General features: G+C 36.1%; 6 protein-coding genes and 1 long non-coding RNA gene across 7 annotated transcripts; 5 read left to right on the top strand and 2 right to left on the bottom strand.

Annotated features, from left to right (window-relative positions):
• The first annotated feature begins 12,768 nt into the window (after positions 1–12,768).
• Positions 12,769–14,053, top strand: LOC108987044 (AP2/ERF and B3 domain-containing transcription factor RAV1-like). The gene has a single exon (XM_018959884.2). The coding sequence runs from the start codon at positions 13,005–13,007 to the stop codon at positions 13,938–13,940; it is 936 nt and encodes a 311-aa protein (XP_018815429.1). The 5' UTR covers positions 12,769–13,004; the 3' UTR covers positions 13,941–14,053.
• A 1,189-nt stretch (positions 14,054–15,242) lies between these two features.
• On the bottom strand, positions 15,243–16,977 carry LOC108987033 (protein rough sheath 2 homolog). The gene has a single exon (XM_018959872.2). The coding sequence runs from the start codon at positions 16,659–16,661 to the stop codon at positions 15,522–15,524; it is 1,140 nt and encodes a 379-aa protein (XP_018815417.1). The 5' UTR covers positions 16,662–16,977; the 3' UTR covers positions 15,243–15,521.
• Positions 16,978–23,519: 6,542 nt separating this feature from the next.
• LOC108987084 (allene oxide cyclase, chloroplastic-like) lies at positions 23,520–25,120 on the top strand. The gene is made up of 3 exons (XM_018959942.2): positions 23,520–23,900; positions 24,001–24,122; positions 24,480–25,120. The coding sequence occupies exons 1-3, from the start codon at positions 23,663–23,665 to the stop codon at positions 24,879–24,881; spliced, it is 762 nt and encodes a 253-aa protein (XP_018815487.1). The 5' UTR covers positions 23,520–23,662; the 3' UTR covers positions 24,882–25,120.
• Positions 25,121–26,252: 1,132 nt separating this feature from the next.
• LOC108987040 lies at positions 26,253–28,850 on the top strand. Its single transcript, XR_001995473.2, has 3 exons — positions 26,253–26,850; positions 28,034–28,323; positions 28,638–28,850. It is a non-coding gene; the product is annotated as an uncharacterized LOC108987040 (long non-coding RNA).
• A 13,205-nt stretch (positions 28,851–42,055) lies between these two features.
• On the top strand, positions 42,056–45,779 carry LOC108987038. Its single transcript, XM_018959879.2, has 5 exons — positions 42,056–42,513; positions 42,594–42,638; positions 42,742–43,029; positions 43,153–43,331; positions 45,019–45,779. Exons 1-5 carry the CDS (start codon positions 42,315–42,317, stop codon positions 45,205–45,207), a joined length of 900 nt encoding a protein of 299 aa, XP_018815424.1. The 5' UTR covers positions 42,056–42,314; the 3' UTR covers positions 45,208–45,779.
• Positions 45,780–51,161: 5,382 nt separating this feature from the next.
• On the bottom strand, positions 51,162–54,499 carry LOC108987060 (14-3-3-like protein A). The gene is made up of 5 exons (XM_018959902.2): positions 54,366–54,499; positions 53,003–53,516; positions 52,703–52,825; positions 52,051–52,167; positions 51,162–51,481 (listed from the first exon to the last, which is right to left on the bottom strand). Exons 2-5 carry the CDS (start codon positions 53,486–53,488, stop codon positions 51,404–51,406), a joined length of 804 nt encoding a protein of 267 aa, XP_018815447.1. The 5' UTR covers positions 53,489–53,516; positions 54,366–54,499; the 3' UTR covers positions 51,162–51,403.
• A 3,287-nt stretch (positions 54,500–57,786) lies between these two features.
• On the top strand, positions 57,787–60,538 carry LOC108987070 (uncharacterized protein DDB_G0275933-like). The gene is made up of 3 exons (XM_018959920.2): positions 57,787–58,010; positions 58,413–58,560; positions 60,188–60,538. Exons 1-3 carry the CDS (start codon positions 57,956–57,958, stop codon positions 60,267–60,269), a joined length of 285 nt encoding a protein of 94 aa, XP_018815465.1. The 5' UTR covers positions 57,787–57,955; the 3' UTR covers positions 60,270–60,538.
• The last annotated feature ends 410 nt before the right edge of the window (positions 60,539–60,948 follow it).

Below are 60,948 nucleotides of genomic sequence, written 5' to 3' on the forward strand. Positions count from 1 at the left end.
CATTTTTCTCTCTTTTCTTGACATAATTATCTTATTATATTCCCATACAAGTCGGGTACATAAAGCATATTATTAATATAACTTAAATGGTAAAATTTAATTTGTAATATTCAGATTTTAAAATTTATCTTTCAGATCAAATTTTATTATGTAAGTAGTTTATCTAGTATATTCTACACACTCACTTGAAAATATAATTTTTTCTTACCTTTAATCATCATTATATTTGTCATATATACTTTGATATTTCCTCTTTCTAAAAAAAAAAAATATATATATCATGTATACAATGTTGGCACCATTTTATTTTCACCATCGTGGGTTTTGAAAACAAATGGGCTTTCTGTGGAACAAATGCTTCTATGGGCCTCGAATGAGCACTCGCCCCTAAAAAATCCTCGTGTAACCCAAAAGCATAACACTCGAACATACCCCCAAAACGAAAAAGCATGATTATTACGTTTATAAGTTGAGTTAAGTTGAATTGAGATGAAAGTTAAAAATTAAATAAAATATTATTTTTTAATATTATTAATATTTTAAAATTTTAAAAAGTTGAATTGTTTATTATATTTTATATTAAATTTTAAAAAAATTATAATAATTAAATAAGATAAATTGAAACGGATTTAAAGATCCAAACTAGCCAATGGGCTTCAATCAAAGCCTAAACGCCTCGTGAGCAAATCCTGCTCAGACGTTGTTTCCTTTTTCAACCTTTTATGTGAAACTGAAATCTACCGCTAAAACACTACAACTAACGTGCTTTATTAAAAATTATACTCGTTATTTTTACATTACATGTTATATATGATTTTTAATTTTTTAATTTTTTTTATTAAATATATAGTGTATGAATGATGTGTGGAAGAATTTAATTAATTTAACAAGAATAAAACTAAAAATAATTTTAAAAAAATTATAAGTAAATATAGTGTGGTGTGTAGTATGAAATGAGGAGTAACAAAAATCTAAAATAAAATATTATAGCTACGGTGATATATGGTTATAAATAAAATATAATTACCTTAGTATAATTTTTTATATTTTTTATTATTCAAAAGAAAATAAATAAAAGCCTGGGTTTATAGAGGTCGGCAAACGGGGGGAGGGGAGGACATGGACAGGTGTTAGTAGGGACGGCAGCTTTCTTGTGTTGCGTGTCTAAGCCTCTAATCGGAAAACAAATTTGATCAGAAGTGGGCCTTTGAGATTGCGATCGAGAAGTACACGTGGCACGATGAAGCTTCCCTTTTGACCAATCAGACTTTAACCGTATGGGCCCTTAATCATGACGTGGCTTTTCCCAATTTGAAGTGCTTAATATTTATAATTTTAAAATATGTAATTCTGTATATTTTGTTTTTAAAAAATAGATAAATTTAAAGATTATATCAAATAAATTAATTAATTAATAAAAAAATTTATTTTATTAAATAAAATGCGTAAAACTTACTCAATTTAAAACTATATTCAAAACTATATTCAGCAATATCTTTTATTTATTTATCATTTACTTTTTGCGAGGGACCAAAGTCAAAAACTGAAAAATGCATGTACGAGTTATCACTGCTGGATTGTGACAGATCGTGTCAAAATATAAATACATTGCACGTGCACACTGAGTTTGGCCATGGAACCCTGGCCACTTTTTGGCTAACATGATATAGCATCAACTTGTATTTACTCGGCAGTCTAATAAAACTTTATTTGGGTTGAAATGATATCGTGTATATATATATATATATATATCTATGTATATTATATACGTATTCATGTTAGATCTAATTTCCCAAGAACTTAAAATACCCTCCTAATAACAAGTATATATATCCGCTAATAATATTATATATGGTTTTTTAGTAAATATCCGTTCGGATGTAGAAGAAATGTCATTTTATTTCATCTCATTTTATATAATTTTAACTAATAATCTTATTATTATTCATAAATCATCTCACTATTCAAACGGACTCAGTATTGTCACCTTAAATTATATTATCTCTAGTCATAATATTGTTGATGTATAATATTTTAAACGGTTTTCAATCATTTAAATGAGAAATTATCCAGAATATAATTTGTAGTGGATATGATTGAAAATAATAAAAATTGAAGAACATTACTCCCTTTTTATGCATTCTTTATGCATTCTTTAGCCTCACTTTCAACACTGCATGGTTATGGGTGTATGATCAACAGTAAAAACCAACCATAGGACTGAGAACTTGACTGCATTAAATTAAGGTAGGTTGATTTCCAGTAAGAATTTGGCAGTGACTATGATCAATAATGGTAGGAAATAATGCAATACAACTGTTTATTTTCGGTATAAATTAATATTTTGATATTGGGATCTTCTTTATCTTCTTCATCTTCCAAGGCTTAGGTGTGAATGGGAGACGTTGGTCAAAAGGTCTTAGTCAACATATGGCTGAAAAGGAAAACTCGAGAAACGCAAATGCATGTGATTAATATGTGCCAAACATGCGCTTCAATTTCTTTAGATAACTGTCCTAACGATCCTATACAATAACATGCTTGTAATAAATATCTCGGACTTTCCAAATCACATACTTGTCGGCATGCATTGTCTCAAGTCCTTTTATTTTTCCCTCCAAAATATTATTCAAAAGTCGTGGAAATTAACCAAGCATGCGAACATGATGATGATGTTGACAAGAATTGTGTTTACTGTTTATTGATTATTGCTGCAATCAGTAAGTAAAATATAAAAAAAAATTTAAATACTTGAACGATTAAAATGAAAGGAAAATGCTGGGAGCTCCCGTTGAAGCTCTAGTGTATTTTATTATATGTATTTTTTAATTTTTTTTTTATATAGATATTTTTAATGATTTTAAATATTTTTAAAAAATAAAAAAAAATTATAATATTATTAAATAATACTTGCTTAATCACGAAGTAAAATATAAAATATTTTTTTATGATTTTTTATTTTACTTCGTGATTAAGGAAGTATTTTTTAATAACTTTTTTTTTACTTCTTGATTAAAAAAGTATTTTTAATGATGTTCTAAATTTATTTTATTTTTTAAAAAATATTAAAAAATATTAAAAAAATTATATAAAAAACAACTTAAAAAAAATACATATAATATATGCTACAGACCCCAACGAGAGCTTCCAGCGGGAGCTTTAGCATGATCCAAAATGAAAAGATAAAATTAGATAGTATATATAATATTATTAGGTATGATTTAGATAGTAAAATAATATAAAACGATTTTATATGAAAGTTAAAAAAAATATTGATAGAATATTATTTTTTAATATTATTATTATTTTAAAATTTAAAAAAATTAAATTATTTATTATATTTTATATTCAAATTTAAAAAAATTATAATTAATTTATTAGACGAAACACATAATCTATCACATTACCTTATTCTTTTGTTTTTGTTCGGAGAAAAGATGGGTTTGAAGTGGAATTAAAACTGTCCAATCAACAGGTACGATCCACATGTGATCAAACTACTTTCAAAGATGTAATTTCTATCTTTTGAGTTGACAAGACCCTAGCTAACAAACAGAGCCAAGACTTATCAGAAACCCAAGCAAAAGGTCATTTCCCTTTCTTCCGGGAATATCTACTTCCCTTATTATAAAATAAAAGTATTTTTATAAAATATTATTATTTTTTTATTTTATGTTTTATGTTTTATAAAAATATCTTCTATTTAAAATAAAATTATAAAAAATATTATGTGAATCATTTTCCTTATTTTATTCAGCAAAATAAATAACATTGCTTTATTTTAGCTGACATGCATAAAATATTCACCTCGGAAGTTTAAACTGTCCTTAAGTTCAGACATACACTCTCTCCTTTTCGGCTAATTTTGAATCGAATCTCAGTTCCATCGTACGAAGGAAATATTTGCCTCTCAATTTTATACATATAATAATAGATATTTTAAGATTCGAATTATTTCGATATATACCATAAAATTCCTCTTAAAATTTCAATTTATCGGATGAATTTGTATCGCATGATTCAAATTGCAGTTTTTTTTTTTTTTTTTTTTTTCTAATCAAGCAAATTTTTATTAAAAACAAAAAGGATGATACATAAAGAGTGGATGGGGTTCGCCAATAAACGCTCCAGTACAATAACTATAATATAAAAATAGTAAAAAAAGAAAAATAAAACTGATTTTTTAACTAATTTTTTATTTTTTACTCATATTCTATAAAGAGGATACCATCTTAAAAGATCATAATTAATAATTCACAAAGTCAAGATCACAAACTGTAGTACATCCATAACTTTCACAGTCACATGATTAGATTTAATTAATACGGGCTGTTGGCATCTGATCTCCAAGCCTCTAGACTCGGGGTAAAGCTACTAAATCTTTTTTTTTTTTTTAGAAAATGAACGTCTAATTACTACAAGCTTATTTCAAAGAAAAAGAAAACGAATTAACTATGTGTGGTTTTTTCAGTTTTTCTAAATTTGTGATGAGTGAGTATTAGGGTTAGTTTCATGTTAAGTATACATAATATTTGCAGAAATAAATGAATATTATTTACCAAAGTAGTTAATGTTAGTATATATGAAGATTCTAAGATGAACACTGGCCAGAAATTATAAAGGAGGCTTGGGGAGAAAGAAGCTGGCATACATGGGGAGGGTTAATAACATTCAAATTGAAACTTTCTTATATTTATGTGCATGCCAAGCTGAAGCATGGTCACGCACAAGATATCTCTATAACATGTCTCTCTAGCTACTAGCTATTTACACTTCGAAGGACGTACACATGGCAATCACCAAAACACAGAGAGAGAGAGAGAGAGAGATCTAGTCGATCGGATGCAAACTGCAGTGGCGGCAATGATATTCGGTTTGCTAGCTGTGGAATCAGTGACTGGAAAAAAGTAGGCTAATTAGACACAAATCAGTGGTCTCCAACATAATATATAGAAAGTAGTGCTTCAGTCATGCCAACAAAGAAGCATAATCACACATCTCCTGATTATGTATAGCCTTCCTTTCTGTTCTCTAAGATACCCTCCAAGCTTTTTGCAGGATACCTTTCTCTTGGATTCCCTACTCACTGTTGCACTGCTCATCTTCGTATCTTCTTCCACCTTGAATCCCATTCTCATGACGAGAGAGAGAGAGAGAGAGAGAGCTTTGTAGCTAGTGGAGATGGGGGATCGGAATGGCAATAAAGCTGGGCACTTGTAGTAATGCTTATGATTAAGCGGAGAAAAGGTTTGATATAAATAGAGGCCGGTATGGGTGGTCCAGAGCTCGAAGGAAAATTGCACCTAATCTCCCCCACTCCCCATTTCGGATTCCACGCCCTCAAACTCACCTTTTTTGTGTTGGCTAATCCTCTGTACGAACATTTATGTGGGCATCTACTAACAAAGATAATTGGTCGGCCATTAACCAATTGCATGCATGCTTGAGTTTCGTGGCCCCATTATAAATAATTTATCATAAATATTTTTTTATAATATATATATCTCTTTATATTTAAAAGAGACTATAGAGATGAACATGAATGAACTGTATATTTATCTTCTACTTCAGTCCCTCTGCTCTCCCTCCTTCACTCTCTATTTCGCCTCCGTCGATCCCGTGCCGATTCCCCAAATCGACACCAATCTCGCTTACAATTTCTCAAATCTCGCCACCAATCACTCCTAAATATCACAAAGATTTTTTAGATTATTAAAAATTGAAAATAAATTGGGACCTGTAGAGAAATCTGGCAAGTTGCAGAGAAATCATGCTTCTTCGTTTAAAAAAAATGGAAATATCAAAAGAGAAGGTACGATGGGGTTGTAATTCCCTCCGATCATCTAATTTCCTCCGTATGTACAACGGCCAAACTCAGAAATCCAGAAATCCATGTACAATATACAAAAGCAAATCTATAGCATCATTTATCTTACTGATGAAAATGAGACAATTAAAACACTAAAAATGGTTGTTTGTATATGAATGTATGAAAATGATAGCAAAAAAAAAAAGGAGAACACCAAGATTTTCTTCCATGCGTCATCTTTATCAAACTGAAATCAAAGGGAGAGGAAGAGAGAGGGCTACGAGATTCAACCTGTTGCGGGGGGAGAGAGAGAGAGAGAGAGAGAGAGAGAGAGAGGTCTGTGGGGGAGGAGATCGACGTGGGGAAGGTCGCCAGTGACTAGACTTGGTGCTGGCGCGATCGACGGTGCTGGGAGGAGATTTTCTTCCATGAATCATCTTTATCAAACCGAATTCAAAGGGTAAGGAAGAGAGAGGGCTATAGGATTCAGCCTGTTGCGGGGAGGAGATCGGCGTGGGAAGGTCGTCGGTGACTAGGCTTGGTGCTGGCGTGGTAACGGCGGCCGACGGCGCTAGAAGGAGCCGAGGAGAAGAGAGATCGGGAGGGAGAGAGGCATGCGGCTGGAGGGAGGAGATTGGAGAGAGAGGGAAGAGGGAAGAGGGGAAAAGTAAGGAAAAAGTTAGGGTTTGAGGCTTTAAATCCCAACCCTTCATCTTAAATCTTTAGATTTGATCCAACAATTGAAATTCAAATATTGAAAATATACTAACTTAAAATAGATAATTAAAATATAAAATTAACTTGAATTCATAAAATACTAATCTTTCATCATTAAATAAATGATAGAGTTTTGCTAAATATTTTTAAGAGAGTTAAACCATCTAAATAATTAGAGTTTTTAACATAATTTAAATATCATAATATTCCTAATTAATATTCTTAATTAACTAAAATCATTTAGATAAAATGATTTTCTACAATTATAATATTTTTGAAATTTTCAAAATATAAGAGACTTATTTTAATAATGAAAGAACGTGAGAGCAACATAGGAATAAAAGACTTTGTATTTTTTCAATACTTCTTGGGTCATCGAGTAGTATGGTTGAACTAACAACTAATTTAATTATTCAAGAATTTGTGTTACGTGTAAGGAATCACACTTTATTTGTTGTTTTGACACATTATTTTTAAGAATGATTTTGTCTTCCAATTAATCAAATGTGGCAAACATGCTTTGCACGTTACACCACTGCTAATATATAAATATATATATATATATATGTATATCTCTCTCTCTTAACTCTCGTTTGTAAGCCCAACTTATCTCAATTTTTAGATATAATATTTAGGATTCCAAATTTTCGTGACCATGCTATATATAAAGAATAATGCTATTTACTCACTCACTTCCTCATTTTGATATCTTATATATTTTAAGTATTTTTAATTTTAATTTTTTAAAAATATTTTAGAATAAAAATAAAAATAATAATTTTAAACTAACCGTTACTTGCAGCGGGTTACTTTGAGGGACAAAGTAGCACTACTCATATATATATATATATATATATATAATGGCAAATTAAATAGTACCGCTCATATATATATATATAAAACCGTAAAAAGAGTTCACACGTGAAGAAACTCTGAAGTTTAATGGACGAGTTATATATTTATCGGACAGTATTATTTGAACTTGTAGGCCGAATTATATGGACTAGCTAGCTAGCATTTTGACTAGGGATAATTCTTAATTTCTTTTGGTATAATTAATTTTTCTTATCGTTTCTATTTATTAATTCTCTGATGCATAACAAAATATTAACCTAGGAAACAGCAATATGTTTTTTCCTTCTTACAAGGGAACAGTCCAATAATTAAAGGTCAATGCATATATATATATATATTTGTGCGTATTATAACTATAATCAGTAGTACTACTATATATCTTATTAATTAAGCATATAATTAACGTACATCCAGCATTAGAACTCCGTACTTGTCCACTCTTATTGGTATTCCCCACGGGGAGACGAAGCCACCAAACTCATGATCAAATAAATGACATCTCTGTACGTACCGGTTCTAACCCCAAAAGATTGCAGTAGTGTCTGAAATTCCTACTATTCATGTAATCTCTTACTATTCATGCAATTAGTTTAGAGAGTGCTTGTATTCTCATCATGTTTTGTAAAACATATATAATTACTATAATCATAAAAGAATTTTATAAAAATAAATTTATAAATTAATATGATTTCATACGACACGTTAAATTTATTTAAATTTACAATATAATATATCAGTGTATCACAATAAGACGATATGCATATTAATTTGTAAATTTATATTTTTAAATTATATTTCTCATTCAACAAAATGACAAAATTTGTCATCTAGAATATTCTAGCTAAAACCCTTTAATCGGAGGGCCGGGGGACAATGCATGACCATTTAACTAAAACCCTTAATGACTGCATTGTCAGAATGGGGCCAGGGTTTTGTCTCAACTCTCATGAGTAATCATGAAGGTGCACGTTGCTTGCAGGTTTTCAAGCATTCTCCTAATATCAGAAAAAGACATGGCTGTACACATCACAAAGAAGACGGGTTCACACGTGATATATAATAAGCTCGTGAGGGATATGGTCACTGCCCGTCATATACTAAGCAACCTAGATTTTTGCTGAGTGCTCTTGTTTAGGGGATCCTCCTGTCTACCCCTATATGTACGTTTCCATTATGTGCACAGGGTGGAAATATCATAAGAAAAAAAAAAAGAATTGAAGAATCCGACGCGGTGTAATGCTAAGCAACGTTTATAAATTATATCACATGCGAGTTTATATTCTATAGTACTGACTAATCATGGCCGTTATAATTGCAATCTCATTAAAATTATTGTAGATATCAATAAATTTCTCTCGTCAAACAATGTAGATTCTCATAATTGCAATCTCATTAAAATTATTGTAGCAGATCAAAAATCGTCGCAATAGAGCCATTTTCTTATAGTGAAGATGTGGGATGTTAGAATCTCACACAGTGATATGATTGTTGTTGATATTAGACCATTCTGTTATATATGGGATAGATCAAGTCCTAAACTTTTGGTTGGTTCTAATACCAAGAGATTAGTTGTCCTGTCGTATGAGCTAATACTTGAATAGGACTAGTCAATATTATAATTTATGCATATTTTCTATAATCATTATTGATGCCAATAACTTTTTCCTCCTCCTAGATAATATAATTATTCTTTTGGTTTTAAATGAGAGGCATGATGGGGACAATTATAACGCTTAAAAGGAGCAAAAATATTAATTATGAGCAGTGTTAACGTTCAAAAATGGCGCAACTCGAAAGAGATGAAAGGTCCATTCTCAAGATGCGCTGAGCTGGGTAGAGCTTTGATCAATAAGGTGCAGAGCCCACAGCGGTGATCTGGTGCAGTTGTAAGGTGTCCGTGCGTATGCCTATGACAGTGAACAGTATTTAAATGCAGAGGAAATAAGGAAAAATGAACATACAGATTTACATGATTTGACACTATTATAATATGTTTGTTTACAATCTCTCATAAGCCTTTCATTTTTTATTGTACAATGGGAACTAGAGATTTACTTGCTGGAGAATATGTTCTCTCTGGAGCTCTATGTCCTGAGGTTAAAGAAGAAGTAGAAAAAAAGCCCTTTAAGTCATCTAATCTAATCTCTCTTCATGCGTGCGCCTCGGTAGTGGCGAGGGATGTCTGCTTTACATGTCTAACAGTCCATCCCGTTCCTACTTCCTCCTGACACCCTCACCCTCTTGTCTCTCCTTTGTCCCATTTTCATCTCTCTTCTTTTGTCTTCTAGTGATGACCCCTTGATGGGCTGGGCCTTGAGTACCATTATGGGACTGGTATTCCCTCACAATTGCCCGCGATTCTTTAGGACAATTTGTTCCAAATAAGACATTGAGAATCTTCAGACGTAAAATATGCAATCGACCTGATCTGCCTCTGGCTGTAGAGAAATAAATTTCAGGAGTTGAACATGGTCATCCATTCCTCTCGCACTAAGCAGTAAAGATTTTTTAGCGCAGAATTAGGGGGAAGATGGGCTCGCATAGAAATCATTTATGGACATTTGTTATAATCATTATTGATGCCAATAACTTTTTCCTCCTCCTAGATAATATAATTAATTTTTTGGTTTTAAATGAGAGGCATGATGGGGACAATTATAATGCTTAAAAGGAGTAAAAATATTAATTATGAGCGGTTTACATTCATTTCTTTTTTCTTTTTTTGGCTAAAAAAATGTGGTTGTAAATAAACAAGACTAATCGATTAGCCCTTTAAGATTAGTTTGGAAATATTAAAATCTGGCCGGATGCGTTTATTAAGTAAGTCGTTCATAAACGCAAAAGTTATGATTAGTTATTAAAATGGTAACTCATCTAAAACTTGATTCAACTTATATAATTAGCTTACATAACTCCACGTTCAAATGTTAGTACTATTTTTTACTTTATAATAAGAATATTTTAAATATTTAAAAGAATAAGAGGAAATCATCTTTCTAATAAAAAAGTTTAAATTAACTATAAATACAAAAAAAAAAAAATGTTCAGACTCATTTGAATACTTGTGATAAACTTTTTGTGAACATAAAATATAAGAAAAATTCTACTCAACAGCCTTAAATCACATAATTGTTGAAGAAAAAAAAATAAAAAGAGTTTGTCTATTCAGCAAGTTTGTAGTGTAAAACTGCTGAATAGAAGAAGTTAAAATATAACTTTATTGATAAGCCCAAATTTGATTCTTATTAAAATACAAAATAAATATATAGGACTTGGCATACACTAATTCAAATTCAAGTCGATTACACTATTCATTATATTTAACGAGTCCAAATGGGTAGGAAGAGGAGAGATTATTTGCGCTCTAATATACTATTTGCCTTCCTAAACCTAAAATGGCTCACTACGGCCTTCTTTATCCACCATGATTGGGTTGTTTTGAATGATTTCAGGTCCATGGAGCCCACAAATAGAAAAAGAAAAAAAGAAATGCATGGATAATGTGTCCACATCTATATTGGGCCTAAAAGTTGAGCTGTCCGAAACACATAGAAGACTATAGGAAATTTAGCCCATTCGACGACCACTCAAGAGAAGGCTGCAAGGGTGCTTAAGCTCATGTAAAAATCCCAAGCAGATAAAAGAAACAGAAATAAAGGAGCCCATATAAACTTTATATTTTAAATTTCAATGTAACCCAAGCCACCCTGATTGGGGTTGGAGTGGGGATCATATCCTTTTTATTTAGTTTCAATGCTAAAATTAGTTATTCATTATTCTAGTCGAAAGGAGGCTTTTTTTTTAGTCCACTCACAGCCTATTGAAAGACATTCTGGGAGAGATAAAGTTGGTTTATGTTTGGTTACATGCTTGTTTTTTGCCTGGCCTTTTATTTATTTTAGTTTATCTTTATCATATGCTGCTTTTGTTATTTTGGTAGTTTGGATGCTTTTGTTCTGATGTACGGTATAGTGTTTAGTTAGTTTAGATGCTTGAGTTTGGTTTTCTTAGATAGTTTTGAATATATGTAACCACCACTACGGTTTTCTTCTATCATAAGTGAGGGCTATCAATAAAATTGAAATACCGTCATCTTTGTTTTTAAAAAATCGGTGTATAAAGTATACTATTTACATTACTTAAACGATAAGATTTAATTATTAAGATTCAAGTTTTAAAATTTATCTTCTAAATCAAATTATATTATATAAATATTTTATAATGTGTACTCTACTTACACGATATTGAGAATATAATTTTTTTTTTAATTATAAAAATGATTCAAACATAAATACATATTTTATTTTTAATGCTAACGGATGCGACAGACTTATGCATTGGCAGTGGGCTCAACTTGTAGATAACATCCAATATATTATATAAGTAATGTTATATATAATTGTAGAGTGTGTAAGTGCCATATAATCGTTTTAAAAAATAGTGAGATCTATTATTAAAAAATTAATTTCTTTTTATATATATCTCGTATTTATTTATTTTTTCAAAACGACTGCACAATATTTACACACTCACGACTGTAAGTATTATTTATCATAATATATAATATTTCATCACATGGTGCTAGATATCTCCTTGTTTATAATCAACAAAAAAAAAAAATATTCCGCTTTTGAAGTGTGGTCACTTGTTAATGAGCTGTTTTGAGACTCTGTGATAATATTTAAATGTGAATGCATTATGAAAAGAAGGGAGTACTCCGTACTATTTCAAAAAATTCATTCCAATACCATTTGTGAAAATTCTCTATGTTACTAACATCATGATCATGATGATTCATAAAAATATGTATCTGGAATCTTGATCTGAGGGCAAAATGGACTCATGCCTATGCTGAATGGTACGTCTCCAGCTTGATAACCTAAATAATTAATCTTAATTATCATGCTCTGGTGCATGAATGGACAAACAAACCAAAACTGATTTCCTGAATTGGGATAACCTGCCATTTGTTGGTTGTGGTCCGTGGATTCTGTCCATTGATTTTTCTCAGATACCAAGTTTGAACCTGGATAATAAGACAAACCGCGTTTGAGATAACCAATGAAACAATGCCACTTATGATCTTGGGAGTTTCAACCAATCCCATCCACGTTGGAGGGAGAATCCTCTTTCTCTCGCATGCACTCACCCCATTAAGTGCAGCAGATAAGTACAGAGATATGGCTGAAGCATTTACTCAAAAAGAGAAGGAAAAAAAAAAATGCTCCAAAAAAGGGTCACTTGCACTTATTCGTCTTGGATATATAAATGGAAAAGGGAGAGGGTGGGTCAGGAGGGATAAGGCTGATCCAGTTTTTCAGGGGGGATGAACTTGGCAAGAAACAAGGGATGTCAACCACTTGTGTGAATCCCATCAGCGTTTGTGAACTGCGTTCAGCTTCATACACTATAAAGGAATGCATAAGCCAACAGGCAACAACACACTACATAGCCATGAACTGTCTCATTTCCACCATCCTCTTAGTTAACCCAAAACCAATTACAAACCTAATAGCTACCATAGTCGTTGATTCCCAAATATCATCTTCGATTAACCCAAAACCAATACGCCTAAAGTCATGAGGGCACGAGTGATTCACTGTCAATCTCATCACCAGCAACGATGAAAAAGTCCTTGGAGCTTTCATGCCAGGAAGGGCTTGTAAGTAGAGCTGTATCAAACTCAGAAAGTATTGGCCGTTTTGAGGCAGAGTCGAAAAAGTTACCATCTTCCAAATACAAGGGAGTAGTTCCCCAGCCCAACGGCAGATGGGGAGCACAACTATACGACAAACATCAACGCGTGTGGTTGGGAACTTTCGACGAGGAGGAACATGCCGCTCATGCCTATGATATTGCAGCACTAAGGTTCCGTGGCAACAATGCCATCACCAATTTCAAGCTTTCCTTGGATGGGAACAAAGATGTCGTCGAACTTTATTTCCTGAATTCTCATTCCAAGGATGAAATTGTGGACATGCTCCGGAAACATTCTTATGCATGTGAACTCGAGCAAACTAGGTACAACATTTCTGCATGCACTGGCACTAGAAAAACAACTAAAAGTAATGGCGAATTCGAGGACACGCCCGGGTCTGATCCATTTGATGTAGCCAGGAAGCACCTTTTTGAGAAGGTGGTGACGCCAAGTGATGTGGGGAAACTAAACCGCATGGTGATACCAAAACAGCATGCCGAGAAGTATTTTCCATTGCCTATCGAAAGTGCTGCAAAGGGTGTGCTGTTGAATCTGGAAGATGATGCAAGAAAGGTATGGAGGTTTAGATATTGCTACTGGAGCAGTAGCCAAAGCTATGTTTTGACAAAAGGGTGGACCAGATTTGTGAAGGAGAAGAACCTGAAAGCTGGGGATAGAGTTAGCTTTCAACGATCCGGAGAACCTGCGAACAAGTTATTCATAGGATGCAGGCCACAAAAGGGATCGAGTTTGGTGGGAATGTCTGATCAGGAAAACTCATCAAAATCTGTTGAAGCTACAAGACTTATCAGGTTATTCGGTGTCAATATTTTGGAAGCACCTGCAAATCATGTGTTGTAGTACGAGGAGGTTGAGGGAGTGCGAACTTGTTGGAATGAAAAAAAAAAAAAAAATCTATATTTATCTCTCTCGCTTTCTTGCATTATACTTCATCATGCTAAACTACGGCTAAACCCGATTTCTGGACAAAACAAGATAGCCCGATTTCTGGACAAAACAAGAAATATGACTTCTCTACTTGCAATTTGGCAAATGTCATATGGGAGTAAGACCCAAAAAATGGCACTACAAACAACGTTAAAATGGGAAACAAAAGGCAAAAGAAAGAACCAGCACCACAGACATAAAAGTACTTCTCTTCTAATTTATGTTTGGTCTGTCAGGGCTGGAGTCGAGGTGAATCAAATCCTTGAGTCCAGCAAGGAGAGATTTTGTGTCGGTCCAATATCTTCGGCCCACTTTAGCCTTTTAAAAAAACCCATGCAGAACTATTCGGACCCTTTGTTGTTGGGTAAAGTAACAATTCGGGCCATACGTCTTACCTGTATCCCTAATCATTAAAAAAAATAAAAATGATAGTACACAAATATAATATAATTATTTAAAAAATAACAAATACAATAGAACTATTTTAAAAAAATAAATAAATACGATTCACATTAAAAAAATAATAATTTTTTACTAATAAATCTCTCTCTTTTTTTTTTAAATGATGCTTGAATATTTTATAACTGTGCATATCATTAGTAAAAAAATATAATAATAACTTGTTTATTTTAACAAGAAGAAAGAAAAGGAACGTGTGCAGTAATATCCGAGCAAGAAAGAAGAAGCGAGTGCGGTTACAAAGTGTGTAGTTGCGCGTCGGTAAGTTTAGACAAAACCACACATCCTATGACCCAAAGACCCAAAAAAAAAAAAAGAAAAAAAGTCCCATTGAACAGTCCCTGTCACAAAGGACGTCGCATGGCACAGCGCCATATCATAGCCATCTGTATCGTCTCAGAGAACCTTCAACTATCGATCACAGACAAAAGATGGTTCAGTCGTATGGGCACACCATCTTCATTTGGGGCACCATCTTCCTGCCTCCAAACAACCAGCTTGATACCAATCAAACACTAGCAGCAATTCAGAATCATTAATCATATACATGTATATAGAGAAATGGAGATGGTCGCGAGGGATTTCTAAAGAGCGCCCCAAGTACGTCCAAATTTGTCAGTACGTGGCCGGCTAAAGCCAAAACCAAGGCAGCTAACAATAACACATCATTGATCATTCTACGTTCCTCTAACATTCCCTAACAAAAATGTAGAAACAGACTCGACAGAACCATAAAAGCAACCTTTAGGCTGTGTCTCAGTCATCATCTTTCCCCTCGTCTAATTGCTCTCTTCATCTTCTTCTTTGCAAATCATTTGATTACTTAATTAGTACAATCGCGCCACAAGAAACATGCACCCAAACTTAGACTAGTACATTGCAGGAAGCTTGAAAAACAAAGATTAACAAGGATTGAAACGGAAATTCAAGAAAATAGCACGAAAACTCGTGTAAATTAGACAGAGCAAGAGGTGGTACAGATCATTAATGCAATCCATGCAATATCAACCTAAAATGTTCCATGGGGGATATGAATTAATGGAGTGCTGTGAACCCGTGACTATTACTGCTATTGACCAACCCAATCTGCTCCACGAGCTTAGCCAGCTTCGTATGCTTGCTGCACCACGACTCCGCCAACTTGGCCTCTTTGCACTCAGCATCTCTGTGCAAAGCATTAAGCTCCTCTTTGTACTCACTCTCAATCCTACACAAAAACACCATCTCATCCTCTCTCAAGGATCTTATCTTTGCCTCAATCTCCTCCGTTTTCTCTCTCCTCTTTCTTGCTTTTTCCGACTCAAGCTGCTGCTCCAACCTGCTCAGCCGCCATGTCGCCTCTTTCTTGTGCTGTACCCAGCTCTGCCTCCCCTCCTCCAGCTCCTTGCAGTACTGGATCAGCGTAGGCATCTGTTGACCGGGAAACAATCGTGTCGGATTTGAATCCGGCTCGATGACAGTTTCAGAAGGAGAAAGGGAGAGACTGACCGAAGGAGACGGGGTCGACGAGGTGGTAGAAGAGGACGTCGTACAGGAAGGGTTCATATTCATCCAAGACGGAAGCACCGTCGACGTCGTCGAAGAAGAGGTCGCCGAACCGAGGGACAAAACCGGGCTCGGGTCAGGCACCGAAATACCCGGCATCACAGGAGCCATATTGCTATTAAGGGACTGGAAAGCACAGAACTTTGGCTGCAGCACATACTTCTCCGCAAAGGTCTCCAAGATGTGGTCGTACGGACCCTGAGCGGACTTATCCTGGGACGACACTACCGGAATGCTCCCATCAGTACAATCGGAATATTCGGCGGCGTTGACGGGGATCTTCTTTTGGTTCTGCTGTTGTTGTTTAAGCTGCTTTTCCTTGAAGACCTCCCACCACTTACCGAGACGCTTGGGAGTGCGACCGGGGACCTCGGCAGCGATCTTCTTCCACTTGTTGCCGTACTTGGCCTGGAGAGCGACGACGAGAGACTGCTCTTCTGGGGTGAGGGAGCCCTTCTTGAGGCCAGGCTTCAGGTAGTTCTTCCAGCGCTCCAGGCACGATTTGGGGTCTCGGTGGAGGGTCTGCCCCATGCGCTGGGAGACGAGGTTCCACTCTTTGGGTCCATATTGCTTCACGTAGGCTCGGAGGAGTGCGTCTTCCTCTGGCTGCCACCGTTGACGCTCCTTCATTTCAACTCCATTTGTGCTTTCGAGATGGTCGGGATCACTGGTGATCCGTCTCTCTCTCTCTCTTTATTGGGCTTCTATCTATTAATTATATACGCGAGTAACTATCCATGTCTCATGTCTGTACGATCGAGTGAAGATATAAGATTGGAATTCAAGGGATGGAGCATGGAATTGTGAAGGGATGGGATTTTTTAGAGTTAGAAAAGGATAGTTAGAATGAGGGTGACCTCAAATAGCCACTCTTGAGCTCTCTTTATTTCCAAATATACAGACAGGCGGGCTTCTACTTACTGGTGCGCATTATTTATATAAATCCTTCAGGAAGGGTTTTTTCTTGGGGGGAGGGAGGGGAGGGGGAAGGATCCATCTAGAAATAGTTGCAATGCTAGTGTTAGGAGTCGTGTTGTTGTTATCATGCAGGCGCGCTATGGTGGGTGTCAGACGCTAGTGCCTTCGCGTGAAAGAAACGTGCTGGTGCGGAAGGGACTATGTTATTTGTTTGTCGGTGTGTGGTCATGGTGCATTCTGATATGGATGTGTGGGTACGTACGCGAGTTTAGAGAGGGTGGGGATAGGTACGTTGTTTGGCGCTGTTATTCAGGAGTGAGAGTACACGGAGTAGTGAGAGAAACGAAAGGGTGTCGGGCTGGGGTGGTGTGACAGAGAGGTGGGTTTGGAGAGAGAGAGAGAGTTGGGGGGAGGAGGGAAGTGTAAGGCGGTGTGGGGGTAGACATAGTCAGAGGGGGGTGGACAAGACTGGACAGTGAACATTATCACTGTGCTCTAGACCGCTAGACCCTTATTACCAAATTACCATGCTTGTGCTTTGTGTTTAAGTAGCTAAGAAAGATGCCTGTAGAATTGGGCTATGGAGTCTCCTATCTAAAATTAGAAAAACATGGGTCCGACCGATCACTTTGAGGTTGTCGGAGGTGCTTTGTTTGTATAACTATTATACGCAATATTTTTCATTTGATATAAGTAGTTTGGTGTATTAAATTGTATATTAATATTGACATAATTTTTTTTATTAAAAAAAATAAAATAAAATAAAAATTTTAAAAAAATAAAAGGTTATTTGTCTCATGAAAATATTTATGTCTTTAATTCGCATTGTTTTATGATTCGTTTGGTTACTAAATTTATTTCAATTCATATTAATTCATTATTATAATTTTTTTAAATTTCAACACCAAATATAATAAACAATTCAACTTTTTCAAATCTTAAAATAATAATAATAATAATAAATAATATTTTAACAATATTTTATTATCTCAACTCAATTCAGTTGAACATCCAAACGTAAAAATGAATATCTTGTGTCAGCATCGGTGTGCGAACTCGTTTACAATAAGACTTTTTTCTTTTAAATATATTTCACAATAATATGTTGTAAAATATCTTTATCTTATAATATTATTGTAAAATATATTATGTGTATCAATACTTAACTATTATATCATGCAACTTTATTTGAAATTGATAGCATTGACTTTGAGCGTAAAATACTGATTGTGCCTTTGATCATTTTATTTATTAATCAGATTACTTATAGAACACATGAATATTAAAATACCTCATTTTTTTTAGTACAAAATGTTAGCTTATCATTATTAGCATTCAAAAGAGAATGAGAAATACTTGATGTTGAATTGAAAGGTCCAAACATTAGCGGGAGGAAAGAAGCTTGAATATTCCAAAATAAGCTAATGAAAATGGATTTGGTGGCAGTATCTGTTTACCATCCATCCATCCATCCCCCGTTTCCTGGGTGGGGGCTCCTTTGGAGAGCTTTGTCTCTCGCCCTCTTGAGTTTGGGATACGTGTACGGATAGCAGAGCGCCACCCCCACCAGTAGAGCCCCCCCCCTAATCTCTAGTCTCTGCTATCCCCCAGTCACTCTGAAAGCTCTTTTTGAGTCCACAGAAATATTTTATTGATGCTTATGGATCGATCAAAAATTATAATATAATAATATTTTATCTCATCCTATACATAACTGAATATTCTTATTGAATTAGTTAAAATTAAAATATATTTTTTTTATGAATATAAGATGAATTTAATTTTTAACTATTTTATTCACATAAATCTCTATATTGGAATAACTATTTTTTTATTATATGACAATAAAATAATATAAGATGAATTTAACTTTGACAATTCACATCAAATTTTTACATTAAATTATCTATTTATTCATTATATAGTAATAAATAATTAATAATTTCAAAAATATTTTAATTTTTTTAATTATGAATTTATTTTATTTTATCATATTTTACTATTCATGATATTATATATTAATTAGTAATCATATTCTAATTATATTTTTCTAATTTTCATTTAAAAGGGAAAGATAAATAATTGATATAAAATAGAGAAATAAATAATTGATATAAAATGTATTTGATGAATGAATAGTTCCTTTCAAATTTAAAAATAATTTTAGAACTGACTATAGCTAAATTCTAATTATTTGAAATTTAGTTATTCCAATGTGATCACATTTTATGATTTAATAGCTAAATTTTCAATAGATTTAACTTTTAGTTAATCCAATGAGAGTGCTCTAACGAGGCCTAAGACGGAAAGCATACTAGAAGAAATTTTTTGGAGTTTTGATATCATGTTAACTAACTGTTTGGAAACTGAAAAAGTTTGTTTCTTTAAAACGGTTTAGGGGAGAAAAAGAAATTAATTTTGGAAATGTTGACAAATTAAGTCATTAAGTTGATAAGTTGAGGCCAAAATCAACCCGCAAGAGGCTATAAGCCTAGAAGCTTTGCACACTACGAACGCTAATACAATTAACTTAAGAACAATGGGAGCAATGCTATGCTCAGGTTAACGACGACGTTTAAAACATGTTGACCCGGAGAGAGTGTCGGTACTAGTATTTCGAAGGTCCACTAAGCATGGGCCTTTCTCTTCTATCATGCTCATAAATAAGATGTGTGGCCCATAGGGTAAAACGACTCTACGGCCCATGAGGTTGTTTGTTTCTTTTAACGGCCCGTTAACGTTCTGAAATAGAAGAATTTCTGCACAAACACCTAAAGAAATTCAAAAGCTTATGATAAATTTTTCTTTTGAGAATAAAAAATAAATAAAAATTTGTATAGTTTTAAGTTGCTTATTTTCTTTAAAATGTAGAAAATTTTGTTATTTATATGAAAAACTTATTGTTTAGTAGTAAGATTTTTTTTAAAGGAGTGTACAAGATTTATATATTTTAATATTATATTTAATATTATATATGTTTTTTCTAGTGCCTTAATTCATTTTGCAAGGGATAAAATATTCTATGGCCCCTAGTATTTTTTAAGCCCAGCACAAGAAAGGAGGTCTTAATTGGCAATAGCCTAACCATTGGCAAGTCTAAAATTTAGCTAGAATCTTAATTTTTGGCCATAATATTAATTTTTGATTAAATGAGTCTACATTGGACTAGCTATCTTAAAGTTAAAATAATAATATAATATTATTTTTTTTAATTTTTTTTTTTTTTACAAATACAATTCATATATTTCTTAGATCTTCATGCTTTGTAAAAATAATGTATCTACTCTACCAATATTTGCAATCAGTAGAATAAATAATGTGCATGCCATGCATGTTTTACCATTCAAAGAGAGAGGGAAGTGATGAAATAATAAAATATTAATTTCCATTGTGAATAGTAGCTAGCCATGTTTGGAGAGGACTTAAAATTTACTGTAGTTCAAGTCTTAAGTTTTGAACTTTTAGCTAGTCCAATGTGAAAGCTTTTTCTCACATCTAGCTAAAGTTTAGATTTGCATTGATATTTGGCTAGTCTATTGACAATGCTCTTATTAAGAGCATTCTCATTAGATTAGTCAAATCCATCTTCAAAATTTAGCCAATATCATACTTTTTTATATTTGCCTATTCCATTTAAATTTAATCTCCACATTGGATTAGCCATTCACTCTCTATATAATAATAAAATATTATTAAATTAATAATTATTTTTATTTAATTTATTTGTATCACATTTTATAATTATATCAATTTAATATTAATAATAATTATATTCTAATTAAATTAATATTAAAAAAATCATATTTTCAAATTTCATTTAATGCTAATAAAAAAAATTGAGATTAAACTTAATTGGAGTGAAAATTTATTATTTTAATATTTGATAAACCAATTGTAGTTCTCTATATTTAGCTAATCATTGTAGCAGAAATTTAAATTATTTTGGAGATGGCTAATCTAATGTAGAGTCTTTTTGATACAAATTATCTAAATTTTAGTTAATCTCCTTATTCGGCCAAGTCAATGAAAATGCTCTAAGAGAAAAAAAAGTTAGAGGGAATGAATAGACATAAATAAAAGATGATGTGACATATATAAGAGGACAAAAGATAAAAGGGGAGAACAGACAAATTTAAAAACTTTTGACCAGACTTTTCATACAACTTCTTCAAAGTTCAATCTCACAAAAGGAGCTCCAACAAGTGTTTTACAAGAAAACAAATTATAAGAGTATTATTATTCATAAATCTCACACACTATACATCATATATCATAATTTTTTTATTTTTTTTAAAATGTTTTTTTTAGTTTTATTCTTCATAAAATAATTGAATTATTCTACTCATTATTTATATACTACATATTTAATAAGAGAAAAAATATAAAAAAAATTGATGTGTAGTGTATGAAATGTAAGAACATAATTTTTTAAGTTATAATCTCCATTGTATAGCTACTTGTTATGCCATTTTAGGCATCTAACACACCGCGTTTGATAAATAAAAAGGAAAAATATTTACATCTGTCCCACACCGGCACACACTCAACCTATTGAGTGTAAAAAAAAAAAAAAATGAAGTGAAGTGTGTATCGATATGAGACTGATGCATAGCATTTTTCAAATAAAAATGAATGTTGATTGAACGGTCGGTGGTACTGCTGGTCCGACTTCCGAGTAATATTATACCAGGAAAATTCGTCGAAAAAATGAAGAACAAAGGGATTTTTTTATTTTTTATTTATATCTGCAAATCGATATCTATATCTGATACTTTAGCTATTTCCCACACCTTTCTATGAGTATGATCCATCCTCTTGGCAGTTAGCACACCGTCCATTCTTACGGCCCCCGAAATCCACGTGTGCCATCATCTCCCCATCACAACAGAGAAGAGAAGGTAGAAAGAATAGCCACGTGTCTGAAATTCCGAATACAGCTCGAGTGGAATTAAAAAACTGTTCAACTTGTTTGTGCGCTCTGCGTTTGGGTTCACTTTTACAAGTCATCTTTGATGCTATATGCTTCAAGCATCACGTGCTTAATTCATTATTTTTTAAGAGAGAGAAAGTCTAGTGATTTTTTATTAGTAAAATGCTAAAATAGAAAATTTTAATGAAATTAAATTTATATCATTTTAGTTAAATTTATTTTATAATAAAAATAATTTTATAATTTAAAATATTATATTAAATTATGTCCATTTATATATTTAAAGTCACTTTTTAACTTTATTTATTTTCAAAATATATCTCATCTCATCTAATTATTATAATTTTTTTAAATTTTAATATAAAATAAAATAAATAATTTAATTTTTTTAAATTTTAAAATAAAAATAATATTAAAAAATATTTTATAATAATATTTTATTTAATTTTTAATTTTAATCTTAATTTATCTCATTTTATCTGTAAAAATAAATAATAATTACTATCAATAATAGTAATCGTATACAGAGAAATATTTTCCGAACATTTTCCGTCCAAATATTAAACAGGCGAATAATAGAAATAGAATCTGTGGAACTTTCTAATTTTAAATCCTTTGTGAACATAAATGCCTCCGTTGACTCGCCTCATCAGCCACCACTCTGGACTCTGGTATTCATGAAAAATTTTATATATTATATTATAATTTTATTTTTATCTTATTAAATATGATATAATATATTTATTATTATTAAATAATTATTTATTATTTAATAATAAAAATATATTACATATTATTTAATATAATTAAAATATAATAAAAATATGATATATAACATTATTTGAAAGGTGCGGCTACTATTTTGTCTCATTTTGACTGCAAATTATTCGAAGGGTGCGGCTATTATGTCATATTTAAATATATTTAAAAAAAAAAATTAATATAATTAAAATTAGTTTCTTAATTATTAAATAAAAAAAATATCTGTAATTAAATAGAGGTGTCAACTTGGAGTATCTTCATTGGCTTGGCCAAATGAGAAGATTGGCTAAAATTTGTATAATTGATGTCAAAAATATCCCACATTGAATTGGACAAATCTAAAATAATTAAAATTTTTACTACAGTGATTGGCTAAATATGAAGAACTATAATTGATTCACCAAATATTAAAATATTAATTTTTCACTCCAAACAAATATTAAAATATTAATTTCTCACTCTAAGTAAAAATACTATTTAGTTTGTAATTAAAAAATTTAGATAAAATTTTAAATGAGTTTAATTAAATATTTTTTTTATTAACATTAAATGACTTTTAAAAATATGATTTTTTTAATATTAATTTAATTAGAATATAATTATTATTATCATTTAATTAGTAGAGATATAAAATGTGATAAAAAAAATTAAATAAAAAAATTATTAAATTAATAATATTTTATTATTATATAAAAAGTGAATGAATAATTTAATGTTGAAGTTGAATTTAAATAGAATAGATAAATATAAAAAAAAATAACATTGTTTAAATTTTAAAGATAAATTTAACCAAATCAATAAAAATGCTCTTATACGCGGTTGCACCGTCCATCCGTACACCAAACATATAAACACATGATTAAAAGCCTCTCTAGCCGTAGCAGCCTGACCTTTTGGTGAAATATAAACAGCTATTCTCCAACAGTCTTAACTCATCAGTTTCCTTAAGTTTCTAGCCGACCAAACACTTCCCAAGAACTCCAACAAAAGCAAAGGAAGTCTCGTGTACACTCCCTCACCGATGGCTTGCACAAGCTCAGCTTTGAGAATCATCTCTTCCTCGGCCAAACTAGCCAACCCAAGATCAAAGTACACCTCTTTGCCCACCAACACACTCATACCCATCAAGCTCTCAAACCCATCTCTCACCGACAGCCTGAAACTCCGATCATCCACTACACAAAACCCCAAATTCTCGCCATCCAGAAGATCATTCACTTGCAAAAGCCAGATCGACCCATCCGAGCCTTCTAGACCCGGTAATTTTTTCTCACTTGCCCGGAAATTTTTGTGCTACAAAATCAGAGTTTTTCGTTGGATCCTGTCTGATCCTTTTGGTTTTCTGTCTCTCCTTTGCAGCCAAAGTCCAGGAACTTCACGTTTACGAGTTCAACGAGCGTGATCGTGGAAGCCCTGCCTACCTACGATTGAGCCAGAAATCGGTCAATGCCCTCGGCGATCTAGTCCCTTTCAGTAACAAGGTAATTTTCCGAGACTCTAGTCTGTCTCCTGATTAAAAAAAATAAAAAGTTTATATCTTTGACCGAAAATACTAGTTGTTGATCAACTGCATGTCTGTTTAATCCATCCAAGAAAAAAATAAATAAATCTTATGCCTTTTCTTCCTTTTCCGGGATGCTCTTTCCTTGTAGAACCGTAGAAGTGGATTATGCAGAGTTTTAAGTCAATATTCCTCCGATGACAGATAAAAATACTCTTAATCTGATTTATTTTTTGCGCAAATGACTTTTTACTTTTTTCTTTACATATATAAGACCTGATGATATCTTAAATACTTACTTTTTTTTGTGTTTCCATTCTTAAAAAAACTGTTGTAGTTATATACTGGAGACCTGCAAAAACGAGCGGGGATCACAGCGGGACTATGCATTTTGATAGAAAACAAGCCGGAAAAGAAAGGCGACCGGTACGAGGCGATATACAGCTTTTACTTCGGGGACTACGGTCACATATCGGTGCAGGGAGCGTATTTGACGTACGAGGATACGTACCTGGCGGTGACAGGCGGATCGGGGGTGTTCGAGGGGGCGTATGGCCAGGTGAAGCTTCACCAGATTGTATTCCCCTTTAAACTCTTCTACACGTTTTACCTCAAGGGCATCAAGGACCTTCCCCAGGAGCTTATTGTCAAGCCCATCGAGCCCAACCTCGGCGTCGAGCCAATCGCTCCGGCCAAGGCCTGCGAGCCCCACGCCACCCTTCCCAACTTTACTAACTGATGATTGATGATGGCACTGGCGTTTGTGCTTTTGGCGAATTCCTGTTGGAATCGAGTGTGTTTTTTTTTTAAATGCGTAATTGGTTGAATTTAGAAGCATTGCTTACAGAAGTTTTCAGAGCATGTATGAAAGTGGAATGGGCTTGTTGGTTGAGATGGAAATCAGGATGGTGATTGCCCACCGCCTTCATTTTGTTATGTTTCTATTGTTAATTTACCACCTTGTTTCCTCTGTGCTAACCTGACAATTTAAAGGAATAGAATTTTCCTTTTCAAAAATGTTCAAAAAAAAGGAAAAAAAAAAAAAAAACCGTCTTTAGGCATTAAGATGTTCCTTGTTATGCATTATGTTTCGATAATCCTAATTACAAATTTACAGACTCAAGTGAAAATCCACGAGTTCACAACGTCAAAATGTGAAGTTCGGGATCCAATCGATCAAATAATTAATAGCAGAAGTCCTCAGTCCCCATCGAACAAATCCCCAAGAACTGCTTACGTCTTCCATTCTCATTCCATCTGTCAAGCCCTCGTGTACTCTTCCTTCTCTTCTACCCCTCCCCCTCAAGCTTTAATTCTTTAATTCTTCTCCAAAAGCAAAGCCTTAACCAAGACCATCCAAGTTTGGTCAAATAAAAAAATTAGTTAAAATTTATATAATTGATCTCAAAAATAATTTAAAATAAGATAAATTTCTATTACAGTGATTGGTCAAAGATGAAGAATTACAATTGATTTACTAAATATTAAAATATTAATTTCTCTCTAAACAAATATGAAAATATTAATTTATCACTCCAAACAAATACAAATAAATTAAATAAAAAATTATTAATTTAATAATATTTTTTTATTATATAAAAAGTGAATGACTAATCCAAATTGAAAATTGAAATTAAATGAAATAGCTTCTTAAATAAATACAAAAGAAAAAGTCTATTGTGCTTCCTAAAATGTATCGTTCAAATATATCGTTTGATGAATTTTTTTTTAATTTAATAATTAAAAATTGATTTTAAATGTATTAATATAATTTTTTTATTTTTTAAAAAATATTTAAATGTATTAAAAAATATTAAAAAAAAATGATAAAACAAAAAGTTGAAATTATACCGAGCGGTAAGTTGAGCATACTTAGGTCTCGTTTGGATTCGAAAATAAGTTGAGATAAATTATAAATAGTAATAAGATGGATTGTGAATATTAATAAATTTATGAGTTAAAATTGATAAATAATAATGAATAATAGTGAGATAAATTAAGATGAATTATAAATTCAAATCGAGCCTTAATACCAAAAAAAAAAAAAAAAAAAAAAAAAAAAAGAAGGTATGATATTAGTTAAATTTTAAAAATACATTTTGCAAGCGGATGCTCTTAACCACGCGCACCCTTTTCATTGTGTAGAGCTCCGTACAGAGGTGGGTCCCGGGTTCTCCTCCAGTGCTATGTTCTCCTGCGGCGGAGCAATTCGTTCGCCAGAACCCAGTTCGTTTGCAATCGGAGAGGTCTTCGGCTCGATGACAAATTGGCGGTTTTGGTGGATTTGAGTCCCGAGATTTCGGTTCTTGTCTCCGGGTCGGTCAATTTCTTCGCCACATACTCGGTTTCGAGCTCGAAGCTTTTGTTTTTCCCGGTGGGTACTGTTGATGACGATGGTGGTGATGATAAGGGGTTTTCGTGAAATTTAAGCGTGGGGTGATTGAGTGCTCTAAGGCCGTCTTCTCGATTAGAGTCTCGTTCGGGCCTTGATTTTGGGGGAGGAAAACGAGGCTAGGGTCTTCAATCTGTGTTTTTTCACGTGGATTAGGAAGGTCGAGAATTCAAATTTGGATATGACTTCGACCAACCGGAAACTGTGGATGATAAATCAGAAGGTCGATGATCGTAATTGGCGCTGATTATGCCAAGTACAGAGGTGGCCAAAGTGGTGGTGTAGGAGTTTCAAAGGTTACTCGGAATGGATTAGGGTAAGTATGTGAATTGTATATGTTATTTTGAGTTATTCGTATTCCAATCGACAGTGGTTATGGTTAATTTGGAGATAAATTGAATAGCTTTTCTCAAGCGTAGAAGAGTTGTATGTTGTAAATAACTATTTTATTGCGATCACGTAATGTAAGATATGAAGTGTATTACTTATCAGAAATAAAAAGGAAAGGCTATGAAATGGCAAAAATACTGGGATGACTTGATACAGCTTCCAAGATTCTGTTGCATCCTGTTGTAATGTAAATAAGTGACTGTTGTTTGATATCCAAGAATAATTTATAATGAAAATGATATGATTGGTAGGCAGTTGATATTCAATAGTGGGGGACTTCGAAAGTTGATGCTTCAAAGTGTCTTTGTTAGTGTCACATGGGAGCCAGTGGAGTTCCTCTTTTATTTAATTTTTGTAATCGTTTTAAGCCCGTTTGGATTCAGACATGAGATGAGATAGTTTGTAAATGGTGGTGAGATTTTTAGTTGAAATTAGATGAGATGTGATGAGATGAGGTGTTTCATCTCACCTCTGAATCCAAATAGGCTTGTGTCACATGGGTATACTCTGAAATGAATGTTTTTCTAAATTCTCTCTCTTGAGATGTGGAATTGAAATACAACATTCATGGGTATGTTGATTTCATTGCCAGAGAAGAAAAGAAAAGAAAAAATAGGAAGCATGGTTCTCAAGTTAGTTAGTGGTAACTGGGAATTATTTCCTTTTCTATACCTACAGTTGAAAAGTATACTGATATCCGTGGAAAGAAAACTAGCTGGACCTTAGTGACATTATTACCATTATAGTTTCTTCTTACAGCTAATTGAGTGTGGACAAACCTGGCATAAACACTCTACTTGCATTAAATTTATCGAATTTATCTTGGTTATGTTTGTTCTGCTGAAAATGTAATTTTTACTTATTTTTGACGAGGTGCTGTTCTTCTGTTCATACATGAGTTAGATGGTAAATTACCAATTGCTATAACAAAAATCCGGGGTTATCTGTTGTAATTTTCTTACACATATGAAACCTCTAGATGGGTGACTATCTTTTTATATACCTCCATCATGTATGTAGTATGCTGATTATATGATTACATAATTTTGTCTGGTTTCTCTTCCACTGTCTCTCAGTAGTTGCAGCTAATTGTGCATTTTAACTTGCAGTGAAGCAGAATTCCATTTAGATTGAGATAAGAGTCAAGAGTCCACAGAAGGAGGTGCATACTTTGTGCCATTCAGAAGTGATGAAGTTGGATCCTTGACATCCACAAGAATGCTACAGACGTTGGTAAAGGCAATCTCCATTCAGGCATTGTCCCCAAAAAAGTTTGTAATCTTGGACTCGGCTTTTACACCTATTGAATTCTGTTGTTGGATCAGATACATCTTTTCACATGAAGTAGTTGCCCCACATTATAAAAGTGCAAAAGCCGGCTGTTCTTCCTGATGTTTATGTAAGTATGCTTCTCTTGCTCTTTTTTTTTGAAAATTTGCAGTTATTTTCATGTACAACTGCTTCATGAGCAAATGTTGTGACATGGAAATTTCAAGGGAATTTTGATCTGAGAAAGGATTGGGGGGTTGGGGCATGTGTAAACAGGAACTGAGAGAGACAGACAATCTACATGTTAATGGTTTTGATTGTGTGTGAGCAAGCATTGCGTGTGGGGTAATTTTATTTTCAGATCCATGCCTGCTGACCTTCTAAAACCAATTGGTTACTATCTCTGCTCTCTGGAGCTAAACGACTAAGTTCATCGCTTTGCAGGAACCCTAACTGTTTGGATATCTGGTGCGTGTTCTTCTGTGCACATGCTGGCAGCATCTGGCATGGATTCGGCTGCATGATCCTTGCAATTAGGGGTGTTCAACCGGGTATACCCAGCCCGGGACCCGGGTTTCAAATCCGGACTGGGTTCCAGCCCGGATAATGACCCGGTCCGGGTTTTTACAACTCGGAAATCCGGGTTCCGGACTATACTACCCCTTCCCCTAATGTATAAAAGTCCATATTTCAGTTTGAAAACCTATTTTTTTTTAAAATGCCTATACTATATTAAAGACTTTTCAAGAAAAATTCATGTTGAAGAGCATAATTCCCTATATGTAAAAGCCTAAAAGCCTATATTTATTTTATAAAAGTCTATATTTTATGAAAATTTTTTCTAAGTCAAGTTAAAAAGCATAATACTAACATTGTCCAAAATAATAAAAATATATAAAAAATGAAAAACTAAAATGCATGCAATCCACTACATATTACATTATTTGTTATTTATACATTACATTACAAAATACAAAATTACTATATATGAATTATAAAATCATTAGCATGTCTTCCATCAATGATTTAATCTCACACTGAGTAGCAACTTCAAGTGATCTGACTGATTGACAGATCCTACAAAAAACAAAAGTTTTGAATACTTAGAAAATCTATGTAGTCTTTTAATCTCACACCAAAATTGTAATGCCAAAATTGTTGATGAGAACAAAACTCACATTGAGATAAATTCTAATTCTTTTTTTAATGGAGCTGCAAGATAAATTACATTTCTAAGCTATGTTCCTCATAGTTCATAACAAAAAGAATGACAAGTCAACATGTCCCAACACTTCATAGAAACACTAGGTAACAAAAGGAAGACACTCAAATGATAAACCAAAAATGTCAGATCCAAAGCTTTTGGGAAGAAAAATGCTATTACCAAACAATACATTTGATCTCTCAAAACATGCTTAAAAAGGAAATCCAAGTCACCACACTTGGACATGTTTATGCCAAGTAAACAAAGTTTCCCCTTCAAGTTCAAGGTGTTGTTGCATTCCATATCATATAAAGAAAACAATAGAAAGTAAGAACCAGGACATTGAAGTAAAGAAAACCGAATCAGGTTTACCACTAGTTGGAACAAGAAGAAGCTAATGTTAGTTGAAAAATAGTGACAATTCACGGAAGGGAAAATATCACAATTCAGACCCATGACACTGACAACCCCACCCAACTGTTTTTACAAGACTTGTGGGATATAGACCACATCCTTCCCACCCAACAATTTGAGCTATGATGAGGCAATGCAAAATTGAACCAAAAAAGAAAATTAATTAATTACTAAATGTGACAGTATAATAATGGCTCCTGAGTAATGCATATTAGTGAGTAAGGAGGCTCAATACATCACATAAATGACCTTCTCATAAAAGAAGGTATAAAGCAATGAAGTAACAAGGAAATTTTGGAGCTTATTAGAGCATAAAACAATGAGTATCAAGCATAAAGCAAAACAGAAGTTATATGCTCACGATCCAGATCTCACAAACCCAATCTAGATCTTATAAGAAATTTAGGAGAGTCTGTGGTTATGGATATTTTCACTTGTCTCCCTTCTAGGTCTCATAAATCCATATCTAACCCATAAAAACACTACACAAGGATTACTTCATTCAAATATTCACATCAAAATAAATCTAAAATCAACAGAAAGAACAAAAACACAGTCGCAGACAGCAAGCCAAGACCAGAAAAAGTAGCAGATCTAGCAAAAATAGCAGCATATAACAGACCTAAATAAATAAATAAAAACTCCACGTTTAAAAACAAATCCAAAACAGACCCTAATCCTTTCCCACATGCTTACAGATCTAAAAACTGTCAAAAGACACATATTTGGAAGTGTAAAGCATGAGTTTCGGGGATATTTTCAAAAGAAGGAAATACGAATATTTGGTTTGCCAAGAATAACTAACCTAGAGACAATATTTCACAACCCAAATCGAAATAATAGCACCAACACAAAGAGAGAGCATGTGAAATGGAGAAAAACTAACATTGAGTTGTATAAGTCGATGAAGGAGCGAAAAAGTAGAAGACGACGGCCACGAGGAACAGATCTTTGATTGACAGGAGCTAGGGTTTCAACACGAGAGAGAAAGAAAGAGAGAAGAAGACGACGAAGCCACAAGTGAGAAACTCAGAGAGAGAGAGAGAGAGAGAGGGGCTATGCCCAGAAGATGAAGTCCAGAAGGGTTTTGACCCTTTTGATCCTCCGAATTTTTTTTTTTTTTAACTCGGGTACCAGGTTTAAAAATTGGGTTCTGGGTTTTAAATTCGGTACCTAGCCCGGCTATATTCGGGTTTTAAATCCGGGTACTGACCAAGATTAAATTCAGGCCGGAACCCAATTATCAGGGTTTCAAATCGGGCTGGAAAAAAATCTAGCCTAGATGAACAATCTTACTTGCAAGGGCTGGATTTGGATTCTATAGACATAATATTATAGAATTTGCTCTCATTGGATTCTTTTTTCAAACCCAACGACTCAATTTTCATTACTCCATTATTAATGGATCCCAAAAATTAGTCAGCAATAATTTCTTCTTGGCTTCCATATATATCTTAGGTATCATGAGCCGTTGTGGCATCCAGTGGAATGGCTTGCATCTTATATAATTATTTTTGTCGAATTTACTACTTTACTATACAGAGTCATGCCAACCAGTCGATATTCGTCATGGAGATTTGAAATCTAAGAAACAAGTCTTTATGACTGTAATGTTTCAATAGAAGGTCCAAATCACATGACCTATATCTCAAAAGGACTAGTTAATGATATAATTGAAACCATTTACCATCTATTATTATCCTTATCATATGAAGTATCACAATGACAGACTAAAGCCACACCTGCTATACTGCTTCAATGAGCTGCAAGACAACATATCGGCAGTCCAGCCAGTTGGAGAATCATTTTCCTAATATTTCGAAAATTGGGATGTAAAATGTGAATGACTTGAGGGGGTTAGGAAACTGACTGTGGCATCGCAATGAACCTCATGGAAGTGCATTTTCATATTTATGGAGCTCAGAATGAATATTAGCAAATGAGAATTGAGTGGAGATGGAGGGCAAGATGAGACAAATTGTTAGACCCCCACGTCGAGTGGCCTCAAGGAGAGCAGCACAAACCCTAACCATGGTGGGTACTAGCACCGTGGTTAACCCACAACCATGCCTCCACAGCATGCGGGCTAGCGAGGCTAGCAAACACACGGCAGCGCGCGCAGCACAAGCCAGCGCGCACAAGCACGCAGCACAGGCCAGCGCGCGCAGGCGCGCAGCACAGGCCCGCGCGCACATGCGCGCAGCACCAGGCGCCCCAGCGGGCCGCACGCCCAGGCACTCCGCAGTGCGCAGGCCCGTGCGCACACCAGTGGGCCGCAGGGCCCTGCACACGCCCATGCGCCACACAGACCAGCCAGTCCGCGCGCGCGCGCACACGACCAGGCTGACCATGCCGCACACCCGCACAACCTTGGGTCCTCCTGCCGCCCATGCCAGCACGCCCACGCCCATCCTGCAGCACACCAGCGAGGCTAGTGGCACGCCCCATGGCGTGCCATCCAGCGCACGGCTCCAGCCCGTGCCATGCGGAGCAGGTCAGTGGCATGCCATCCAGGCGTGCCATCCAGCGCACGGCTCCAGCCCGTGCCATGCAGCCAACGGCCACGGCACCCCCGTGGGCCATGCCGAACCAACATTTAGCCATGCAGCCAACGCCCAAGCCAACCACATGGGCCATGCCGAACCAACACTTAGCCATGGACCAACCAACCAACATGCAACCACTTAACCCACCTTGGGTCCGTGCATGTCACACCATGGTTTAGTCCATGGCTCCCTTTTAATTGTTTTACTTATTTAGTCCTTTGATTATTTGTTATTTACTTTGAAGGGACCATTTTAGGGTTTCCAAGTTGTAACCTATAAATAGGACCCCTAGTCATTTCATTTCCATCTTTTGGCAAAACTCTAGAGAGAGAACATTGTTTGAGAGATCATCTTCGGTGCATGAGCACTTGGGCAATTTGGGTGCAATCCGTGAATCCCAAATTGATTTATCATTTTATGTAGCTTAATCATTCCTTGTGCAATACGTGAATCAAGGTTTGATTGTTCATTTGATCCTTGTGTCATTTTAGTTCATTCGAGAGCAATAGTATTCTATATATTGTTCTTGGAGTTCCACATTTGTTCTTGAAGTTCTTCATTATTTTTGGTCTCTCAATCCGTGTGAATCATCATTTCGACTATAACAAGTGTTAGTCAACTTTCCATAAGTTGCCCTAACCCTTTTGGTTGTCATAGCCGAATTGCATCACTTGGTAGGTCAATTCCCATTCGGCCAACTATTGCCTTATTGGGACTTGCCTAGCCGCCACCCAACATTCCTTTTGCATCCATCATCATTAGGAAACTTTCCTAAATCCCATACTACCCTATTTCGGCAACCCTAGCCACCACACCTACATCCCATATTGAGCTAACCCTAGCCGCCAACTACCTTCCTAATTTGATAAACCCTAGCCGCCATTACCCTTTTGCCAAGTCGGGAAACCCTACCATACCTCATGCTCGTGCATCACCCATCATCCAACCCTACACTTACATCATCCAATCTTAATATCATTTACCAATTCTAGCCGAAATACATCTTCTCCCATTGACACATTGGTCATCTTGACCTACATTGGACGTGGACCAAGCAAGAGAAGGACTTGGACTCGGTCATCTCAAGGTTACTATTGGCTTAGCAAGGCAAGTGTTTAGGGACTAGACCGGGGTCCCTAACATTTATGGTGCTTTCATTGAGAGGTATCTTGCTTGGTGATTTTTGAGAAGTGCTCACTTCTCCACGAGGTAAACGACGCGTTAACCCAAACTTTGTGAATTTGTTGGGGGAGACCCTCGTTGGATCCCATTATTTGTTGTTTGTGAATTGTTGAACATTGGAGTTTGGGGGTTGAGGTAGAGGACGGAGTAGAGTTCTTGAAGGGATCGACCACCCTTGAAGGTGGAGGATCCAAGGTCGGACAAGAGCTTGTGCAAGAGGGGTTGTCCATCTTTTTAGGTGGCCAACTCAAGGTTGGACTTGAGAGCCCTTCCTATCGCCATTGAAGAGTACAAGTTGCTGTCCGAAACTCCCTCAACCAGAATTTTCAGTCGCAAGTCAGTTTGCAAGTGTTCAAAGAAGCTAGTTTGCAAGCAACATGGCCACAAGCCATCAAGAGACCGAGATGGTGGCGGGTTCCAATCGGGAACGTATAGAGAGACTTGAAGATCACAACACAAGAGTATTAGACATTTTGAGTGATGTCAATACTACAATGGCCGAGCTTAGAATGGCCATGAATGCCACCAACCGAGAAAGTGAGGAACATCGAAGGGCCACGGAGGCTTTGAGAAGGGAGACTCACGAGAACATCGAAAGAATCGAGAGGAGGATTGTGGAAGGCCAAGCTTCCCGACAAGAGGTGGATGGACAAAGGCATGATGCCTTTGTGGAAGGAGTGGAAACAAGCATATCCGGATCCGTGCGTGAGCCTAGACATGAACCCCCAAGAGAAGGGTATAGAAGAGGGGGAAGAGTGGAAAATGACCACATAGCCGTGGAGAGATGGGTTCGAAATGATACCCACCACTCAAGGAGCCCGAGTATAGTAAGGGAAACTCAAGACGTGAGATATGAGGTCCCAAGACATGAAGAACAAAATGAGGCCGAGTATGACTTAGGCCATGGAGGGCGTAATGGACATGATGATCATGGCCATAGGAGACGTCACAACCGTGAACGAGAAAGGGGCCATAGAGATGAAAGACATGAAGAAGACCACTACGACCATAGAGTTGGAAACCGGGCACATGACCGGGGACCAAGGAGACCAAAGGTGGATTTCCCCAAGTTCAATGGGGGGGATCCATATGAGTGGTTGGACAAAGTGGACCACTATTTCCGTGTCTATGAAGTACCAAGAGATGAGAGGGTGTCGACAGCATGTTTTCATCTTGAAGGGAGAGCAAGCAAGTGGTGGCGTTGGCTACGCGACCAATATGACCAAGAAAGGAGACGACTTGGGTGGACGGCCTTTGAAAAAGAGTTCTTGATGCAATTTGGGCCATCACCAATTGTCAATCACCATGGACAATTGGCCAAGTTGAAACAAGAAGGAAAGGTGCACCATTACATAGATGAGTTTCGGCAACTCCAAACTATGGTGAGGGGTTGGACCGAAGAAGCCTTGATTGGAACTTTTGTAGACGGTTTGAAGCCTTGGCTTGCCAAGGAAATAAAATTGAAGCAACCCACAAGATTACAAGAGGTAATGCGAATGGCCGAAGTGTTGGAAGAAAGCACCCATATGGAGAAACGCCATTCCAAGGAAGTGGGGAGCAAATTTTCTAAACCTTTGCAAACCAAAACTCCTTGGAAAGGAAAAGAAGTGGAAGGGGGTAGTTCCAAACCAAAGCCTTATGAAATTAAAAAGTTGTCAAGGGAGGAAGTCCAAGAAAGAATAAAAAAGGGCCTTTGTTTCAAATGTGGAGAGAAATGGAGCAAGGAACATGCATGTAGATCGGGTAAAGCTTACTTGATGATTGAAGAAGAGGAGGATGAAGAGTCCTCACAAGATGAATCCGAGCAAGAAGAGAATGAAACCAAGGAGGAAGAAGAAGAAGCCGAGCTATCACTCAATGCTATGTCCGGAATCCAAAGACCCACTTCCATGAGAGTTATGGCATGGATTGGGAAATTTGAAGTCACCTTGTTGGTGGATAGTGGCTCAACGCATAACTTCATCAACGCCAACATAGTCACCAAAGTTGGGTTGAAACCGAGCACCATTGAGCCTTTTGATGTTAAAGTGGCTAATGGGGACAAGTTGAGGTGTGAGGGCCTTGTGAAAGAGGTTAAGATGAATGTTCAAGGAGTTAGAATCATGGCGGACTTGCACATTTTGTCACTAGTGGGACTTGATGTAGTTTTGGGTAATGCATGGCTCAAAGGCATTGGCAAAGTTGTTAATGACTATGAGAAGATGACTATGGAATTTCGGATTGGGTCCAAAAAGAAGTTATGGACAGCTTTGACCTCCAAGGAGGTGAGGTCTTGTGAGGCCTTGATGTTTGAAAAATTATGTAAAGGTGGAGCTAGTTGCTTTGCCATTATTCTAGCAAAGCAAGAGACACTTTTGAAGATTGAGAAAAATGAAGACGGGAGCAAGAGGGATGACATGTCATTGCTGCCCGTGGAGGTCCAAGAAGTTTTGAAGGACCACAAGGGAGTTCTAGAGGTGCCAACTACCTTGCCACCTTCTAGAGTCTTTGATCACTCCATTGCCTTGGAGAATGAGGGCAAACCGGTGAATGTTCCCCCATACCGGTATGCTTATTTCCAAAAAGAAGAGATAGAAAGGCAAGTGGAAGAAATGTTGAAAGGAGGCTTGATAAGGCCTAGCAATAGTCCTTTTTCCTCACCGGTCTTATTGGTAAGGAAGAAGGATGGTACTTGGAGATTTTGCACGGATTATAGGGCTTTGAACGAGGCCACCATCAAGGATAGGTTCCCCATACCTACCGTTGATGAGATGTTAGATGAGTTGCACGGGGCTAGCATCTTTTCTAAACTTGACTTGAGGGCGGGATACCACCAAATCCGTATGAAAGAAAGAGATGTGCACAAGACGGCCTTTAGAACGCATAATGGGCACTATGAATACCTTGTGATGCCGTTTGGATTGTGTAATGCACCTTCCACATTCCAAGCCGCCATGAATACCATTTTCAAGCCCTTATTGAGGAAGTTTGTTTTGGTTTTCTTTGATGATATCTTGGTATACTCCAAGAACATTGAAGACCACAAGTCCCAATTGAAGATAGTGATGAAAATTCTTGAGGAGCATCATTTTTTCATCAAAGCATCCAAATGTGCTTTCATGGAAAAGGAGCTCGAATATTTGGGGCATTTCATTTCGGGTGAAGGGGTCAAGGTGGACCAAAGGAAGATAGAAGCCATGGTTGATTGGCCATTACCCAATGATGTCTCGGCCTTGAGAGGATTTTTGGGACTAACCGGCTACTATAGGCGGTTTGTGAAGAACTATGGGCTTATTGCTAAGCCACTCACTTCCTTGTTGAAGAAGGATAATTTTGCATGGAACCAAGGGGCAAGGAATGCTTTTGAGGAATTGAAGAGAGCCATGACCACTACTCCCGTATTAGCCCTACCTAATTTTGAGAAGGTCTTTGAGGTTTACACCGATGCAAGTGGGGATGGAATAGGGGCTGTTTTGGTCCAAGAGAAGAGGCCAATAGCTTTTATCTCCAAAGCCCTTGGACCTATGAAGAAAGCGTGGAGCACTTATGCAAGAGAGATGCTTGCGGTTGTTCATGCCGTGAAGGTATGGAGGCCATATTTATTGGGGAGGAAGTTCACTATAGTCACGGACCAACAAGCTTTGAGACACTTGTTGCAACAAAAAATAGTAACCCCGGAACAACAAAAGTTTCTTGTCAAGTTGTTGGGATTTGAGTATGACATTGTATACCAACCCGGAAAAGAGAACAAAGTTGCGGATGCACTTAGTAGAAAAGAAGGGAGCTCAACATTATGGCAAGTATATGAAGAGAATGATGATAGTTTGATGGCCTTGAGTGGGGCCGAATGGAGGATATGGGACAAGATCCGTGAGGCAACCAAGCTTGATGCGAGGGCCATTGAGATTGTAGAGCTTTTAGAAGCTCAAGGTGATGGGGTAATCGGCTTCAAGTTGAAAGATGACCTAATCTACTACAAGAACTATGTGTATGTCCCTAATGTACCGAATTTGAGAAGGGAGGTTCTTGATCACTTCCACAATAGTAAAGAGGGAGGTCACTCCGGGTGGTTGAGAACCTACATAAGAATTAAGCATTTTTTCTATTGGGAAGGATTGAAGAAAGCCGTGAAGACACTTGTGGCCGAGTGTGATGTATGCCAAAAGTCTAAGTATGAGACAAGGCCACCAACCGGTTTGTTGCAACCCTTGCCTATTCCAAACTTAATTTGGGAGGATTTGAGTATGGATTTCATCGAAGGGTTACCTAGTAGTGGCGGGTTTGAGGTAATTTTTGTGGTGGTTGATAGGCTAAGCAAGTATAGCCATTTTATTTCTCTTACCCACCCATATTCGGCCAAGAGTGTGGCCAAAGCCTTTATTGATCACGTGGTGAAGCTCCATGGGTTTCCCAAGAGTATTATCTCGGATAGAGATAGGGTCTTCATGAGTTCCTTTTGGAAGGAATTATTTGAGCTACAAGGTAGCAAGTTGAAGGCAAGTTCATCTTACCACCCACAAACCGATGGGCAAACGGAGGTTGTCAATAGAACACTTGAGCAATATTTAAGGTGTTTTTGCCATGAGGAACAAAAAAAGTGGGGTGAGTACTTGTCTTGGGCCGAATATTGGTACAATACTTCTTTCCACGCATCCATCCAAAGAAGTCCTTTTGAGGTTGTTTATGGGAGGGCACCACCTATGTTGGTAAATTATGAAAAGGGCACGGCCAAGAATGAAGAAGTCGAAAAGGAGTTGGTAACTAGGGATGAGATCCTAGTGAAGGTGAAGAAGGAGCTTGCCAAGGCTCAACAAAGAATGAGGAAGTATTACGATGAGGGTAGAAGAATGGTTTCCTTTGAAGTAGGGGACTATGTGTATTTGAAGCTTCAACCTTTTGGCCAAAGAACATTGAGGAAAAAGCTTAATTTGAAGTTGGCCAAGAAGTACTATGGGCCTTTCAAGGTACTTGAGAGGTTGGGAGAGGTAGCTTATAGATTGGAGCTTCCTCCAAGTTCCAAACTTCATCCGGTGTTCCATGTAACCGTGTTAAAAAAGAGAATTGGGGACCCGAGCCTCATTGTGGATGAGCTACCTAGGTTTGATGATGAAGGCCGAATGCTTTTACAACCAAGGGAAGCTCTCAACTATAGGGTGGTTTCAAGAGGGACCATGAGAAAAAGTGTGTGGCAAGTCTTGATAAGGTGGGGTAAAGCTCCAAAGGAAGAAGCTACTTGGGAGGACTACGATGACATAAGGGCAAGGTTTCCTCAATTTATCCTTGAGGGCAAGGATATACTTAAAGAGAGGGGGATTGTTAGACCCCCACGTCGAGTGGCCTCAAGGGGAGCAGCACAAACCCTAACCATGGTGGGTACTAGCACCGTGGTTAACCCACAACCATGCCTTCACAGCATGCGGGCTAGCGAGGCTAGCAAACACACGGCAGCGCGCGCAGCACAAGCCAGCGCGCACAAGCACGCAGCACAGGCCAGCGCGCGCAGGCGCGCAGCACAGGCCCGCGCGCACATGCGCGCAGCACCAGGCGCCCCAGCGGGCCGCACGCCCAGGCACTTCGCAGTGCGCAGGCCCGTGCGCACACCAGTGGGCCGCAGGGCCCTGCACACGCCCATGCGCCACACAGACCAGCCAGTCCGCGCGCGCGCGCACACGACCAGGCTGACCATGCCGCGCACCCGCACAGCCTTGGTTCCTCCTGTCGCACGCCAGCACGCCCATGCCAGCACGCCCACGCCCATCCTGCAGCGCACCAGCGAGGCTAGTGGCACGCCCCATGGCGTGCCATCCAGCGCACGGCTCCAGCCCGTGCCATGCGGAGCAGGTCAGTGGCATGCCATCCAGGCGTGCCATCCAGCGCACGGCTCCAGCCCGTGCCATGCAGCCAACGCCCAAGCCAACCACATGGGCCATGCCGAACCAACACTTAGCCATGGACCAACCAACCAACATGCAACCACTTAACCCACCTTGGGTCCGTGCATGTCACACCATGGTTTAGTCCATGGCTCCCTTTTAATTGTTTTACTTATTTAGTCCTTTGATTATTTGTTATTTACTTTGAAGGGACCATTTTAGGGTTTCCAAGTTGTAACCTATAAATAGGACCCCTAGTCATTTCATTTCCATCTTTTGGCAAAAACTCTAGAGAGAGAACATTGTTTGAGAGATCATCTTCGGTGCATGAGCACTTGGGCAATTTGGGTGCAATCCGTGAATCCCAAATTGATTTATCATTTTATGTAGCTTAATCATTCCTTGTGCAATACGTGAATCAAGGTTTGATTGTTCATTTGATCCTTGTGTCATTTTAGTTCATTCGAGAGCAATAGTATTCTATATATTGTTCTTGGAGTTCCACATTTGTTCTTGAAGTTCTTCATTATTTTTGGTCTCTCAATCCGTGTGAATCATCATTTCGACTATAACAAGTGTTAGTCAACTTTCCATAAGTTGCCCTAACCCTTTTGGTTGTCATAGCCGAATTGCATCACTTGGTAGGTCAATTCCCATTCGGCCAACTATTGCCTTATTGGGACTTGCCTAGCCGCCACCCAACATTCCTTTTGCATCCATCATCATTAGGAAACTTTCCTAAATCCCATACTACCCTATTTCGGCAACCCTAGCCACCACACCTACATCCCATATTGAGCTAACCCTAGCCGCCAACTACCTTCCTAATTTGATAAACCCTAGCCGCCATTACCCTTTTGCCAAGTCGGGAAACCCTACCATACCTCATGCTCGTGCATCACCCATCATCCAACCCTACACTTACATCATCCAATCTTAATATCATTTACCAATTCTAGCCGAAATACATCTTCTCCCATTGACACATTGGTCATCTTGACCTACATTGGACGTGGACCAAGCAAGAGAAGGACTTGGACTCGGTCATCTCAAGGTTACTATTGGCTTAGCAAGGCAAGTGTTTAGGGACTAGACCGGGGTCCCTAACAACAAATACCTAGGAAGGTAGGGATAAAATCTATGAATAAAATCTCTCTCAATGAAAGGAAAAGAAAAACAGAGAGAGGAAAAAACTATTAGAGATTATGAAGCAGATGGACCCAAGCCGACCCCCCTACAGAACCTGCCCCTTTCATGAAACGTACCTTGCATACGCATGAGACAGAGTGTCGGCCATGATGATCCCTAGCTGGGCCACCCATGCTGCTACTCCACATAATTTGAAGGAGGACCTCCACCTCCACCTCCATCCTCAAGGACCTCAACTCAGTTTTGACAGAGATGATGACACGCACATGCAAAGCTCCAAAAAGCCCTCCAAAGCACCCACACAGTACACGGACAGACAGTGAGTCCCCCACCTCCTCTACTCCCTAATTTCTTTCCTCAAATTACCATCCACTCTTTTTTTTTTTTTTCCTGTTTCCAGCCCACACTGAAAATAACCTAATTGAATATCTACCTAAATGAACTTGTCTCATATCCTATCCTGAAACAGTGGCAATCAGAAGATCTTATTAGTTTTGCCACGTGTCAACATCTAAGTGTCTCCCGGAGATGATGAGGTCATATGAGGGAAGTGAGCTGCAAACTTCCTGAATTCAAAAATATTCAAAAAGATTTCTAGTGGTGTCCAAGATTTCGTGGGGTTGTTAACTTCAAAACTTGTACGAGCTGTCTTGAGGGAACCTATCTTTGTCGGGACTAAAGTCTGTTGGCTTTGGCCTCAGTCTGTTGCAAACTTGAACATTTTGCAGCAAAAAGATTGTTCTTTTTAGAAAGTGATTTTTCTTGGTCATTAAATCCTGCAACAATCCTGAAGTTCTTTCAATCTTTCCGAAGCAACTGGCCGGTGTTTTAAAAGCAGCACATGCATTACTTTGTAGCCACTACGGTGTTTTCTTTCTTGTTTATTATTTTCCCAGTGGAAAAGATTTTCCGTTTTAGAGAATCAGACATTGTATGCAATATGATTGTTAAGGGTGCGATTACTCTTTGGTTGCAGGAGGTCGAGAATGTGCATCGGTGAAACACGTACTCATCATCTAAACATTTTTATCTGTCGATTTCATTACGTTGTCCATAAAATGCACAATCACATTCCCCACCTATAATAGCTAGTCCGTTAAAGGAGCTTCCTAATAAGGAAAAAAATATTATTGCACCAACATCCAACGATTCCAACCCACAAAGTTGGATGGACTATTGCAAATACATATTTAATGCAACGTATGTGTTGTTACTCTATTGTTGGCTCTTTGTTCAGCAGTCCTAACAAGAAAATTTGTGACATTCTGATGTGTGAGCCCTTTTTCTGAGCAATGCTGCAGAGAAAATGGTGACCCACAAATTGAATGGTCATTTATTAACCAATCCGTAGGCCAATCACGCAAAATTTCACAAAACCTCTCGCTTTCACTTTTATGCAGAGAGAGAGTGGATGACCCTGCAACAAGACACATCAGAAAATGACCCTAGTTCCTCAAGATGCATGTGGCATGCCACTTTGTCGCGATCAAGTCACGAGTGAATCCGGATAATGAACATTTTGAATATGTAGTAGTATCAGTAACAAAGATGTTTCCTTTGAAAATTAATGAAGTATAAACTATCTACCCTGATCAGAAAGCTTGCCTAAACCACACACAACCTTTACAGACTTACAGTTATTTGAGGCATCTTTTGGTAATGTTGCAAACAGTGACTATAAAAGTACACACTTGTGAAACTAGTCGAACTGAGTATAGCTGGAGCATGTAAGAGCCTTCCAGTCCAGTCATAGCTCACTTTCTTGGCCTCCACCATGGAACAGTTCCATCGAAGAGATGAATCAGAATTCAGTTTAAGAGAATGGGACCTCAAAGCCCGTATCAGTCGCGAAAACACAAATTCCAGAAGGTTTTCGGCGTCAAACATCAGAAGCTTTAGAGAAGATACAAGGTCTTTCAGATCAAACATAACTATTTCAAGCACTGCTTCTTCACCTGGCTACTCCTTAAAAGGTACGTACCGCGCTCTTCTTTCACGCAGCATTTGGTTTTCATTCACCGTTTCTCTGAAATCCTCCCTTTTGTTTTCGAAGATGAAATCGACCCTTCAACATATTCATTTACCACTGCTCTTAAAGGTACGCATTGAACCAATCGCGATTATCATGCGGTATATCTTTCTTCTTGTTGTTTTACTACTTTCTCTTAGCTTTTGATATATATGGTAAGGCATTTATGCAGCATTGCAGGCAAGGTCAGGCTATTATTGTTGGGAATGCTTATCGCCAGAAGGGTTTGCTTTGAACTCCAAGTGGAATGAAGCAGAAAAATATATATGCAACCCACTGTCCGGCGAGGTTCCAGTGGAGTGTTTGTCTGCTAAAACACTAAGTGGAAGATCATTTCGTAACTTAACAAATAGAATTACCATGTCTGCACCTCTAATGTACTCTTCCCATTCGCGACAACTCCAAACTAAGCCTACAACTTCTGTGCACGAAGGCTTGGTACTCCAATTGCCAATTCCAGGTTCGAACACTTTGCCTCGTAGTTGCATTGTAATGTGCGCGCCCTGAATAGATTTTTTTGAGTTGAATGAGAATTATAAAACTTTTACTCTCTCTGTCTGTCTGTCTCTCTCTCTCTCTCTAGAAAATAAAGCAGAGGGTATGACTAGAGATGTGGGGACTCAAAGCACACTGCCTGATCTTAGCTCAAGCAGTCCAAGCCCTGCTTCGACCCCTTCCATTATAGAGAGAGCAATGAACCGATATGGACTAGAAGATGCAGATTCACCTCATTCAAATGCAAAAATTAAAACCAAAGGAGAGGTATGTTGTTGTAGATTTTTCATTTGAATTTTTAACAAATTAGAATTTAATTATGTTATCCTAGAATATAGATCTTTTCTTTTGTGGAGGATGAGCCGGGGCTGGGAAGTTTTGGGTCCACTATTTTCTCGACAACCAAACTTGTCAGTAGGGACAATGAAAGTGATAATATAGGATGCTTACTCTCCACTAGCATGAAAATAACTGAAGTAAACAGCCCAGGAAAGATAGTTTCATTGTCCCATTTCATAGTTAGCAGATTTATGGTTTATGTAGTTAAAGAATTCGAACTAAATCTCTGATGTACAATTCTCGTCCTTTCTTCAACATAGGTTTTCATGATCATGACAAATTATTTAGCCTAATGTTAGACCCCTTTTTGGGTTTAAATCTCTGGCTATCAGCCTAATGTCAGTCATTCTTTGGTCTTGTGTTCAAATATTTTGCACCCCCCCCTCCCCGGTCTTTGGTCTTATTTTCAAAAAGTTACTGTGCTTTTTGAAAGATGGGACAATCGAATCAGAATTTCCTGGTAGGTGTCGTATATTTATACTGTACCCTTACAAGGTGGGGGGGCTACTAGAATATATGCAAGTCCTTTGCTTTTGACGTACATGCATACGTCTCCCCAATTTGGCCCCTTCAAGTTTCTCCTACAAGTATAGCCTGCTTTCCAGCCATACAGTCCTGTTTGTCTATGTGACTATGTCTTTGTTGAACATTTGTCTGGCAATCTAGCTTTTCTTCAGAAGCCAAAAAGGAGGATGACCCGTCTAGGTACTACTTTTTCTTTGGTTTTTTTTTTTTTTTTGGGGGGGGGGGGTGTCGGGGGAGAAGGAAAAGGACCTAATACATTATCAGTTTGGAAAGAGGTAAAAGAATTTCCATTTAAATTTACTTTTACATGGACATCTCTTTGAACCCTGTTCTTGTCCTATCCGTTTGTATTTGTTTTATGTGAGCCAGAGGAGATTCTTGAATACAAATGAATTAGATTTTGGGTTACTTTATTTATATCAAGTATTTTGGGTCTCTCAATGAGGATGCCATACCACTGCTTTAGTTCCTTTCTTCTTTTTGGAAAAGTAGTCGAGCGTTTCAGGACTGGGCATCAAAAAATGATTGTACCGCACCAAGACCATTTGAGCTGTCATGGAGTCTGCATTCACAACAGAATTAGGCCTCAACACTGATTAAGAAAACTTGCAGTAGTATTGATGTCTTAAAAGTGATATAAAAACACAACTACTTGCACAACTTTAACACATTAATCTAATAAAAGTTCATTTTTTTTAGTCTACTTGAATTTCGTTTTCGTTTGAATTCAAATGAAATAATATTTTATTAGAGAGTTGCGCAATAGTTCATATCATCGCGTTACCCACGCCATGATATGAGACAGGAGTGGTCCCTGACATTAACCTAACCTAAATCCAACTGTTATATTGCAACTCCATTTCTACCATCTACCATGTAATTGAAAGCCTAGTTCCAATAGATTCGATCATGGTACTTTTACCTTGGCTTACCAAAGCCACAACACAGAGTAATGAATTTTTGTGGAAAGCTCATATGTTAGTAAATATATTTCCTAATTTACCCGAGTATATGAGAATGAGACCATTTATAGAGTTCAGAAACTTACAATCAAATATGTCATATGATGTGAGTGTACATGGGGATGCAGGTTGAAGTGAAAGAAACAAGAGACACAGAAGAAACAAAAAGAGAAAAGGAAAAGGAAGAGAGAAAAGAGAAAGATGGGGAAATGTCCAGGCAAGGTGGATGCTTGTCGTGGATGAGAAAGAAAAGGCAGAGAGGTAAACAGAAACCAAGAATTTACAATATCTTTCTAACTCATCTCAAAGGGTGCTAAAGAAACAGTTGGAAAAAAGGAAAATTGGGTAAAGAATATCATTGGAGGCTGGGGAGATTCTCTTCCCTCTGTCTGTCTGTCTGTCTGTCTGTCTTTCTGTCTCTCTCTCTCTCTATTATTCAGGGAGGGTAGCAGGGTCAGTGAGTGTGACTGAGAGGAGAAAAATGATCACTCAAGGAAGGGATTGGGTCTCTGGTGATTGTTTTCCTTCTGGGCTTTTTGTGTTGCTGTTAATGGTGCTTAGCTTAATGCTATATTTTGTTTCTGTCACGGTTTAAGATTGGCTGATAGCTTGGGATTCACGTGCATGCTGTTGTTTCTGCCTTCAGAATGGAATGGCTCTCTCTTGCTATCTCTCTCTCTCTCTCTCTCTCTCTGATCTGTGACGCACACACTGGTATAGAGACAAATGTCACAGATTTTATATTTTGCTGATTTATCCAGGAATGTCTGTAGTACCACACGTTTCAAAGGCATGATTAGGAGGGAAGCAAGTTATTCCTGAGCAGTTTGAATTCGACTTACAAACTTGGATATTTAACCAAAAAAAGAAAAAAAAAATATTGACTTGATAGCTATTGAAGAACCCACCAATCAAGGATCTCCAATGGAATTTACAAAAAGAGAGAAACTTCAAACACGATCTGTGATAAATCTTTATTTACACCCTCCAATAAGATAGAAACGCGTAAGTTGTCCGTGGAGTTTAAGATAGAATCGGTCATCGCTGATGCAGGTCTCTCTCCCTCTCTCTCTCCTCAAATCCCTGGACTGATTATGTTATTTACATTTTACACACTCCAATAATCAGTCCAATTTTACCGTAAATACCGCATACAGCTTACGAATCTCCCTTTTATTGGAGTGTGTAAATAGGGACTTGTCACCACCTCCAAGTTTCTCTCTCTCGTACAAAATATTAGGACTGATTATCGATGGTCTCTACTGTTTGAATCGTTCATTCTGTTTTAGAGTCGGTTTGAATTAAGAGAAGAGTTGAGATGTCATTACTATTCACAAATTTCAATTTATAAATCTCACTATTATTATAAACCATATCAGCCCATTTCATCTCATCTCTCAATACAAACGGAACTTAATGTTTGAATCTTGTTCTTTTCATGTATGATGATTTTGGTCCTTAAAAAAAGCCAAAAAAAAAAAAACTTTTTCACTCTTTCTTCAGTTGCAAAATTAGTCAATGGAAAATGATACTTATAAGTCATTTGACAACCCGTTTTAACAACCACGAATAAAAGTGAATTTTTTTTTTTTTCATTTCCTTGCAAATTTTCATATTTTCTTTGAATGAAAATGGCTTTTTTATTGAATGAAAATGGCCTTTTTATTGACATTTGCCAGATATTATTGGAAAAAAAATGAAAGAAAAGTATTTTTATTAGTGCTTGTCAAATGGAAAGCAAAGTATATATATAGCATGATTGTTAAATGAGATGCCAAGCAACATGTCCCTGATCAATAATTTTGAATAGGGGTGCTACCTGCCCCCTACTTCCCCGCCCCCGCATGGGCGGGGATGGGAAATTTTTCCCCGTATCCCCTACTCCACCCCCGTCCATGCTGGAGTGGGGTACCCCATCCGCTTGCCGGGGGTGGGGGTGGACTCCAATACTAAACCTTTGGCCCAACTCAATTATATAGGCCCTAAATGACCCATCATCTATTTTTAGGCCCAGAATCCGTTTTGGGCCACTTTGGGCCCATAATTTAACTAAGAAAAATAAATATATTTAAAAATTGAATATATATATATATAGAACTATTAACTATATACTAAGTTTCAATTATTAACTAAGTAAGTAATAGTCATCACTAAGACACTAAACTATTACAATTATACAAATTAAGAAAACTAATAAACTATTACAATATTACAAACTCCTCTAAAAATATTAAACATTACAAATTGTACTATTAACTATTGTAGTAACATTACACTTAATTGTAAATTAACAAAATCATAACTTTTCAATTTGATCAATTTGGGATGGCGTTGTGGCGATAAGTTCACTGAGTAGTGAGTTGTGTCGACTGCTGTGAGACTGAAAATCAAGATCATAAAAGTTAATAAGTTATAAAACCTAAAATATTAATAAGTTAAAAATAAAACAAATTAAAATTATAAAGTTATAAAATGAAACAAAAATTAAAAAAATTAAAATACAAAAGATTAAAAGTACTAACCAAGATGAGATTGGGCCATTGGAATTTGAGATGAAGATGAGGCAGATGAGCATAGATCGGTCATTAGGATTCGGCATAGGTAATGATTTTAATATTGGATTTTTTTACATTACTCTTCTAAGTGCACATTTAATTGTGAGGTGCAATGTTTCTTATAGTGGCATCCATAAATTTTCTCATAATTGGTTACACTTGGCTTGGGAGTTATTGGGGTCACCACCCTCTAGTTTTGTGAAATGAGGCAAAACTATGGAAGCAGGTTTCTTGTTGGGCTTGGGGGCAAGGCAAGGTGCCGTAGGAGTAGGTGGTGGGCTAGGGGTAAAAGTAGAAGTAGGAGTAGGGGTAGGGGTATGTGTAGGGGTAGGGGTACCCTGGGCATAGAAAGGAGAACTTGCACTATAATCTAGTGGCATATCCATGAACTCAAGCAAACAATAAATCTAAAATTATAGCAAATATAGCAACATGACAAACAATTAACATCCAAGCATTAACATATATATTGGAAGTTGGAAGATCAAACATCAATGATCAAACATAAAAAAATGAAACACTCAAATTACAAACATTAAACATAAAAAAAAAAATTACCCAAATTAAAAACATCAAACATAAAAAAATTAAATACCCAAATTAAAAATATCAAATATGGTAAAAATTTCAAATTTCTTGTTTGGAAATAGAAGGGCTGGTTTGATGATGAGAAAATGGTTTAGATTCAAAATATATATAATTTAGGGTATTTCAAAACCCTAAATTAATTTAGGTGTGGCAGTCACTTGAATGCCCCCAAGCATAAGCACAGTTGCACAGTACAAGTTATCCCTTCATGGGGTTCTCATAGTTTAGCATACATTGAAATTATTTCCAAACTCATTCAAAATTATTTCTTGTCTATTCAATATACATCCTGGAAGAGACGCTTAGCATGTGCATAGGGTACATTAAAATTAAGACACACACACACACACACAAGTATAAGACATTTCATACAATTAATTAATTAAATTAAATACCTAAATTATTTCAATTCACCCTAAAATAACTTAGGGGTTTCAAAGAATCCGAAACCCTAAATTAATTTAAGGATTTCAATCTTTGAAACTCCTAAATTATTTTAGTGTATTTCGAAAAAAATGAAAAAATAAACCATAGACAAATTCACACATGACTACACAGTACACATCGTTCATCAATTATTCAAAGTTCAAACCACATGCACAATCAAGTCTCCACAACACACAATTCACAAAATCTCATCATCCATCTCCGATTAAACATCATCCTTCCACCAATCTCCATTCCACAAAATATAAATCACAAAAAATTAAAGTAGATTTAGGGTTTCTTACTACTTATCAAAAAAAAAAAGATTTAGGGTTTCTTACCTTCGACGACAGAGATGAAGACGAAATCACGGAAGGCTACGGAGACAGTGACGGCTACAATGACGGTGAAGGCGATGGAGATGCATATTGTAGAAGGTAGTGGAGAGAGAGAGAGAGAGAGAGAGAGAGAGAGAGAGAGATTTGAGTTGGGTAGGGTAAGCTCGTGGGGGGATCTAAACAAATAACGAAACGATGCCCTTTTTCCATTGACGAAACGGCGTCGTTTCGTTATTGGTAAGTAAAAAAACCCAAACATGAAACGATTTAATTTCATGCCTAGATTATTTATATATATACTTATATATATATATATATATTATATGATTATATGTATATATAAACGGGGCGGGGCGGGTCACCCTATCCCGCCCTTGGTCGGATGGGACAAGGCCACCCACTCACCCCTAGTTTTGAATTAAAATTTGAGAGTTAAAAAAATAATTTTAACAGTTTAAGAGCTGTTTTAAAAGGGAAAAAGATTCATTTGATTTTTTATTTTAGAATAAGTTACAATTGATCTGTACATGTATTGATGATTTTTATTCAAGATTTATATGAAAGTGTAGACAAATCGGGAGAACTGGAAATAGATTTCATAATCTATTCCCTTTGATGGTATAGCTTCTCATATAAATACATACGAATATATACATTGAGCTATTTTATTTTCAAGTCAATATTAAGAGCACACCATCCATATCATTTAAATAGATAGATTTAATTTGTGAGACTCAAGTCGCTAATTTCAAGGGTTTTTTGTTAATTACCCCTCTTCCTTTATTTTCAGCATTAAATATAGAAAACAATTAGAAGATAAGTTTTCCCTTTATAATGTAATATATATATATATATATATATATATATATATATATAATTGTAAGTACAAAAAAAAAAATATTGTTGTTTTTAACGAAAATCAAATCAAGAATAAGAAAATTAATCACTATTACACGATGTAGCAAATAGAGAACATGGCAGGATCTGTTTAGGAATAGGAAGAAAAGAGCTTGGAGCCATCATTAGAATTCAAAATCTAAGATTATTAGAAGATTGGCGCATCCATCAAATAGTCTAAAACCGACGCAGTGAGCAGCCTCCAAAAATCAATGGTGCAGTGGGCAGCCATAATTATGTGTCAAAATAGGCATTTTGCTATGCTAGCCAATATGTTTAATGCTAAACTGCATCACACCCAAGATCAAAGGTGGCCATGGATGGCTTGTGCTAGTCTAGGTACCACTGCTGTTCCTACCCTCTTCATCGTAAGTAACTCTCATTACAGTGGAGAAAAGGTGACTTCGCGAGTCTATCGCCTCAGCTGGGCAGTTCTACGGATAACCAAGCTCTACCGATGGAACTGACCGATTACCATAAATTGCTTTTTTTTTTTTTAAACATTAAGAAATATCTCTTTCTTAATGTTTAAGAAAAAATAATAATATAATACATTTCTTAATATTTAAAAAAAACGAAAAAATAAAAATGCACCCATCGGTGCAAATGCTCGGGAGACCATCGATCTACCTAGTATTTCTCTTCTTCATTATACCCACTAAATTCTAACTATTATGCCTAAATAGAATTGCTAGTGTATTCAGAAATTTGTTTTTTCTAATTTTTTTTTCAACATTTTTGAACATCTTTAATCATTAGAATCTCTCTCTCTCTCTCTAGTTATTCTTGTTAAGAAAATTAAAAAAAGCAATGTTATGATGCTGACGCTTCAACGACCCTATACAGCAAAATCCTTCTCGATAAAAGAAGATAAAGGCAATGCCTCAGGCAACGGAAGGGAAGGTAATCGCACTAACGCCACTAGAAAGAGAATACTGTCATATCCTTGTGGCTTTGGATTCAGTTCAATTCCACCACCAACTTTAGCTTCAGCTGTACTGAAATTTTATATTAATTGTTTTCTTGTTTTGTGGTTTATGCACACCCATTATTTTGATGGGTGTACATTACGGATGAGTTTGGATCATCAATCTATCTCAACTCATCATTACAACTTTTTTAAATTCCAACAAAAAATATAATAAACAATTTAATTTTTTCAAATCTCAAAATAATAATAATATTAAAAAATAATATTCTAACAATATTTTATCATCTCAACTCAACTCAACTTATTTCAACATCCAAACACAACCTACATCGCCAAGGCGGTAGGAAGAGGCCCAGACCATTGGTGATTGTTTTTTTTTTTTAATTGGTCTTGTCCATTGCAAAACTCGACTGATCCCAGAGATGTCCAAGCTCTCGACAAGAGTTTCTTGTAAAGATGCGCAAAAACAAAAGAGCAAGAACAGAGTGAAAACAAGGAGGAGACCAAAACTGCCATGCACCTGATACTTAAGAAAAAAAAAAAGGCACCAATTTTGGCACTAAATCATTACCACATTAACACAAAACACCAAACCACATTCTTCTCGTCAATAAATTAAAAGCACATTCATATTTGAAGGAACAATTCAACCCCGAGTGCTGCTGTAAGCACTCAAGATCATCAGTTCATTACGAAATCCTAACACAACCACCCACATGCCATCTTTGTAAAAGGTCTCAACATTAAAAAGTACAAGAGCACATATCCTATGAACTTATCACTGCTGTGGCTGTGCGGGCGGCCCCTCACCTGACTCACGCTTAGATGCTTCCTTAATCTCATCCCCAGCATCATCCTACAATAAGACAAAAGAAAAAAGCATCAAGGAAAACTGAAAAAATCGACAGAGAGAACTTGAGAAGGCAAGAATCATATGCAGTGTGCACCCCACGCACCCACTCCAAATGGATAAGGTACAACTTGGATTGACGTCTACCGTGGCCAGAATCATGAAAACCCAACCTTGTCAATGTTGCCACCACTAGTTTTGATATTGGGATGCTGATGCAATGAGGAACAACTTTGGGACCAGGCAACGTTTGGTACAAATTTCTATGTTCACCTAACCCATAATTGTGTTTGTCGGGTCTCAGTATTGGTTGAAATCATTGTTTATTAATGATGCTTTTGACCCAGATAAATCAAGGTTCAGAGTCGAACCAGGCTCAGACCAGCTTACATTTAAACTGGAAAGTGCAAAGCACATTAGAAGAAAGTATGAGTTGGATGGGGTTTCCTGTTTTATGTTCAGGATGATGGCATGACAGGTTTGGACGGCAATATTTTGGCATCAAATGATACATATAGGTGCCCAGTGTGTATAAACATGCACAGAAAATTACAGAGAGAAAGGGAGAGAGAGACCGTGATGTCAGAAGTCCACAAAGTCAGATTATCTCGGAGAAGTTGCATGATCAACGTACTGTCCTTGTATGAATCCTCACCCAATGTATCCAATTCAGATATAGCCTCATCAAATGCCTACCAAATTATCAGGGGAGAAAATGAGAATAAAAGACAATAGAGATTAACACAATCGGTAGACATCCAAACTTGTAATTGGATTTAATCCTTCATGTCAAGATTTCAGCAAATTCTCCTGGCTAATCAGAAATTTTACAGATGTCATTCAACTTAAAAAACGAAAAAGAAAGAATGGTGTTATCTGAAAGCATTATTACTAAATAGTTGGATGGAAGCCAACTCAAACCAAACAGAGCAGTTGGACTACAAAAAGTAAAAGGAACTCACGACAGGTAACTGCGGGAAATCTATCTAACAAGGCATAACAAGAATAAATATTTTACTAATACCTATAAAGCTTCATAAACACCTACTAACATGTATATTTGAGGCTAGCATTTATTGATCCAGCCAAAATATTGACTACAATTTTCACAAATCTGCTGACATGCATATTTGGGGCTCACAAGTGCAAACCATGCACCTTCTAGTAATTTATACCCATAAACAAACAACAGCAAAACAAAAAATACAAGCAGTTTAGTAGAAGTACCTGCTTCGCAAGATTGCAAGCACGATCAGGCGAGTTAAGAATTTCATAATAGAATACAGAGAAGTTAAGTGCAAGCCCAAGTCTTATTGGGTGAGTAGGAGCAAGTTCAGACAGAGCGATGTCCTGTATCAAAGAACATGAGCAGGTTCATAAATCCCAATTACAAATCTACACCTAAATACTAAAACATTTTGTAACCGAGTGATGAATATAAGAGCCTTAGCCAGGTATGTAGCTAGCAAACAAACCTAACATAGTAGATTTGTAAGCCCAAAAACCTACTAACAGCAAAAAACCTACCTGAGCAGACTTGTAAGCCAACAAGGTGCTCTCAGCAGCTTCCTTCCTTTCAGCTCCCGTCTTAAACTCAGCCAGGTACCTGTGGTAGTCACCCTTCATTTTGAGATAAAACACCTTTGACTCGGCAGATGAGGCCGATGGAATGAGATGTGACTCAAGAAGGCTCAAAATTCCATCACAGATCTTGCTCAGCTCGGACTCAATCTTTCCCCGGTAATCCTTGATGATTGTAACATGCTCTTCATTTCCCCTACTCTCCTCCTTTTGCTCAATGGAAGAGATGATCCTCCATGAAGCCCTCCTGGCCCCAATCACGTTCTTGTAAGCCACCGAGAGGAGATTCCTTTCCTCCACACTCAACTCCTCGGCATCCACTGTCTTTGCAACTTTCTCCATGAACTCAACCATTTCCTCATAACGTTCAGCCTGCTCGGCCAACTTGGCCATATACACATTGTCCTCGCGTGAAGAGTCAGCTGGCGACATCTTTGCTATACCAAAAAATTACTTTAATCTGCAAGTCAATTCAAAGCAACGTTATTAATATCATGACCTAGATATTACAAGTTCTGAATCAAACAGCAATAGCTACTTGATAAAAGAGCATATTTTTGGGAGCTAAAATAAAGATATCCCTCAGATTAATAAATGGATTAAGCATGGGGAGGAAAGCCAAGACTTGGAATGATCAATCATTAGACATTTAGAAATCCGTTATCATTTATATAAAAATGGTAAGGAATAGACAATTACTCAAATGTATGGTTGCTGAAATATGCGGAAAATAAAGAAACGGGATCTGCATTATCAAAAGTTGACAGAAATCTTCGTGTTTCCAACAGATCAGATCACACTTCCGTTAACCAAAAAGATAATATTTCTCCGAACGAAGCGAAAATTGCACAAACTATGCTGAAAGGTCATTTTACACTCACTTTAGTAAGGGAGATCATACTCACTATTTTGAACCGCAATAAAAAGGGTTATTCAAACTCTGATCATTTTTCTCATTCTCTTTTCAGACACTTCCCCGCGAACAAAACAAGCCAACAATATAACGGTCAAATCAACAAGCATGAAAAAATCTCAAATCTTTATAAGTGAAAACAGCTCAAATATTGCAGATCCAACCAAATTCACTGAAACTAAATAAAAAATGACCTATTGGATAATAAAACAATTGAGCGAAAAGTAAACTTGGATCTCGAATAACCACCCGACGAATCACATATAAACGCCGAAACAAACAAAAGTCCACCAGATCTAACCCTAACCCTAACCGTAATCCTAACCCTAACCCTTACCGTAATCCTAAGAAAAATACACACAATATATAAACCCATCAGAGCGTGAGAGAACTTACCTCCCGAGTTCGCGAAGAGGATCCTCTCGGCCTCTCTTTCAGAGCGTGAAATCAGAGCGAGAGATGGAAACGAGACGGAAATGAGAAGGTAAAGGAAGGGAGGTGCTGTCGTGCTTAAAAAAGGTTGCCACGGCCCAATAAGAAGGCGACATTTGGAGGGTAGCGGAGAATCCCGTGGGAGCTTTTATGAGAGCGTCTGTGCACACCGGCACTGCGTTTCACGCTGGCGTTGACCGTCAAAACCCCTTGGGGCCACCGGCCACGTCATCGCTGCGTCTTTGTTCGGTCGAACGCGGACTTTTGATTTTTTCTTTTAACTTTTTCTACTCATGACATCACATATGCTTAATAAAAATAAAATTAAAATTAAATAAATGGTCAGAAGTACGAGTCAGTCAGTTCACACCCAAAAATATATATCGGGTGGATTGATTCCAGAGAAATGGAGAAACTGATATTATACGAAGCCTTATATTTGGTGAGATTATAGTTTATACGTAGCTGAATGATGAATTTTCCATCTTCAGAAGTTCAAAATGAAAGGGAGGATAAAGGAAAGTTAGATAGAGTATATGACCCGCTCTTCTTGCAATGGGGGTGTTAGGATGGACGAGATGGATTCTTTTTTTTTTTAATATAAATATTTTTAAATTAATTATTATAATTTTTTTAATAAAAAATAAAAATATATTAAAAAGTTATATTACATCAATATTTTAACTTTATAATATTTTTTATTTAATTTTTTCTCTTTTATTTCTTAAAATCTAATTAATACTTAATTAAAACTATATCACTACTATTCACAAATTATCTTATTACTATTCATAAAATTATCATCTCATCTCATTCGTCATGCATCCCTTAAGAGAATGTTTGGAAATACAAATCATCTTATTTCATCTATAATTTTTTAAAAATTTTATTCATAAGTATCATTCAAATACAAACACTTTTCAATTTCAAATTTTCAAAATTTTTATTTATTCATTACAACTTTTCTAAATTTCCAAATAATAAAAAAAAAACAATATTTTCAAATTTCAAAACAAAAATTATATTCTAAGAATATTTAATTTTTTTTCTCATTTTTCAATACCCAATAAAGTATCTTAACTCAAACAATTTTACAAAAATTTTATACCATCACATCTAATTATCCTTGCACTGATTGACAATCAACATCTTTGTGTTTGTTTCTTCCAAGTGAGAAAAGAGAGTTGGGAGGTGTGGGTAAAGTTTAAACTATAATAACTGACAGCCATGTCAATCATATGTGAAGAGTATAGAGTGGCATCGAAATTGAAAGTTGGATGAAGAAACCAACTTGTATGCATTTGGAGATTCGGGTATAAATTTAGATGTAGGTTTTTTGAGCAAAAACACCAGTACATATTTTGAGCAAACGCCGTATTGTTGGAAATATTTTTAAAATAATATGTATTATATTTATTATTATTAATATTTTAAGGATTTATTTTTGAAAGTTATGAATTATTTTGAGAAGAGAAAAGTTATGAAAAGTTTATGAAGTTTATAGGATTTTGGGTCTATAGGGATACCATCAGCCTTTAACTGACTTAGTAGTATTGAAGCTCTAGATTTACTGATTGGTTTTGAGCCACGCCTCCTTCAAATGAGAAATTTTTGTTGATTTATGGAGAGTCTGCCTATAACTCATGTAAAAAAGGCATAGCACTGCACAATGGCACAATGGCAAATAAAATGCCAAAAGTTGCACCAGTCAGATTTCGAACTATGCGAGATGGATGGTAGGAAAGCAAGGTAACCGTTGGACCAAGTCCAACCTTTGCATCATTCGTAAAAGGCACGATAGATATACTTGTTCGTATCAGATTACAAAAAAATGAAAAGTCATCATTTGGCCTTTTATAAATAGACTTAATGGCCTACGAATTGGATGATATAGTTCAATAAGGCAATTTCGAAATTTTCTCACTCACAAAAATTTTAATTATTCAAAACTTGTTACTAGGATTTGTTCGTTCTGCAGATAACATATTTCTAATATCTTGGTTGAATAACAAAATTTGAGAGTATTTATTATTCAAAATCTAATTTCATATGTACATAACACAGTTAGACAAATATACTTATTTTGAGCTTCATTGTATATTATAGACAAATTCGCTTATAATCCGTGTGCATATCGTTATTGGTGGGGACGAATATTATCTTAAATAAAATGATATTTGTAACACATCTTGAAGCAAATTCTTCTCTCACTATTTTATGTTTTGCTACCCCTTTTGCACCAACTTTGCCGCTAAGATTACATAAAAGCCTGACTTTAGTGTAAACGCATTATCGTGGATATTAAAAAAATAAAAAAGCACATTGTAAGTTTTATTTTTATGTGATGCGGAATGAATCCACACTAAAAAAAAAGGTTTAAGAAAAGTCCCATTCAAACTAATAATACTTGTTCAATTATTTCACATTATTAGAAGAAATAAATGAATGGTTTGAGAATTTAGTTGTATAAAGTGGAAAGTTCAAAGTCGCATCAATGCATTTATGATATAATTGAGTTGGCAATTGACCAACATTCGGTGGAAGTCAGAGTAGAGTCCAACTCTCCAATGAAGGACAACGAATTTTCGAAGTCATGCACGATAATTAATAGTGTAACCCGTATGAAGACATTCTAAATAAAATTATAACGATGACTTGACTTTTTCTGTATTTGAATATTGAGATAATTTTAGATGATTTAAATTGATATATAAATAATAATAAGTTGAGATATTTGAATATATTTTATTGATCAATTAAGATGTATTTAAATATATGACATAAGTTAACATATATTTTAACTTTTTATAAAATATTAAAAAAATAATTAATTTAAAATAGGTCGAGATAATCTTGCACCATGCACCAACACACCCTTAATCAAATCAATTTTTTAGTTATTTTTATGAAAGGATGTATAATATTTGTTTTATATATTTTTATCAAATTTAATATCACAGAGAATTATTATAAAGTTATAGTTTCAGATTAAAATATTCAAAGGTGTAATCTCAAAAAAGGAAAAAAAATAACGAAGGGATGCATAATGAGATCGATTAAAATACAATAAATTAAATCTTATCTTTCGTTAGAATAATATTAGATATAGTTTTACAATGCATAATTTTAACGTATTTTATTTAAAGAAAATTAAAATTTAATATTATAAAATTATAAAATTATTTTTTATATATTATTTTTATATTTATTATTTTTTTAAAGAAATATACGAGACTGCACGTATTTATGTTCTCTTATGGAGTGGCCATTGGCCATGTGGTGTGGGCTTTGCTCCCTCGGCCCAGATTGCAGAGAAGCCTGTATTATGCCTGGGCGGGCCAGGCGGCATCTGCCATATGACAACACTTCTGTCTCTTTGAAATGCGCAGACCTTGGGCATACGTCGCTGAAAGAAACTCGCAGAGGCACTCCCTCAGCTATTGCCTATTGGAGTATGATGAGAAGCTGGGGCGAGGCCAGTGGTATTGGAAATATATAAGGACTCGAGAGCAACCGAGCGGCTAGACTTAGAAAGCTTTTTTCTCCATCTCTTAATGGGATACGTACAGGAAGCACGCGATAATCACGTCAAGAAGAAGGTGGAAGAAGGTAATAATGTCTTCTCTTCACTTAAAACCCTAACCCTTCCTCCCCTGCTTGCTTTCACTAACTCTGATTTCTCATTTTTATGGATGCTTAGTGTAATTATTCCTCGCCACATTTATAAATTTGAAAGCTTTGATTGCAAAAGTTGATTTCGCTTGGTTCTTCTATTATCTCATGTTTAGCTGTTCCAATAAACAATCAAGTGAACTGAGGCGGAATTGAATGTTCTTTTTCTGCTTTTATGAAATAAGAACTTGCCGTGAATGTTATATTTTATACATATTTATGTAATTTATATTCTTTATTAGATTATTATGTTTGCTAGAGATTTCAGATTGGAACTTTTTATGTTTATAATGCAGGCGTGAATGAGCTAACACGTGTGTGTTATTTCTAATATATCAGCTTTAAGAAGCAAAATGAAGCAGAAGGCTCTAAAGGAGTGTGACCAGTACGCTTCAAAGTATGCTCAATGCGCCGTGGGAAGAACATTATCTGTTGTTTGGCAATGTCGGAAACAAGCTAAAGAGTTGAATGATTGCCTTCATCAATAGTGAGTGTGATTGTGGATATCAGAAATAAGCTATTTGTATCAATATTTCATCTCATTGTTTTCAAGTTTTTGGTATATATGCTATTATCCTCTTGCTTGTAATTCCCGTCTGCCATTAGAGGACCCTGCCAGCCTCTAAATAGACTAAAATCTTTGAAGGATTTTACTTTGCTTTTGAAGTGTTAAGTAAGCATGATTTCTTGTAATAGGGTTATATTTTTCACCCTCATACAGAAGAAGCATACATTAGTGATTAATAGGGCCCAAGTATTTTGTTTGTTTGGCTGGTTGGCTAATGATGTTCACAAGCTCGTAGAGAACCACTAGAAGAGGGTTGTAGTCCTTATAGATTTGAATTTGATATAACAACTCCAGATGTGACGGAGGACACTGGCATGCCTATGGAGTTTCATAGCCTAAAATTTAAGTTGCCTTTGAGCCTGTTATGTAGCCATCCTGTGATATATGGTTTACAGTTGTGACATGGATGGATATTTTTTTTATCAGTAGACATGGATAAATATTTGTCATTAGCTGATTTTAACTCGATAATAACGTTTGGCTTTAGAGTTTCTTGTATTAAAATTTTAAAATGTTTCTAGATACTAGCTTCTAGCTGATCACAAGTACATAGTGACCTTGGCATTTTAATCGTTATAGAAGTGGTCTAATGGTGTGACACAGTAGTATCAGAATGCTTAACTTCATTTTTTAGGCCAGAAAAGCTACTTTGGTTCTTGGTGCAGAACAATATTGAACTTTCCAACTCTATGACTCCATAAAGGCTCTTTGGTGAAAAATGAATATAATCAAAGTTTCTTTTATGCTTGGGAAACCTTATCATTGGTGTTTCAGTTCTGACGTGATCTAAAATAGGTTGGTTGTGTGGTTGGGTGAAACTATTGAGAGGGAAAACTAAAGAATTCCCCCCGCACCTCCCCGTGCGGGGAGAAAAAGGTTCACTCTTTTCTTTTTTAAGATGCCATTAGTGAACCTTTTTTTGGAACATCAGACAAGCCACTACCACATGACATTTAAATATGTTGTACTCAACTATGCTGCATATGTCATATGTCATGTGCATATATAAAGATGGTTCCTCTGCCCAATCAAATCTCTAAATTGCAAAATCAATCTTAGTCTTAAGTGGTCTTTATTTTTCCCCATTTGGCCTATTTCTCACAAGCATCAGTATAAGTAAGGATTCAATGAGTAAAATCCAGTTTTTACATGAAGATTAATACGAGCTGGTGTTGTCCCATCAATTTAGCTCACTTGCAACTGGCTATTGTATGCATTTGTATGTATGACTCAAAACCTAATTCAGAACTTCAGATTCTGATATATGTCATGTCTTTATTCTAAATTTAGTTCTACTTGTAGATTGGTTATTGCTTCCATGCGGTTTTTTACTTGTCCTGGTTGAGCTTTCAAGAAAGCATTTTTAAATAGACATGAAAACTGCTGTATGTTCATGCAAAACCTATCCCTAATTGTTTGGATAGTTCCTGTATATAGGGGAAATGGAATTAAAATAAAGGGTAAATTGAAAGAAAAATGGGGAGTACTTTATTTACCTTTGTGACTATGAATATTCAAATTATCTTACAAGTTTTGGCTTTTGCAGCACCAATGATGCTGTTTTGGAAGAAATGAAGAGAGAATACATGCTTCAACAGGACGGCAAGGGATCTGCAGGAGAAGTCTAAGCTCATTCTTTTGAATAGCATCCATTTTATGCTATAGTCAAAGTGCTGTACAATTTGTTGTTTAATGTAAGGTGTAAAGGCGGGATTAGTCCGAGGTATTAGAACATTATGGATCAATATGGAGTTTTTCTGATTGGGATTTCGGTCCAATCTATTCAAGATTCTGGTAACAACACTTCTATTTGGTTCTGAGTTACAGCAAGACAACATTGCTGCTTCTAAGACTTTGAACGATTGAGAAATGGAGTCAATACCGTTATCTTCCTTTATTCACGCTCTAAGTGTGGATTTTATTTTTCGTTTTCTGCAGTCAATTGAGGCATAGAATATCAAACTATAAAAAGGAGGAGATATGGACTTCACCAAAAATCTCAATACAGTGATGATAGTTGTGTAATAAAATAAAATTAAACGAGAAATGGATTCAAAAAGATCCAGAAGGTTGCCTGACATATTGAGAGTTTATGAAGCAATCCAAGGGCTTGACCGCCGTGAATTGTCTACTGCAGACAAAATCCTTAGCAGAAAAGTATGCATAGACGATGAGTGTAATAAGACAGTCGATGAAAGGAGATGAAAATAGGCTCTCAAAGGGATAGTCAAAAGTTGGACACCACGCGATGGGACAATGTGCGAGAATTAAGTTGCCACTGGTAGGCCCGTGTCGGTTCTTGGGTGG

This window comes from Juglans regia, chromosome 10 (genome assembly GCF_001411555.2).
Source record: "Juglans regia cultivar Chandler chromosome 10, Walnut 2.0, whole genome shotgun sequence".
Lineage (NCBI taxonomy): Eukaryota > Viridiplantae > Streptophyta > Magnoliopsida > Fagales > Juglandaceae > Juglans > Juglans regia.

Excerpts from the sequence above, each read along its gene's own strand:
- LOC108987060 (XM_018959902.2), bottom strand. The coding sequence starts at position 53,488 with ATGTCGCCAGCTGACTCTTCACGCGAGGACAATGTGTATATGGCCAAG. Across the intron at positions 52,826-53,002 it reads TGGCTTACAAGTCTGCTCAG|GACATCGCTCTGTCTGAACT; the intron begins GTAGGTTTTTTG and ends TCTTTGATACAG. Across the intron at positions 52,168-52,702 it reads CTTGCAATCTTGCGAAGCAG|GCATTTGATGAGGCTATATC; the intron begins GTACTTCTACTA and ends ATAATTTGGTAG.
- LOC108987070 (XM_018959920.2), top strand. The coding sequence starts at position 57,956 with ATGGGATACGTACAGGAAGCACGCGATAATCACGTCAAGAAGAAGGTG. Across the intron at positions 58,011-58,412 it reads CAAGAAGAAGGTGGAAGAAG|CTTTAAGAAGCAAAATGAAG; the intron begins GTAATAATGTCT and ends CTAATATATCAG. Across the intron at positions 58,561-60,187 it reads AATGATTGCCTTCATCAATA|CACCAATGATGCTGTTTTGG; the intron begins GTGAGTGTGATT and ends TGGCTTTTGCAG.
- LOC108987038 (XM_018959879.2), top strand. The coding sequence starts at position 42,315 with ATGGAACAGTTCCATCGAAGAGATGAATCAGAATTCAGTTTAAGAGAA. Across the intron at positions 42,639-42,741 it reads ATTTACCACTGCTCTTAAAG|CATTGCAGGCAAGGTCAGGC; the intron begins GTACGCATTGAA and ends GCATTTATGCAG. Across the intron at positions 43,030-43,152 it reads ACTCCAATTGCCAATTCCAG|AAAATAAAGCAGAGGGTATG; the intron begins GTTCGAACACTT and ends CTCTCTCTCTAG.
- LOC108987033 (XM_018959872.2), bottom strand. The coding sequence starts at position 16,661 with ATGAAGGAGCGTCAACGGTGGCAGCCAGAGGAAGACGCACTCCTCCGA.
- LOC108987084 (XM_018959942.2), top strand. The coding sequence starts at position 23,663 with ATGGCTTGCACAAGCTCAGCTTTGAGAATCATCTCTTCCTCGGCCAAA. Across the intron at positions 23,901-24,000 it reads ATCCGAGCCTTCTAGACCCG|CCAAAGTCCAGGAACTTCAC; the intron begins GTAATTTTTTCT and ends TCTCCTTTGCAG. Across the intron at positions 24,123-24,479 it reads TAGTCCCTTTCAGTAACAAG|TTATATACTGGAGACCTGCA; the intron begins GTAATTTTCCGA and ends AAACTGTTGTAG.
- LOC108987044 (XM_018959884.2), top strand. The coding sequence starts at position 13,005 with ATGAAAAAGTCCTTGGAGCTTTCATGCCAGGAAGGGCTTGTAAGTAGA.